Here is a 72089-nt window from a genome sequence, read left to right on the forward strand (position 1 = left end):
CAGTATGACCCATTTGGCACTGCCAAAGACTTCACTACCATGGTAAAAGTGAAGGTATTCAGTCACGAGAATGATCCATTTGATAACATCTTCCTACAGAAAGAGAAATTCACAGAAGTGAAGCACATGTCATCACTACTTTTTGACCAAGAAGAGCTTGAGGCCTTTCATCAATACAAAGAAAGGAGATTGTTAAAGGTCCCATTGGACCAATTGTGGATTGAACCAATAAGGGAGTAAACTCCCGGAGTAAGCCTAGAAGGTAGTTCCAGAGGAAACTCTAGAAATGACTTCCAAGAAGAATCCCAAGAGAAATCTACTAGGGAATTAAAGCACTTAGAAAAAAAAAGTCATAGATGTAGAAATTTTGAATAATATGACACATATTCACAGAGATTATCCTGATTATACACTATTGTAGAATACATGCATAATACATAACCTCCTCTAGGTTGATCATCAATTTACAGAAGCAGAAACAATAACATGCGCACATAGAAGCATCAATCACACATATCAACACAGTATTTTCTTGGGGAAAGCATCTCGCTAAAAACCCCACACTATCTGTATATTATATTGATTGAGAACATGTAACAAACATAGTAAAATACTCCTTACAAGTACTCAGTACTATCTCCACTTGTTACACACAATACAGCTCAGATCTGATCTCCAAATCTCCTCCTCTGCTTGCCTACCTCCACTGCACAATCCTGCAAGAGAATGAATGAGAATGGCTGATCCAAACTCCTATTTACCTTGTGAAAATCACCCACACTGTAAATCACGTGAGAACAAGCTATATTTCACTTGGTATTGGCCCACACTATGCAGAGATCATTGGCATAACTCAATCCCATGCATGTGAAAAATCTCGTGCACAACTGATAGCAATCTCAACCTCTAACACCTGTCTCCACTGAACTGTACATGCACTGAGTTAACTGATGTATTCTTCAGGTGCATTATGAGTTAATAATTAGTGAATTAATTAATAACTAATTCACACAACTCATCACTTAGTATATTGATCGGTTATACTAAATAAAACTAGTTCAACTAAGTCAAACTGAACACAACTCCATTAACTGCTTATCCAACTCCACAGAACTCAACCACATGAGTTCTAACTGATGTCCTGCATGCAATAGCTCAACTGACTCATAAAGAAAACGTATTTCCTTCTGACAACTGCATGTGCCACATCTGTAGCTCAACCTGAATTGCTCCAAGAGGATAAGATAAAGTTTATAGTCTAAATATTATTATGAGACAATAATATTTGACTTTTCTATTTTTGACTAGCAGTCTAAAAATAGGCTTTGATCACTCCTGTTGTGATCACTCCTACTGTGATCACTCCTGCTGTGATCACTCCTGTTGTGATCACTCCTGCTGTGATCCAAAAATAGACTTTGCGCCATAAATTGCCTGTGGGCCCACTTAGTGAAGGCGACTCCTTTCCACTAAGCTCCATCATATTGTTGCATTCTCAACAAGAATTTCTTGTTGCACACTTTTCAACACTCCCTCTCAACAAGAAAGGCTTCCTCTCAAACCCGATCCTGTAACTTTGGAATGTTCTGCATGCAACACATCTGGCCGATCCACTTGCTCTGTCATCAAAGTGTCTGACTGCTATTGCGTCTGTCGACTGAAAACTCTGCATCTCTGTGCTCTTCAGTATCTGAATGCTCTAGCCTCTGTCACTTTGATCTCTGACTGCATTCGTGCTACTGCTGGTTCTATCTCCCAGCATTGCATCCGCACTGCACCTCCCAACTGACCTCCATGTTGGGCTAGAAACACCCTCTGATGCTGAAGCTCTACCTGCTGCTGACAAGTGCTCCCTCTCTGACATCTGTGCTACTACAACATCTCCATGCATCTCGCACCATTTCACACCTCTCTGTGCCACCTAGCACTATACAAAACACTTGTGCCTCTCGCATTGCTACAGCCTGCATGCTATGCGCTGTCCTGGGATTCCCTGCACTGTTGCTCTCTCTGTCGCTCCATCCACATCTGTCTCTACCCAATCAGTCAGTTCCTGCTACTCCACATCGGGGCTCCTGTAGCAAGGTCTCATCCAAGAGGTTGGGTACCTCAAGGATCTTTCCCCTCCTCCTTGGGACGATCAATCCACATCACCCCACCTCCTACCTGGAGGTATGGCTACATGCGATCCCTCAGCCCACTTGGCTCGAAGTTTCCCCCTACTGGAGGTCTCTGCATGAGTAGATGTCTCTACTCGATCTCCTCTTAGCTTCCCTTGTTGTGGCTGCTCCACAACCTCCTGAAGCTGCTGCACCAATCGTGGCTCCTCCACAATTGTCTGAGACTTCTTCTGGCTCTGCATGTCGAGAGGTAATATACGCTCCCTCTCAACCACCAAGTCTCCATCAGTTACCTTGCTGCTCAAGGCTTTGCATGCATCTTGAACCTCAAGAGCATACAGGTTCTTGACCCGTGAACCAATCTACTTCACCTGTCTAGTGATGATGTGTCTAAGGAAAGCCTTTCCCTTACTGAAGACTACATCATAACCTCTGTCTTCCAGCATCACGATTGACACCAAGTTTCTCTTCAGTCCTGGTACATACTTGACATCGGTCAAGGTAAGGCGAGCTCCATGCTCCCTCTGAAAAATAACCGTGCCTACACCTGAGACACTATACTTCTCATCATTACCCATCGCTATGAGTATCTGGAGATCTTTCTCCTCAAAAGTACTGAACAAACTTTTGTCACTGGTCATGTGGAAAGAAGCTCCACTGTCAAGAAACCAACCACTTCCCACCATGGATGAAACCATGCATGTGAAGAGTGTGAAGTCCAACTCAAACTGTGAAGCAAATGCCTCACCTTCAGATCCTTCCCCGGATCCCTTCTTGAACTTCTTATTTGGGAAATTAGTAGCATAATAGCCCAACTCATGACAATGAAAGCATCGCACCTTCAACTTGTCAACCTTCTTCCCATCATTGGAAGAACTGGATTCAGAAAGAGAAACCTTCCCCTTCCCCTTGTTCGCCTTACTTGCTAAGGCACAGTTCTCCTCATCATGCATAGATGAAGAACTATCTCTGGTGCGCCGTCTAATCTCCTCTTGCACAAGATCCGACCAAAGTCTCTCCCATCCTGGCAATTTCTCCCTTCCATTCACCGAGCCCTGGTAGCTATGCCAACTCTTAGGAAGGCCAAGGAGTGCTAGACTCACCATATCCTCATCCTCAACAGTTACCCCCACACTTCCCAGCTCATCCCGGCATTGGGTGAACTTCGTGAGATACTGGGGCATACTATCTCCATTCTCACACCTAATGTTTATGAGTTTATCCTTGAGCGCCATTCCACCAGCTCAAAACTCAACCGCTTCTGATCTAGAATTTGTGAGAACAAAGTATTTCTTGTACAGAGATTGACTGTATGGGCATTCACCGGATATCTCACCTTCCAAAAGAAGGATGAATCCAGAGGCTACCTGGCCCGATTACAGACTCTGCTTGAAGAAATAGAATGTAAACACTTCCTAAATAGTAGATCTGATGATCAACAGCTCTGATATCCTGTAGAACTTTTTCTACAAATCAACCAACTCTGATACCATGTAGAAATTTTGAATAATATGACACATATTCACAGAGATTATCCCGATTATACACTATTGTGGAATACATGCATAATACATAACCTCCTCTACGTTGATCATCAATTTACAGAAGCAGAAACAATAACATGCGCACATAGAAGCATCAATCACACATATCAACACAGTATTTTCCTGGGGAAAGCATCTCGCTAAAAACCCCACACTATCTGTATATTATATTGATTGAGAACATGTAACAAACATAGTACAATACTCCTCACAAGTACTCAGTACTATCTCCACCTGTTACACACAATATAGCTCAGATCTGATCTCCAAATCTCCTCCGCTAATTGCCTACCTCCACTGCACAATCCTGCAAGAGAATGAATGAGAATGGCTGATCCAAACTCCTATTTACCTTGTGAAAATCACCCACACTGTAAATCACGTGAGAACAAGCTATATTTCACTTGGTATTGGCCCACACTATGCAGAGATCATTGGCATAACTCAATCCCATGCATGTGCAAAATCTCATGCACAACTGATAGCAATCTCAACCTCTAACACCTGTCTCCACTGAACTGTACATGCACTGAGTTAACTGATGTATTCTTCAATTGCATTATGAGTTAATAATCAGTGAATTAATTAATAACTAATTCACACAACTCATCACTTAGTCTATTGATCAGTTAGACTAAATACAACTAGTTCAACTAAGTCAAACTGAACACAACTCCATTAACTGCTCATCCAACTCCACAAAACTCAACCACATGAGTTCTAACTGATGTCCTGCATGCAATAGCTCAACTAACTCATAAAGAAAACGTATTTCCTTCTGCCAGCTACATGTGCCACATCTGTAGCTCAACCTGAAGTGCTCCAAGAGGATAAGATAAAGTTTATAGTCTAAATATTATTATGATACAATAATATTTGACTTTTCTATTTTTGACTAGCAGTCTAAAAATAGACTTTGATCACTCCTGCTGTGATCACTCCTGCTGTGATCACTCTTGCTGTGATCGCTCCTGCTGTGATCACTCCTGCTGTGATCCAAAAATAGACTTTGCGCCATAAATTGACTGCAGGCCCACTTAGTGAAGGCGACTCCTTTCCACTAAGCTCCATCATCTTGTTGCATTCTCAACAAGCATTTCTTGTTGCACACTTTTCAACAATAGAACGGGAAAAGAAAAAGTGTGGAGTCAGAAAGAGATACAGCCCAATCTACAGAAAAGACAGTTGAGCAAACTTCAGCTAAAAAACAGGCTGAAATTCATTCCACCTCCACTCAGCCAATAAAACCCTTGGTGATTGATTTAGATGAGGAATGGGAGAACTTTAATAAAAAGCTCCATGCTGAGAAACAAATGCTAGAGCTACAGACTCCACAGCATAGAACAACTCAAGAAATTACAGTAGAGAAAACTATAAATACTCAAGAGGTAGAGCACATTCCTATCACCCCTACCTCTGAAATTGTTTTGAGGATTGAGGAGATTCCTCCTTTAGATGTATTCTATAGTCCTACCCATAAAGCCATTGTTAAAAGACAAAGGAAGAAAAGGAAATTGAATGCTACAATTTCTACTACTCCCAATAATGAACCGATAGATATCGTCTGGAAAGACTCACCCATCGACCCATCCACCAACCTTACTAGACTGTCACAGTTTGCAGGGGCCTATGCTACAATGACTATCGATAAAGCAACAAAGGTGAAAATGTTTCTAAAAGAAAGGGAAAATAAAATCTTGCTGTTAGAACAATAGCTATAGCAAGAAAATTCTAACAAGCAAGCAGAATCGCAGTTATCTAAGCTCCAACAAGAATTCAAGCATATGCAAATAAAACATCAAGCTAGCTTAGCAGATAAGGAAGCGCAGATACACAGAATAACTGATCTACATAAAGATGATCCAAAAATTGATCAGTTTGTTACTGAAGCGCTTAGCCTTAACTCCCAGCTAATGCACAGAAAGGAACTATTATGCCAAAATATCTCGCAATGGAATTCATATTGCGAGACAAGTGACAAATTGATGAGTCAGGTCATTGAGATGAGACTCAAATATGTTGAAATCTTCAAGAGAGTTTCCGTCTTCATTACCTGGCAGAATTCCAAAGATGGGAGAAAGGTCAACTTGCCTAAACTGGAGGAATCACACAAGGGAATTTTATTTGCAGACTAGCATGTTAGGCTTAGACAGGAAGAAAGGACAACAACAGATGCAATAGTGGTAGCAAACAGTGTTATTGAGAACATCAATGAAAATTTACATAGTGCCAACCTGGTAGCAGAGTCCATTCCAGGTTTTCTTCTAAATGTCAAACAACTTGAACAACAGTGGAGGCAGGAAATAGAAGAAAAAGGAGAAGCAATTAGTCAATCGACCAAGTTAAACTAGAAAGCATACTGGCGACATTTAGTGAAGCCTCACAGTGAGTGGATGACCATGTGATGCCTAACGACTTCTACTAGGAAAATGGTGCCAGCACTGACTGATGTCATTTTCACTGGGTAGTTGAAATCTGAAATCAGCTGACCATCACAGCTTAATCTCATGATAGACATCTGCGATGTTAAGGATTAAACACAAAGGATTTAGTCACCATGTTCATTTCTATTTTATCTTTATTTTGCATAATTTGAGGAAGGCCGTTTAAACCTCTTCAGCGATTTTTTGTAATAATCTATTTTTAGTTTTATAGTTTAGTATTTAAACCCCTTTCATGCATTTAGAGAGGGGTCCAGAAATTTTATCAGAAACAATCTTCAAAACATGCACTTCTGTCCCTTTGAGGAAGTTCTAGTGAAATGAATGGAACAGGATTTATTTTTATCTTATCTGGCATCTTCTACTGAAATTGCACTTTTGTACTCTTAGATGATGTTGGATTGGTTGGAAGCAGATTAATATTGCTGAATCACATGAGCAGGACTTATTACAAATGGTACTTTTATCTTGTAATTTTGTTTTACTTATGTATTAAGCAATAATTTCTCTTCAATTTGTTTATGTATGAAAGTTTGAATCTTGGTTATCATTTACTGCACTTTTGTATAGTGATGGCCTAAATTGAATGCCGAATTACATGAATAATTTTTTATGCGATATATCTTTCATAATCGTTTCAGCTAACTATTTATCTGAAACGATTATTGTTAAACAATTTCATTTCTTATTGCAATTGAATGATCTTTATTACCAATTTCTTTTGGACATTATTGTAGATCGCATACTTCAAATTTATTCTCGGGTATAGTCATAGCTAGATAGTGTCTACATTAGGATATATACATGTGATTATTAGTTTAGATTAGATTACTTTTAGCTTAAACATTACTCCAGATATCACATATCACCCCATCAGCACTATCATAAATTATATTGGGAAACTGGTCCCATTATCCCCAGTCGGAGCCACCACACCAAACGGAAAAGGAACTGCCAACCAAGGGTCAGACCGGGTGGTTTTCCCCCATGTTGTAAGCAACGATTTTCGAGGCTTCAACACAAGGTTAACACACTCTCTCCTCATACAATAAAAATCCCAAGCAATAAAATCATATCAATATTTTATACTAAAACATAAAAAGCAACATACATACTCCCATGAGACTCAAACAACAATAATATACCTCTCTCAAGTTCTCAACCATTCACGTCATATATTAATAGGACATGAATACTCAACTATAAAACCATTAAGTTAGCTCACTTTACCTCATAAACTCATCACAACTCAACTATCCAAATGTAAAACATCCTAGCAATGACATACATCATACATATGATCTCTATAACAACTTGTCACGCATGATAATACATAACATAAACAATATGAATTCTAGCAACATACTAAGTTTTCCATGCAAGTATTCTAACACATCCTAACAAAAATATATGAGCTAGAATAATCATGTAGTAGTGAAAACAAATTATTACTCAACAAAATAGAGCAAGTGCATATTAGCCAATAAGTGCAACTTCTCCACAATGAACATAATGCCAATAATTTGCAGTCTGTTGAAACCAAGAATGCTCCAAACCTTGAAAAATATCTCTATGAAGAGTTCATGCTCAAATGAAAAATATTCTATCAAAATCCTGAACAAAATGACCTCAACAGATGAACAATAGTAGCATAAATCTTTCAAAATATAAACAACACCAAAAGGATAGGCCTCAACAAACTCTAGTTGTAAGTTAACCTCAAGGAACAAAAATAATCTAGCACCACATGTTATGATCATGTATAGAAGTAGCTACATCAGTCAAGAAAATAAGATTAAAACCTAGCTCACATCCAACTCACATCAAATTTGAATCTTGAACATGCACATGGGGTCATATGCTTGCCTTCCATGTCTTCAAAACATCATTAGGGTCTCAACAAGAAAACTAATTCAATTATATCAATAATCCCATATGGCTGATCCAACTAATATCAAACTAAAAATAAGAACAAATCAGAAACAAAACTAATACTTCAAACCTCATGTAGCCCCCCCTAAGCCCACGCATAACCTTCCAACATGAATATTTGTCATCATACAATCTCTATGATATGGTTGCACCTCTAATGGTCTACATGCAACTCAAGATGTGATATTTAACATGTGAAACACTTGCTTTATTATTGTGTGGATGGCCTTGCATTATCCTATTTATTTGTATGTATCACCTATAACACATGGGAAAATTGTAATATTTGGCCTTATGGCCAAGATTGTCACACACATAACACCTTATGTGACTAGGTAACAAAGGAATGAACCCATATCTTCTGTTAATATATTTTCTATTCTTTGCATGTTCCCTGTAGTCAATAGCCCTATGGTTAAAACCATTGCATGAGAGACAACAACCATAAAAATGACTATTATACCTAGCTAGTGATGATCTTCATGATAAGGAAATATTCCTTGCATGCTTGGTTGAGGATGCTTCTCCTTTGACTACTCCTTTTGTTGAGAGGACTTGATCTATTTACTTATACAATTTCTCATTATTGTTGCAATAACTTTTCTTGGTGAATGTACCTTTCTTGTTCATCCTTTTTCTCATTTCTTGGTTGTCAGTCTTTCTAATGACTCTCCTTTTTCATGTTGATCCAATATTTTATGATTTGCTTGTAGTTACTTAAGCGCTAGATCTGGGCCTTTCTAATTCTTCTCTTGCGGAGTCTGCTTCAGATTTTAGTGCTTCACATTCTTCCTTAATCTCCTTCATTTAATTTCTCACTTCCACTTTGTTAGAGAATCTAATAGGGAAACTGTTTAAACAATTCTCCTTATCCTTAATAATTACTTGTGAAATTTGGTTATCTTCTTATTAATCTTTATTAGATATTTTCATCAAACAATTATCAAGAAAATAAACAATATAGACAATAGACACAAGAAGTAGGCTCCAAGCCAAGGAAAACCCCTCCAAGGGGAAAAACTAAAAATCATCTCTTCTCTTCTCTTCTTATAGAATTAGTTCAAATGAGAAATCCAAGACCCTGTTGTGCTGTTCAACAACACCCCCCCCCATAATTTATTGATTTAATAGTTAATATTCTATTAATAAATGGGGACCCTTTATTAAAAATCCTCCAAGAAAAATTTATCACTTAAGCACTTTCTTTTAAAAAATTTAGAAATAAATTAAGATATCAAGTCAAATCCCTTTAAGACTAGCAATTTTTGCTTTTATCGCATATCGCTGGATCAAGCATGTCAAAGGTTAATTAACAACCAGGATCTGTGAACTGCGGTGGAGGGGATTACTGTAATAAAATTAGGATATCATTATACTTTCCATATAAAGCTAATACTTAAGGCATTTGTTGAAAACTGAAGTGCCTATCGCAATCGCATATCAGCTTTTTTAAAAGATGCAACTCATAAAGCCTGTTGTAATATGCAAACTGCAATATTGTGGTAGAGCGAGCCAATGCTTATCACATTGCGAAACTTTACTTAAAAGCCAATATTGTGAAATACAAAGTTTGTGAAATGCGATAGAACCCAGAGCCGATAAAAACAAATGGTATAAACTATAAGTTAAGTCCGACGCTTAGTAAAAAGGCACATTACGAAGTAATTATTCATCTAGGAAAAGTACACTCTAAAATAATGAAAAGTATGACACTCTAGAAAAACGCACAACCAAAAATGTGATAGTGCAATTTGCGATTTGTGATATTGTGATAATCTTATCGTGATTGCATAATCGAAATTTTGCACTTTAAACTCACCACCTTAAAGTTTTCCCCTTCCAGTTTGTGATGCGATAGTTTAAATGAGTAATAAAGGAAATGATAAAATATCTTAGTGCATATTTAAGAAGTTTAATTGCATTTATGTTAAGAGCGGCTTGACGTGATATGATATCTTTTCATCCATGTTTTGAATGAAATCTCCTTTCTTGTCACCTTTCGAGGTTAACTGTATCATTTAATTCTCACTGCCATTCTCAATTTTTGTTTATCCGGTAACTTCTATTGCTCCATTTCAGGAAACCTCCACAGAGAACATAGTTAGAAAGAATGGTGAAGAAGGGAAAGGCGACTACATCTGAGAAATTAGAAATGGTACGACTTTTCTCAGATACCACATGTAGAAAGGACGGAGGAAACATGACATTGGAAGCCATGTATAACCTGTTAGAAGAAGAAAAGCCCAGGCCACTGGTAACAAAAGCCACGACTGATGCTCAGGAGTCATCTGATGCCTACTATTTTGAGACAACATGTTCATTCTTACACCGAATAACTACAAGGCCAAAGATAATACCATACACGAATATGGTAAAATGGGCAATTGATGAGGTAGATATCTCAGACAGAATCTTCAAGAATAAAAGGCAACAGGTCATGGGGTCTTTCTCACAAGACAATATATGACTAATGTACCAGCTACCAAAGCCTCAAAAGCTCTACAAAAAAGAGTTCCTTGAGCATTTCTCCAAAGAGAATGAGGACTTGTTAGACATTACATAGACTTGGAGGTCAAGCGGAGGAAAAATCAAACAAGATAAAACTGGTATGTACTCAATAACATCCATCTCTCCCCCTCATAGTTTTGCAGCAACAATGATATATAGGTTATTCAGTGGACTCGATAGCACCAAAGTTTCTATGGAATGGCTCCCGTTAATAGATGCAGCAGTTAATGCAACAATTATGAACTGGGGTCAGATTTTATCAGATAATTTAGCAAAGGCCATTATGGAGTATAGAAAGAAGAGAAGTTTTTCTTCAAGATTTTTCCCCCTTTCTTTATGAGTGCTTTTGTTGTGGACACAATTTGTTTTTTTTCTCAGTTTCCCAATATGGGATTGAAGTGGACTGTACAGAACCCACTTCCCATCCATATATACCATAAAATTTTGTGGGAATCTCAATTCCACCCATATTTTTATAAGATCTGTCAAGGTGTTATGCTGCCTATTCATAAAGTAGTTTCTAATAGAACAACCCCTAGATTTTCTAAAGTGGTCGAAGTAGATATCTTGCCAAAAACCAGATGGTTTGGGGAAGAGACATTCACCTACATTAGATTTTTTGGGAGCATTTCTTCTCCGCATGTCCTCCCATATTATGTCCCCGACAAACTTTTGGCTAGAGAAATAGCCTATCAAACAGCAGGGGAAGGCGTTTTAACCAGAGGACTGAAAGAACAGAAGAAAGCCATTTGGCCAACCTTCCCATTACAATGTGGTTCTTTCACACTACACGATTATGGACATGTAGTAAAGGAAGCAGAGATTATTATGTCTCTGAAATTGGCTACAGTTCCAGGAAGACAATACTACCCAAATCACATTGCTCAGGGATTTACTACTACGGTAAAAGTCAAACAGTTCACCCATGAAGAGGATGCCTTTGATTACCTCTTCCTACAAGCAAAAACATTTTCACAAGTTCTACATATGGCATCATTACTGTTGACCCCAAAAGATATTAATTCTTTCCATGTATACAAGAACAAGATATTGTTAAAGGTCCCATTGGACCTATTGCAGATTGAACCAATAAGAGAGCCAACTCCTAGTGTAAGCTTAAACGGAAGTTCCAAAGAAAATCCTAAAGAAGAAACCCAAGAAAAGTCTACTCATGAGTCAAAGCACTCAGAACGACAATCTCAAAATGGAGGAGGAAACACAAATAAAGAGTCTAAGAAAGACACAGATGGGAGTATAGAGGAGATGGCCGAACAGACCTTGGCAAAGAAGCAGGCAGAGGTTACTTCTACTTCAGCTCAGTCAAGTAAAGCTCCAGTCATTGACTTGGAACAAGAATGGGAACAATTCAATAAGAAGCTCCATACAGACACAAATCTTGAGCAAACATCCGAACTGCAAGCCTCCAAGAAAACCCAGCATAAATAAAATCCAAGAACAACAGAGGAAGGAGCTACATGTACTCAGGATATTAAGATTATTCCTGTTATTCCTACTTCTGAAATTGTCTTAATAATTGAGGAAAAACCTCCATTAAATATATTCTATAGTCCTACTCATAAGGCTGTAGTCAAAAGACAAAGGAAGAAAAGAAAATTGGATGCCATGATTGTTACAAAGCCAGAAAATAAACGAATGGATATTGTGTGGAAGGACACACCTATCGACCCATCAGAGAATCTCACAAAGACACCGCAGTTTGTAGGAGCTTATGCCATAGCCACCATCGACAAGGCAACGAAATTCCAAATGTTGCTGAAGGAAAAGGAACAAAAAATTCTACTGCTAGAACAACAATTAGCCCAAGAAAAAACTAACCAGCAAGCATAATTACAGGTAGCCCAACTTCAAAGAGAATTTGAGCAGATGAGGGTATAGCACCAGGCCAGTTTATCAGAAAAGGATTCAAAAATTCGTCAAATGCAAGCCATGGTGGAAAAATTCAAAGATAGCCTGCAAATTGACAAATTTTTCAAAGAAGCAGTCATCCTCAATTCCCTATTAATGCAGCAAGAGGAAATATTATCCCAAAAAATCTCACAAATAAATCCTTACTATGAGACCTGTGATAAATTGACGAACCAAGTAATTGATATGCGACTTGAGTACGAAGAAATCCACAAAAAGGTTTATGAATTTATCACATGGAAAGAATCGAAGGATGGAAGAAAGGCTGACCTACCAAAATTGGAAGAGTCCAACAAAGATATTATGTTCACGAACTGGGATTCTCGGTTGAAATAGGTAGAAAGGGTGATACCAATAGCAGTAGGAGCAACAAGCATCATAATAGAAGTCGTAAATTAAAACCTTCATGGTGCCAACCTTGTTAAGGAGTGTGTACCAGGGTTTCTACAAAATGTCAAACAACTAGAGTAGCAGTGGGAACAGATAACACGGGAAAAGGAAGAGGCAATGAAACAGCTAAACAGGCTAAATTGGGAGACATACTAGCAGTTTCTATTAAAACCACACAGCCAGTGGATGACTCTGAGGTGTTTAACAACCTCTACACAAAATATGGTGCCAACATTGACAGATGCCATATTTGCTGGGAAGTTAAATCTACAATCAGCCAGTCACCTTAGCTCAAGCCAATGATTGATATTTGCGACCTCAGAGATCAAGTTCAAAGGAGCTAGTCATTAATTTATTTTACCTTTATTTTTATTTTTTCCCATTCTGAGGAAGGTTGTTTGAAACCTCCTCGACTATTTTTGTAATAATCTATTTTGAGGCAAATATTTTAGTATTTAAACCCCTCTCATGCATTTAGACAGGCGTTCAGAAATTTTATCAAAAACACTTTTCAAGATATTACATTTCTGTATTTTTGAGGAGGTTTTGATGGAATGAATGGAATAGGATATATTTTTCTTTGAATATAAAGCAAGCTCTACTGAAATGCACTCATGTACTCTTAGAATGTGTTGGATTGAATGAGATTGGGTCAATACTGTTGAAGCACATGAGCAGGGCTTATCATATATGGTATTTTTATCGTATGATTATGTTTTATTTATGTATTAAGAAATACTCTTTCTCTCGATTTTTTTATGTATGAAAGTCAGGATTATGGTTCTGCATTATTGCACTTCTGTATGACGTTAGCTCTAATTCTGTTTTGAATACATGAACTATTTTCATATGCGATATATTTCTCTCAATTGTTTTGTCTAACTATTTATCCAAAACAATTATGGTTAAACGATTTCATTTCTTTTGGAAGTTGAATGATCTTTATTACCAATTGCTATAAGACATCATTATAGATCGCATATCTTATTTTATTCCCGGGTATATTTATATTTAGATAATGTTAGATTAAGATATATGGATGTGTTTAGTTGTTATATTAGATTACACTTAGCTAAATCATTTCTCATTACATCATATATCATCCCATCAACATTATCAAATCAACCCTTTCTAGGAAACTAGTCCCATTATCCCCAGTTAGAGCCATTATACCAAACTGAAAAGGAGTTGCTTTCAAGGTCCAGACCAGGTGGTTTTCCCCATGTTGTCACAATGATTTTCAAGGCTTCAACAAACCCCAATATCAAATTCAAGACATCCTCCAAGCACCAAATCAACCCTCCAAGAATCACTTTCAAACAAGTCAAATGTTGACCAAGTCCACAAAGGTCAAACCTCTTCCAATCTTCTCCACTTTATAATTACGACATTTTACTTTAGACCTACAAATTCATTGTTTAGGAAAAACAAAAACTCTATCCTTCTTGCACATGTCAGCCTTCCAAATATATTCCATCAAGCAATTCAAGGTCTTCCAAGTCAACAAAAGTCAAACTTGACCAAATTAGAGTCTCGACCCTCTATCCAAGTCTGCAACTTCGACCTACACCTTTTGGCCCTGCAACAACTACAGAAACCCTAGAATCTTTGCGCATGTGAGAGAGAATGATCACAAAACTTAGATTTTCAGTTTCTTCTTGAGATGCTTCCTCTTCCTATACCTTCGCTCATTTTTCCTTCTTATTTCTTGCTTGAGATCAAACTACAGAAGTGTGTGTCCAAATGAGGTTGAGAAACTTCTATATATATATATATATATATATATATATATATATATATATATATATGCTTATTTGGAGGTTAAATAGCCTCAAACTGGGTCGACTTCCTCTGGTAGGTTCAACTTGGTCTTGGAGGTCACTATTGACTTTCTAGACTCAAACATAATATCTTTTACATGTTACAAATTTCCTAATAGGGTCTTATACAAATGATAAAGACTCTATTGACTCTAGAAAAATATTCTTTTGACTTGACAAACCCTAGGAGCATGAAATGCATGCTTGACCTAGTTGACCAATAAAAGTGAGCATGAAATCCATGCTTAAAAAATATTATTTTTCTTTTTTGGTAGTAACATAATATATACATAATGGAATAACTACAATGACAATTATGAATACCAAAACTAGTTACATTTTCCATCACCCTTCAAATCTCCTTGCCTCTTGCTACTGGGTTTTCAAATCATAAATTTCTTCCTTAAAATTTTTCTCTCTTTCTTCAAGAATTTGAAGCAGTTTATTCAAATATCTATTTTCAAGTGAGAGCCTTTGTGCTATAGAATATTCAATTGTTATCTCCTTTTCTCCACCATTTCTACTGATTTATTCTCCAAAAGGATTACCTCCACTTCTATCTGAAAGATCAATCTCAATCGATTGGTTATCATCTTCTAACTCATCAATCTCAAGAGCATCATCATCATTACATGTGAAAGGAGAACCTGGTAATCCTTGATGACTATCATCACCATTCTTGAATAACAAAAAGAGAGGTTATTTTGAATATGAAAATTTTCTAATTTTTTTATTTCTCTTCTTATTTTGAGACATATTCTTCTTGTTCTTGGCCATGGTCCATGATCTACTCTCAAGAGGTTAAGCTTCACTAGAGAGAAATGACTCTGATACCACTTGTTGGAAATGTAGATCACTATTGAGAGGGGGGGTGAATTAGTAGTGATGGAACTTATAAAATTTTCAAACTTTTTTCTAAATCACTAAACAACCATACACATCTCAATATCAATAAATAAATGCAACATAAAATCAACACGTAAAATCCATGATAAACATAAATAAAAACATGCACAAGGAGACACAAGTATTTTTGGTGGAAATATTGAAGGGACAAAAACCACCCATTGTTGTTGTGTTGCTTCTCATTCTCTTATTATTATTTGAATCAAATCATTACATTTTCAACTAGCTTCCACCAGCTAGGATCCATTACCCCTATCAACAATATTTTGGCCACCACTATCTAGGAAGTCTCTACGCACACAACTTTGCAGGAAGCCACTTGTTGGAAGTCACCACTCCCAATAAGCCTCGCCCAACCACCACTAGACGAAGATACCACTCCCAATATACCAGTTTTCTCACCACCACTAGTAAGGAGAAACTACCCCTTTCTTGTTTGGACACTACTGAATAGAGGCCCCAACCTCCTCAAACACTCCAAGCCACAATTTCATTCATTTTCAAACTAAACTCCAAGGATAACTGTATAGCTCAACGACAACACATTATTCCTCTACAAAATGATAAATCTATATAAAATATTAAAAAAAAGTATGCATACAGCAGAGTATTCTTATGAATGCACTAGAAACTACCATACACCAAATGATATTCAACCATTCCTTACTCCATCTCCTCACTCTATAAAATGTTGTTTGAAATATGCTTCTACTGTCTTCGACAACTTTTGCAAATTGCTTTAGTTTTTTTTGCATAATGTCCCTAATAACTTGCACACTCTTCTCTTCTCTCACACTTACTCAACCGAAAATACAACCAACCTCAAGTCCTCAAAGCCTTATCCTATAAATAATTTGCTAGAATGATTAAAAGAGTAATTGTCATCAGAGTAATGGAGAGCTAATCAAATTTATTCATACACTCTTGATTGGTTCGTATTTTGATATTCCTCCTCCTTGAATTGATCCTCCATGATATTCATTGAATAATGGATCTTATCAACCTTATCCATCTCGTAGATGACTTCCTTGGATTTTTTGACCAATTACCAAGTGCAAAAACCATAGTAACAACCCATGGAATTAACTGGGTGCGCATACATTTCGGGAAATCCACCTACAGTAATATTTTTTGGGAAAATATGGGAGTCCCAAAGAAGATATTTTCTTGGATGACATTGGAATCCCAAAGAATATAGCAATATATTCACTCAGTGGACAACTTCTTCCCACATAAGAGAGCATAACACTTGAAGTTTGTAATCTTCTTGCACCCAATTTGCAGCTCAGCTTCATGACATCAATATGAAACCATGAGACATTGTAATAAACATTAAGGACCATACATTTGACCAGTACAAGGCATAAAAATCATGATTACAAACTTGACCACTGGTTGACATCAATGGAAACACTACAATTCCAACATATTCAATAGGCTAGAAGAGAAGAAAGGAAGTAGGAAAACTGAAAGAGATCATAAGAAAATATTCTGAAGTGATTCTTTAGAAAAAAATAAATCTATAACTTCTAGTGAAAGTAAAACACCTAAGTTTGATTATGAATAGAAGAAAAACGTATGGGAGTAGTGTTTAAGTTTAATTATGAATAGAAGAAAAAAGTATGGGAGTAGTGTTTATGTGTCTGAAAAGAAAAATATTGTATCTCAATTATAAGGTGAATTTAAAAAGACCAGACCTCCAAACTTCGATGAGGAATTTGAAGAAGGGGTAGAAGCTTGGCTTTTGAATATGTCCAAATATTTTTAGATTTATAATTACCCTAGTCTTGAAGGAAAAATTAGCTACACATTAGTTAACTAAGAAAACAACCTTATGGTGGGAAGAAAACAAAGAAATAAAGAAAATTAGAAGCAAAAACATGACCTATAAGTTTTTCAAGGAATAATTCAAAAAGAAGTATCCAACAAAGAGGTATTTTGATGATAAATCTAGGAAATATCATGAGTTAAGGTTGGGTCAATTAACAATGCATGAATTCATGAATAAATTTATGAGCTTGTTGTGGTATGTGCCATATCTGAAAGATGAAAAGAAAAAAAATCAAAGGTTTATCAGTTGCCTTCCTTTTTCCCACAAGGAGAGGATTGAGTTAGACAATTCAAAAACAATGGATGAAACAATAAGAAAGAAAAAAATATGCTACAAATAGAATAAGTAGAAAAGTGACAATTCTAAAAGTTGAAGGGCTAAGTAAAATGAAACGTTTAATGCTAAAAAGAAAGGATTTAAAAAACCTACATTTCCAAATACTTCTAAAAGTGTTCAAGGTGGAAATTACAGTAGAAATTTAAATCAATGGAAAATTATGAGTCAAAGAAGTGGGAAAATAGTAGGAAAAAGGAACTGAAACATAGGCGAATTAACTAGATCACCAATCAAGTGTTGGGGTTATGGTTAAAATCATTAGTGGAGACATTGTCCACAAAATCCTTAAAATAAGAAAGTAACAATACATAATATTCAGGAAGCAACTACAATGAATGATGTTGCCTGCAATATTCCAAGTATTAGTGCAACACTGGATGATAAACAAGTTGACCATCCATGGTAGAGATCCAAGGTAAAATATTTGGAAATATTGTAACTATGTTAATTTGTCTTGCTTCTAATTTAAGTTATATTTATCTTGTTGTGATTGAGAAATGTGGACTTAAAAAGGGAAAATAGAATAAACCCTAGTTACTACAACAATCCAGGGGATCAATTTAGTGCTCAAAATTCAAAGTGTGTGTCAAAGCTAGAAACCTAAACCAATGTGTAGATCTCGATGATATGAATCCAACGCAACTTGAATTCTTAAAAATCGATATCGTATGCTCCTGATATCACATTCTGATTGAATTCTCAAACAAGTAAAAAGTTGTAGTTTGACAGGCTAATTGTGCATTTTTGGGCCAGTGGCAGGCTGGCACTTGGCCTCTCTAGATTGGTCAAAGCATTTTTTGAATTTGATTGGCTCATAATTTTTTATTAATATTTGGTGGTTGACTGTGTTTTTATGTGGCCCAATAACTAGGAGCCACATGGGCCAATGAGTGGTTGCCACGTCCCCACATTAGCTAAAAATTTATGGTTAAGGGCCAAGCACCCCACAAGATTCAAACACAGGACCAAGCAACAAGCACTAAGGCACACTACCACTGTGCCACCACTATGTTTCTTAACAATAAAGGTCTCATCTTATATTTAAATATGAGCACATTTCTTTTTGGATTTAGGTTTCGGGCTAAGCCCTATCCCTGGTCCTAGCACCATCATAACCAAGGGATAGGACCATGGGCCAGGGCTTAACCCCAACCCCAAGGTCACAGCCCACACAAATAATGTAATGGAACCATAGGCAGGAGTTTGGAGTGGGGGCCAACCCCTAGGGTGCTGAGCGGGGGCCAACCCTGGGCCACATGAGGCATACATGACCACAAGCATGGGTTCTGAGTGCTAAGTAGAAGGTGCTAACGATGGGGGATATCCCCAAGGAATATGGCCCCTAACATAACCACGACCTTCAGTTTTGTGTGTGTGGATATAGGCCCATGATCTAGGTTCTATGGTGCAGTTTGTGATAAAGTGTCAAGACCATTAGGGGTCGGCTGACGAGGGCAAGCAGTTAGCACCAACCCCTAGGCATGTGGTCCCATACGACCACAAATTTCAGAATTTTTGAGGTTAGTGGACACTTTAGTGTCCGACAATTTCACCTGTCAAGCGTGATTGTAGGACAGATTTGCACGATAGTTTTAGGTTTGGGGCGCTCAAGCCAGGTTTGGGTTGAATTGGAGGATGGTTACCTGTGGAAATTGGGAAAAACTTGGAAGAATCATAACTTTCTTAGTTTTTGGCCAAATGAGGTGCAAAAAGAGCCCGGATGGGGCTTTTTACAGTTTTGGATCCGTTGGAGACATTTTTTTTTTACATTCTGAGCATTGTAAAGCCATGGAAACACAAATTTGAGCACTTAATGAAAGAGGCCCTACATTGGAAGTTGGAGGAGGAGATGTAGCCCAGGAGAGGGGTGAACTCCTTTATGATTTTTGTTGTTATGTGTTTCTAATATGGTATTTTTTCTCTTTTTTTGGTATTAATTAAGTTTACAAATCATTACTTTATGTGTTATGTAACATGATCCATTACCCAAAATACATAAAATTTTCACTTGCAATTTGTTCATCACCTTCAAGTTTCAATCGGTTTGGTATCAGAGCATCAGGTTATTGTGAAGATTTGATTTTGTTTGCAAGTTTTTTTATGATGCTTACAAGGTTAAAGCTTAAAAGAGAATAAGGAGAACTTGTGGAGGCAAGATCTCGAATTGTTTTAAGGAGAATAATCACACCTCAAGCTTTAATAGTCATGGAACATGAAGAATGTCCTGAAGGGATGTCTGAAGATGAAAAAACTTTCAAAAAAGATATCTTTTAGATCCCTGAAATGGTAAAGGTTCTTTATGAGGAGAGGAATTCAAGGTTGAAAGGAGAGAGCTCAAAAACTCCAAAAGGAGATGGAGGAAAAGGAGACAAACCTCCAAAATAGAATGGAGGGAATGATGACAAGCCACCACCTTCACCTCCATCATCCTCATGCTAATCTTCCTCCTCATCTTCATCCACTTCTTCTACCCTTTCACAAACGCCTCCAAATTTTCCAAAAGGACATGGTAAAACTCCTTTGTTAAAGCTTGATATTAAGTTTGAATTGCCTATGTATGATGGAGAGGTAGACATTGAGAAATTGGATAATTGGGTTTCTCATATTGAAGTGTATTGCACGATATAAAGAATCAAGGATGATGAGATCAAAATTAAGCTTGCTTCTCTTAGATTGGAAGGTGCAGCGCTGATTTGGTGGGAAGCCAAAACTCAAGAGGACATGAAGAAACATGGTAAGGTTTTATCTTCTTGGAATGATTTTTTTGTTGCAATAAGAAGGAAATTTTAACCATTAGCATACATGCAAAAAGCTATCATGGATTGGCAAAAATTTAGACAAGCTAAGGGTCAAAATGTGCAAAGCTATACTCAAGAATTTAGGAAAAGAGCTTTGATTTTGGGTATAGATTTTTATTCTCAAGACCTTTACTCAAATACATTGGACGATTACATATTTATTTGAGATACAAAATTCTCATGTTTAACCCTACAAAAACTAGATGAAGTTTGTGTACAAGAAACTCATTTAGAAACAAGAAAGAAAAATATTTTTGAAGAAACTAGTGAGAAGTCATTTAAGTCTGGAGAAAAAGGAAAAGGGGAGTTCAAAGGCAAGGATAAAAAAAATTATGCAGTCAAGAAAGAGGGAGAAAAACTCACATGTAAACATTGTTCAAAAGAAGGCCATGATGAAGACCACTATTGGAAACTTCATCCTAAGATGAGACCCAAAAGTTTAATAACAAGGAGAAAGAAAAGATTGCTACAACTACACAACAAGATCTAGGATTTGATTCCAGAGATGAAACAAAAATCATAGCCATGGGATTGAAAGGTAAGGATTCAATTGCAAGTACTAGTTCTTCTAGAAAACCCATTGAAACTCAAAATTAAAGAGAAATAGTAGAGTTGTTCCATATTAGAATCGTCACAAAACATAACAAGGTAGATACTTTGTTTGATAGTGGTTCACAAACAAACCTCATTTCATAAGACATTGTCAAGAAAATAAATTTGGAAACCATTCTGCATCCTAAACCTTATCCTTTGGGTTGGGTATGTGACAATTCCAAGTTGCAAGTGACAAGAAAATGCATACTTAGATTTTCCATCACTGTGAATTTTATTGATGAGGTAGAACTTGATGTGGTACCACTTGACATATGTGGTATTGTTTTTGGAAGCCCATACTTATATGACAAGAAAGTCATCTTTCATCGCCATGACAACAAGTATCACTTGTTTAAAGATGGATTTAAGTACATTGTTAGAGCACATAGAAAGAAGTTAAATTTATCTCTTGTGAATGCTCGACAAATGAAGAGGTCTGTAAATGCTAGTCATAATTTTACATTGTTGATGATTAAACATAAATACACTGATGAATCTGAAGCCTTCCAAGGATGTGATTCAAGGTTAAATTTTTTTATTTGTTTGAAGTTGGTAATACATATGATAATATTTTTTAGTAATCTAATGTGTTACCTCTTAAAAGAGGAAAACAACATGAAGTTCATTTGCATCAGGATGATTCACTTTTGAACATTGGTTTGAACAAGATGTCAGTGTTAGAGAATGCAGTAATCAAGAAGAAAATGCAAGAGCTACTTGGCAAAATAAACATTAGTTATAATACATATTCTTGTGGATCTCCTAATGTTTTGGCTTTGAGGAAGAATGGCTCATGGCGATAACATTCAAATTTGGTGAAGAGTCAAGCCAAAAACAAGGTTGAACATGATCAACATCGTGTTGGCCACAATTTTCAAGTTGGAGATGAAGTAAGCCTTTGCATCAGCAAAGAAAAAATTCAAGGTTAAAAGAACTTGAAAATGGGTAAGCCTCCTTTGATTGAAGGCATAGGAGAGAATGTTCATATTTCTTTATAGAAGTTTTCTCTTTTCAACATGTTGATGAATTGTAACAAGGTCCTATTCTTGACAAATAAATAGGAACTTCAAGAAGAAGGAACATGAAGCACCTTCATATGGGGTTCCAAGGTACAAATTTAGGCAAAGCCAATTGGATTGAGAAGGAAAGGGTGAGGGAACTTTACCTTCATCTATTTTTTGACTGAAAATAGTCTTTTGGAGGTCCAAAATCTTCTAGTTGGGAGGAGTGATCCAGGGGATCAATTTAGTGCTCAAAATTCAAAGTGTGTGATAGATATTGAAACCTAAACCAACATGTAGATCTCGGTGATCTGAATCCAATGCAACTTGAATGGTTCAAAACCGATATCATATGCTCCTGATATCACGTTCTGATTGAATTATCAAACACATAAAAAATTGCAGTTTGACAAGCTGATTGTGCATTTTTGGGCCAGTGGCAAGTTGCTACTTGGCCTCTTCAAATTGGTCAAAAAATAGTTGAATTTGATTGGATCAGAATCTTTTTATTAATATTTGGTGGTTTACTGTGTTTTTATGTGGCCCAATAACTGAGAGCCACATGGGCCAATGAGTGGCTTCCACGTGGCCTCCCCACATTGGCTAAACATTTATGGTTAAGGGCCAAGCACCCCACAGGTTTCAAACATAGGACCAAACACCAAGCACCAAGGCACACTACCACCACTCAACCATTATGTTTCTTAACCATAGAGGTCTTGACTTATATTTAAATATGAGCGCATTCATATTGGAGTTAGGGTCGGAGCTAAGCCCTAGCCCTAGTCCCTGCGCCATGAGAACCAAGGGGTGTGACCATGGGCTAGGTCTTAGCCCTAGCTTTGAGGTCACAACCCATGCAAATAGCGCAACGGAACCACAAGTAGGAGTTTTGAGTGGGGTCGAGCCCCTAGGGTGTGGAGCGGGGGCTAGCCTTGGGCCACATGGGTCATACATGACCACAGGCACAGGTTCTGAGCACTAAGGAGAAGGGATAACGAGGAGGGCCATCCCTAGGGAATATGGCCCCTAACATGACCATGACCTCTATTTTGGAGCACGTGGATATATGGCCATGCTCCAGGTTCTATGGCATCATTTGTGACCGAGTGTTAAGACCATTGGGGGTTGACCAACAGGAGTGAGCAGTTAGCCCCAACCCCTGGGCACATGCCCCCATATGACCACAAATTTCAAAATTTTGAGGGTTAGTGGAAATTTTAAGTGTTCAACAATTTCGCCTGTTGGGCGTGATTGAAGGCTATATTTGCACGATGGTTCTGGGTTTGCGGCGCTCAAGCCAGGTTTGGGTCGAATTAGAGGATGGTTAGTTGTGTAAATTGGGAAAAACTTAGAAGTAGCACTTTCTTAGTTTTTGGCAAAATGAGGTGTAGAAAGAGACCAGATGGAGGTTTTTGATAGTTCAGGATCCATTGGAGATATTTGTTTTGCATTCTGAGCAATGTAAAGCCATGAAAACACAAATTTGAGCTCTTAATGAAAGAGGCCCTGCATTAGAAGTTGGACCAAGAGATGTAGCCCAGGAGAGAGGTGGACTCCTTTATCATGTTTGATATTATGTGTTTCTAATATGGTATTTTGTCTCTGTTTTGGCTATTAACTAAGTTTAGAAATCATTACTTTATGTGTTTTGTAACTTGATCCATTACCCAAAATACATAAAATTTTCACTTGTAATTTGTTCATCACCTTCATGTTTCAATTACAGATCATACAATTAGCCATAGGAACCAAAAGAAGAGTTACTGAAATTAATAAATATTTTTCAATAGATTTGAAAGGATTACACATTAAGTTAAATTTAAATATTTTGCGTTTAGGATCCTATGATGTCCTTATTAGCATGGATTAGATAGAACAACATAGGGTAGTCTTGAAATGTTTAAAAAAATATTTCACATGTATCAATGATGAAAGGGATACCTATACAGTAAAAGGGGTTCCAAGAGTAATTTTAGTAAGGAAATTTTCTGATTTATAGTTAAATAAATGTGCTCGAAAGGGATGACAAATGTTTGGAATTCAGATTGAAGATATTTCTAGAAGCAATTAGAAACCTTCAAAGGAATATTATCTCATTCTAGAAACATTTAAAGATGTTTCCTAAAGAAATTCCAGGACTACCTCCAAGAAGGGACATATATTTTACCATATATCTTATCCCTAGAGTAGTTCCATCATCTAAATCCCCTTACAGTATGAGTATTCCAAAGTTAATAGAATTAAAGTTATAGTCACAAGAGTTGTTAGATAAGAAATATATAAGATCTAGTGTGTCACCTTAGGGTGCACCAGTCTTCTTTGTTAAAAAGAAAGATGGAACCCTTAAATTTTGTATATATTATCAACAACTCAACAAAATGACAATCAAGAACAAGTATCCCTTGCCCAGGATTGATGATATGTTTGATTAGGGAAAATGAGCTACCATCTTCTTAAATATTGACTTAAGATCCAGATATCATTAGATTAGTATCAAAGATGAAGACATTCATAAAACAACTTTTAGGACATGGTATGGACATTATGAGTTGATCATACTTCTATTCAAACTCAATAATTCACTAGCCACCTTTATTTGTGTGATAAATAGTGTACTCAACCCCTATTTGGAAAAAAATGTCATTGTATTTATAGATGACATCTTAGTCTATTAAAAGAGTAAATAGGAACATGACCAACATTTGCAAATGGTCCTCCAAATACTTAGAGAAAACGAATTGTATACTAATTTCAACAAATGTTCATTTTATCAAAAACAAGTTATGGATCCGGAAAAGACAAAATCCATTATGTAATGGCCAGTGCCTAAGGATGTAGCTGATATTAGGTCTTTCATGGGAATTACAAGTTATTACAGAATATTTGTAGAAGGATTTTCTAAATTATCATACCCAATTGCTTCTTTACAAAAGAAGGGAACTAAATTTAAAGGAATCAAGAATTTCAAGACAAATTTGAAAAATTGAAGCAATTGTTAACTATTTCTCAAATATTGAAACTAGTTGATCCCAATAAAGACTTTGTAGTTTGTACCAATGCATGTAAAGAAGTTTTGGGGGGAGTTATAATGCAATATGGTCATGTGCTAAGTTCTGTATCTAGAAAGCTTAAAGACCTTGAAAGGAACTATGCTACATATGATCTAGAACTAGAAACCATCGTTCATGCCTTAAAAACGTGGAGGAACTATCTTATAGGGAGGAAATTTCAGCTAAAAATTGATAATGTGAGTCTCAAATATTTGTTTGATCAACCAAATTTAAATGCTAGGCAAGGTTGTTAGTTGGAATTCCTTAGTGAGTATGATTTTGAGATAGTACACATTAAACAAAAACAAAATCAAATAGCATATGCTATTGGCCAGAAACTAAATCAGATTTATGTTATTTATGTAAGTTCTTGACAAACATATTTAATTGAAAAAGTGAGAACATTTGAAACTTTTGTTTTAGAATATATTAAAATTAAGGAAAAAACCAGATTCACAAAATGAAGAAGAGAATGATTTTTTAGTGGATGATCAGGATTTGTTGATATATAGGGATATAATTTATATGCCCAATGATCTAGATCTTGAGGGGTAGGGGGAGGCAAGATCCGAGTAATTGCTGCATCATGAAAAGACAAAAAGTAAACCAAACCATAAAATAGCAAAATTAACTTTTTACTAGATCAGAAAATGACTTTTGCAACTACATTGTGTTGGACAACTTTTCCTCTTACAAAAAGAGGCTCATTATTTATAACCTTTTTACTTACACTACCATGGGTAAATACCATGGGTGGGAAAATACCATGGGAGGATAATACCATGGATGAGTTATTTATAGTCTTTAGTTAAATTACCATGGTTAACCACCATGGGTGAATTTCCATTTTGATCATTCCACCCTCCTTAGGAAGCAATGGTCCCCATTGCATGAAGTTCCCTTCAGAGAAGTCTTTGTCGAAGATGAGTCGTGGCTTACCAAGTGTTGTTGAAAACAAGGGTTTTGTGTGGTTGACCCATAACTGAGGTTTTGTGTGGTTGACCCATAACTGAGGTTTTGTGGATGACCCGTAACCATGATGCATGAAGATCTAAGGATAGAGATAACCTATAATCCCTGTGAGCCAACTATGACATTGACAGTGTCTGGCCAAGAAAATGGATTTCGATGGCAAGGGGTTTGCATGGCTTACCCATAACCATGATGAACGAAGAGTTGAGGATAGAGATACCCTTTAATTCTTGTGTTCCAACTATGAGGTGGATACTATGTGGATGAGAAAATGGACTTTGTTGGAAAAGGGTTTTGTGTGGTTGAGCCATAACCATGATGAACGAGAGTTTGAGGATAGAGATACCATGTAATGAACCTCGAGATCGCTTGTCGATCTATTTGGTATAGATATGGTATATTCTCATCATCCAATGAGGTGTTGTAAATACTTCCTCAAAGAACTCAATTGTCACATTTTTTATTCCCATTACTATGAATTTATAAGAGAATTATATCCATATCACATAGGGAAAACTTTCCCAAACCAAGCAAGTGATGTTTAGCCATTGAATTTAGAATACATAAACTCAACAACATAAATTTATATCCAAGAAGAATTATAAAGCCCGATGTTGTAGTTAGATGATATAATCTTTCCAATTTTACAATATTTCATTGGTTTCCCAATTCATTTTCCCAACCATCTGTTGAACCTTCTTTATTTTGTTTACGATTTGCAAGCTCTTTCACCTGTAAAAGTTGTATTTTTTTTAATTTCAATTCCCTCCATACCAAGTATTTGTATACCTGTTGGGAATTCCTCAAACAAACACCTTGGATTTTGTTTAGCTTTTCCATATAGCCTACACATGTGTGAAGGTGGTACCATCTCATCCAGATAGGAATAAAATATGTTGTTGGATTTGATCTATAAGATCAATAGTGTTCATTGAGAATGAACCAGACAATTTAAAATCCTTGGATCCTTGGAATCAGTGCCTCCTACTTAAGAAAAGGTAACAAAACTCCAACCATTACCACCACATATGTAAAATTGTTATGGAAAGAGAATCAATGTAGAATCCCTGGGCAAGAAAGCATAAAAAAAAAGCATTGCATTCCAATTTCTATGACATAATGAAAACGAATTCTAGTCAGTGAGTTATATTGCTAAAATTTTCTTCATTTGATTTCGATAGGAACATGACCACTCTCCCCAATCCATTGTTTTTAAGTTGCTTCTGCCTTTCAGAAATCATTAGTGTCAATAGAAAAAGGTGTGAGGATGTTGAGAAAAGTTGTGTGGAGCATCGCATTTGGTAGCGATTGGTTAGGGAGGGGCTCCAACCAATTCTTTAAAACATATACTATTCCTCGGTCCAAGAATTCCCCATGCAACGGACGCTTCGCCACGACGTGAGTGAGTGTGGGAAGTAGTCTAAGCTTGTTGATGGCTAGTATAGATTGCATGTCTAGCTTGGCGTCTTCCTCTGCTATGACTTCCAACTGGGCAAAAAAAAATTCTCAATTTTTGTCGAGATATATGACATTGGGACTTATTGATGACCAAGAGTTGCATCTTCACTGGATTCATTTAATCATAATCATCTTTCTTGGCAGTATACTTGCACATATTAAGTGCTTATTTGTTCATGGTGTCCTCGTTGCTCAGGAAATAGAAGCTTGGCGGGAGAAAGATCAACTGCAAGTCAAATTCCCTTATCTCCTTCCAATAAATACCGATCTAGTGTGACATGTCCTTTCAAACCCTCAAGATATTCATCTTGCTAGAGAAGGTGATTTTGACCCAATCGGGCTAAGTGGAGGACCACTACAACTGCTCAATCTCAACCCCAACAATGTAACCAAGAATAGGATCGAGGTCACCATCGACAAGTTTTCTCATGGAGGAGAGATCCCATATGAGGGATTGTGAGTTGTCTCCAGCAGTGCAGATGTGGCAAGAGCTATGGGGTGCCCAAGTAATGGCATTGACACTGGATTGGTGCCTCTGGAGCTCTGTGACAGTCAAGGTTGGATATATGATATCCAAGACTACAACCTTGGGGCTTTCCATGATGATGGTAGTCATGTATCTAGGGTCTTGCTTGTTCCAGCCCAATCTGACTAGGGGAGTATTGGGCTAAGATCTCTCATAGATAATTGTAAGCACTCCTTGTCCGTCAAATAAAAAAACCCTCACAAACACATATATGCTGACAAAGAAAAAAACATTGGCACCCCTAGGAAATGTTGTATACCTCCAAGTCATGGGAAATCAACTGGGCATCGACGACCTTCTCATTGATGTGCCAAACGGTGCAGGTGGTATCAATGCTGGAAGTTCTGATCCTCTTGGGTTCCTGCTCATTTCAATTGAAGGAAGTGAGAGGGTCGTATAAATTATTGTTCTTTTTATTGTTCAAGAGGCTCTTTGCCTCAACGAAATCGTCAGAAATGTGCCATATGCAGAGATAGTTGGTTGAGGTGGCTAGGAGGTCTAGTTTTTGGCATTCTTTGTTGGGTATGAATATCATCTTAATGGGCGGGTATGGATGTTCGAACGAAAACTTGGGGTTGACCTTAATGTCACCCCTCTCATCATCCAACTGAATGATCTCCACTTTTTTGTTGTATTGTTCCACAAGACTCACTATCTCAACTGGTACTTCTTGTGTTTGTGAATTCTCTAGTTCATGTCGTATATGTGTCATGGCGCCTCATATGTGTAGATATCTGAACACTTCTACTGCTCCAAACTGCTTAGATATTTTTCTTTCTAGATGAATTATAATGGCTAAGTATCATAATGAGCTTGTGTTCATTCCTCAATGATTTTGAGCTGTGTAGATGGATATACATATGTGTTTTGGTCTAGGAAGGGTTTCCGAGACACCCTTCATGCACGCTTTGTGCAATCGTGGTTCACTGCCATAATGGATCATTGATAGTGATTTCAATGCATGGGGAAGACATAGAATTATCTTTGATAGACTCAGAGTAGTAGCACTCCCCCTACGGAGAGAGGGTGAGCTTCAAATAATCAGAGTCCTCCAAACTTTTCATAACTGCAGAACAAAAAATACAAAAAGATGATGACTAAAATGGGACTTCAAATCACATAAAACCTAGCCCCCTACAAATTGGCACTCTCCCAACGACATAGAGGCATATGCCATCATTAAAATAAAATAAAATAAAAGAAATAAGATTCCACAACTCTGCATGAGCTTGATTATCTCACAGTAAAGTATCGGTTACATATGTTGTAAACCCTTAAAACCCTCATTCCCATAGATTCATAACCCAATCTGATACCACTGATCCCAATCTTGTGGGGCCCCAAGATTTGAGTAATTGCCACATTAGGAAAAGAAAAAAAGTAAACCAAACTAGGAGATAAATCAAGAATTAAATTTTTATTAGATCAGAAAATGATCATTGCAACTACATTGTGTTGGAAAATCTACCCTCTTACAAAAAGAGGCTCGTTATTTATAACCTTTTTTAGTTACATTAACATGGGTGGGAAAATACCATGGGCGGGTAATACCATGGGTGAGTTATTTATAGCCTTTATTTAAATTACCATGGTTAAACACCATGGGTGAATTTTCATTCACATCACCCAGTGATTCAAATATAAAATTGTTTGTCCTTAATGAACTACATAAGAAGCCTATAGTTGGACATCCTGGTTATCAAAAGCTAATAACTATGTTGAGGAAAGAATTCTATTGACCTAATATGAAATTAGAAACAACAGAATATGTAGAAAAATGTTTAGAATCTCAACATGTCAAAGCTTCCCATCAACATCTGGTTGGGTCATTACAACCTTTACCCATTCTAGAATGGAAATGGGAGGTAATATCTATGGATTTCATCATTGGTATTCCAAATACAAGGAAACAAAATGACTCTATAATATTTTTGGTAGACAAACTTAGTAAGGAAACACATTTTGTACATGTGAAGTATACTTTTAAATCCATTAACATAGCCGAAATATTCATGAAATAAATGTTATGACTACATAATATGCCTAAGACTATAATCTTAAATTGTGATGCAAAATTTACTTATAAAGTTTGGAAGGGTTTATTAGAGGTCATGGGTACCAAACTAAATTTTAGCACAAGTTATCATCTTTAGACTGATGGTCAAATGGAAAGGATCAATCAAATTCTAGAGGACATGCTAAGAATGCATGTTATGGATAGGCCCACTAAGTGGGAATATTATTTACACTTAGTTGAATTTTCCTACAATAATGGTTATTATAATTCATTAAAAATTATTCCTTTTAAGGTGATGTATGGGAGATTGTGTAAAGTTATTTTGAGTTGGGATCACCTTGAAGATAGGATGGTCTTGAAGAGAGTTCACAAAAATATGCAGGTTTGAAGAGATTTCACAAAGAATTCAATGTAGGTTACCATGTTTATCTAAAATTGAAACCCAAGAATATTACTCTTAGACTTAGCAATTGTGCCAATCTGTCACCCAAATATTGCGGAACTTTTGAAGTGTTAGCAAGGATAGGCCTTGTTTCTAATTACATTTCTCGGCCAGCAAGCATAAAATTTTGTGATGTGTTTCGTATGTCATTGTTAAAGAAATATGTACATGACCCAACTCACATAATTGATTGGAATGGTGTATGGGTATAACCAGGGGGAAAGTTCCTGGAAAAACCTCTACACATATTATACTAGAGGGAAGTCACAATCCAAAATAAATTAATAGCCTAAGTTAAAATTCAGTGGAAACAATTCAGCCCAAAATAGGCAACTTGGGAATTGTAATATGCTTTTAGATAAGCATATCCAACCTTATTTTAAAAACTGGGTTGAATTCCGGAATTTAGGGGCAGACACCGAGACAATGTCAAACGCAAGCGGGTGATGATGTGATTTCCCCTAACTTAGAGTTTAATTGTAAATTTGTATATGTTAAGTGTGTTTATTTTTTTTACTTTAAGACTTATTTGAAACACTAATAAATATTGAATGTAAATATGTTTTTTATGATGTTAATAAAGAAATATGGGAAATAATTCTGAAGTTATGGCTGGCTGAAGAGAACTATGGCTACAAGTTAGTGTTGGAAATTAAATTAACCCCTAATGAGTAATACCTAGGCATCTAATTTGAGGATCAGATTATCATAATGAGGATGAAAATTTATTGAACAATAAATTCACCAAAAAGATAGGACATTGTCTTTGGAAATTGTGGAAGTGGGGTTCATTAATGAGCCAAGTAATTATCTACCACCTGGTGGATGAGGTGGAGGTAGTTACGAACTACCAACTATATTGGAAATTTTTTTTTGGGGGGGGGGGGGGGGGGGGGGGGGGGGGGGGGGGGGGTGGGGTGTATATTTATGGTTCCCATGCTTGTAGAAAACTCATGTAGTGAAAAATATAAGAGTGAGAAGCATTGGAACCAAAAAAGGGAAAAGACTAAAAATAAAAATTGGCTTGCAAACCTAAGAGCTTGGGGGGACCCTTTTGAGGAAAAAGGTTTCAAGTTTGGGTGGAGTTAGATAGCTCCAGACTTATTTTCAAGACAAAAATTTGACAAGTCGGTATCTTAACCTTTTGGTGTTATACTATCTAATAATGGATAAATATTTTTATTTGTGAAATTAATGAATAGATGTAAGTTTTCTATGCATACATGCAATATTAGAGAAAAAGTAGAAAAATATGTGTATTAAATTTTAGATAAGGTATTGTTGACTGTGCTGGAAATCCACCAATGTGAAGGGATATCCCTAATATAAGGTCCCAACTAGACCCCACATTGTTTGGAGTAGGAGTCCCATATGGGAAATAGACCTGACTGCCATTATGGTAAAATTAAAGATATGCCTTGGAAAGAAACAACAACATAAGAGATAATTTGTATTAATTTTGAGGCAAGCAAGAAATGTTAGCTTTGTGAAACATACAATTATAATGAATATAACGTGCTTCCACGAACAAAGTAAATAAAGTGATCCTTTAGAAGAACAATGATAACATTAATCTAATAAAGACACACATACATGTAAATAATCATTAATACATTTGAAAATTAGTTTTCAAATAACCATGATCATGAAAGAAAATAGGGCATGCAATGTCAATTAGGATATGTACTAAAGATAATAAAATAGTTCATTCTCCTTAATACATGTAAACACAAACATATACCACAATCATCAAAAGAAAAGTCTTACAATGCTTCTGATACATGCATGAAAAGGTTGTATGACTCTATGAGCTTCAAATGATTAAGTGGAAAATTCCAAAATACACAATTACAATGCCATCTCACTTGCTCCAATAGTGGAGCGTGAAGCCACAACTTGCTTCTCAAAAGAATGATCTCTCTCCTATGCTAGCAAGAGAAGTCAAGGCTCCAAGTCCTTTTCTTGAGCCACGAGGGCCTATATATTACAAATGAGGTGACCTTTCACCTCCCATGTGAATCTAGAGTTCCCTCAGGACTCTTGAGCTCCCATATGTCATTTGGAATTCCTTGTGACTTTTCACATTCCACATGTGGATTTTGGGCTTCCATATTGTTGTGGGGAAAAATGCCTATGCAGGACGATCCTATCCACCTAAGGTGTGACAGTCCCTTAGCAACAAACAGAGACAAATATTCTAGTATTCTTCCTTTATGAATTAAGAATGAAGAGAGATAGATGGACTAACCGGTGTCTTCCGTTTGTCCCTCGATCTAGTCTCTCTTCTCTTTGAGGGTTCCCAGCTACTTGCCTTCTCTCTCGCCCAGCTTCAAGAGGTTTCTGCAAGACCACAAGAAGAGAACACTACACAAGACATGGATTCATATTCATAACTAGTTCAGGATTAGAAATAAACTAAACATACTAATGCAATCATACATCAAAGATACATCAGTCTATAGGAGAAACCCAGATAGCTTTATTGATGAATAACAAGGTTCAGGAAGAGATACAACCCAGAGGGCTCTAATCTAGCATCTCCTTCCCAGCAAATGGAATTCCTATCTTCACCCCCTTCAAAGCATTAAGCACCCAATGATCCCAATCTCAAACCAACAGCAATTCTTTGCAATAACAAAATTCCAGCCTCTAGATCTCATGGAGGAGAGATCCATATATAGATGTTTGGAGAGAGGATGAATCAGCTTGAGATCTGACTAGTGTCCTCTCCCTCTGTCAGTTCTTGATTCCACTTGGAGGTTCTTGCTTCCACTTGGAGATTTGGAACCTCTTACTCATCACCAGTCGAATTCCCTGAGGCAAGTGTCATTGAGGAAGATTTTGGAAGCTTCCTGGGTTTTGACACCTCGTGGAATGAACTTGCCACATGTCAACTCTTGCTCAGCGCAGGTAGCCAGTGTTGGCTTTGACATTCAGCGCAGGTAGCCAGTGTTGGCTTTGACATTCAGCGCAGACAGCTAGTGGAGCCACTGAATTGATCCTGAATTGACTTGTTTTTGAGCAGTTTCTGGTGGAGAACTTCTGTGAATTAATGTGGTTTGTTAGCCTTGTTCTTCTAGGGGTAGGAACAACATGTTTAGGGACTTTGGATCCCTTAGATTATGGACATTTCATGCTCAATGCCGTAAGGCACAAAAATGTCTATAACAGTTGCCCCCTAAAGTATGAGGCTGTTTATCGGGTGAAATGCTTTATCAGGGGGATCCGAAGTTCATCCAATGCTGGGAGGAGACCTGTAATAAGATACAATACAATACATTATTTTTCATACTGCTTTCATGATCTAGCTGAGGCGGGCATTCCCATGCTCAGCTTTATAAATTCATTTTTCTGTACATAGAACAGACAATTGTCTGATGGTAGACTGATAATTTTGATGAAATTATCATCCTTTGAGTAGGATGATTATCTGCTGCAATGATGTACATGTCAATGTCTTTATCTTTCCTAAATATATATCGCAGCCTGGATGGATGAAACTAGATCCAGGGGTCTTCAAACTCGTTCGATCTTCACTCTAAGTACAAGTCGATCCATGTGAGAAATGTTCTGAAGTCGAACATGGAAAGACATCGCTTGATTACCGGTCAATGAGGTAAACCGTTAACAAGCGCGAGAGGAATCACCGATAATGATAATGACCCTCAAGGTACTGCAGTACAATTCACGTGGTGTGAATAAAGGACTTGGCGTCGAACACCACGCAAAATCTTTCGGTCGAAGGTCATTGATGTATACCTGTCGCCGGAAGTGAAACTTGCCATTGAGGCATGCAAGCTTCAAAGTACTGAAGGGGTTGTTCCTAGATCAACTTCTTGGATAATGAGCTGATGTCGACAAGAAGCAACCCATCAGAGGGCCTTAATGAATCCCACATCAATGACACGGAACGGAGCTAATGATTTTGATGGAGGTGAAAACGATCTGTGACATATGATTCAGGGTGGCGGTCATGAAAGGATGAAGGATAATGTACGGCAGTGGATGGGACACGGTTGACTTTTCTGAACGACTTCTCTTGAACATATGGCGACACTGATGTGATGGATCGGTAGCATTACCCCAAATATGGATGGTATGGCGAGACCATGGATGTGACCGGTGAATGAAACAACCCAACCCGATTGTGGTACGGAGGAAAAGTGTCATGTTCAAGAGCGACTTGCTACCATCAAAGTTTTCTTGAGTTTCTCCCAATTTTTCCCCAGTCATTGCTGACCAGTAAATGGAATTCCTATCTTCACCCCCTTCAAAGCATTAAGCACCCAATGATCCCAATCTCAAACCAACAACAATTCTTTGCAATAACAAAATTCCAGCCTCTAGATCTCATGGAGGAGAGATCCATATATAGATGTTTGGAGAGAGGATGAGTCAGCTTGAGATCTGACTAGTGTCCTCTCCCTCTGTCAGTTCTTGATTCCACTTGGAGGTTCTTGCTTCCACTTGGAGATTTGGAACCTCTTACTCATCACCAGTCGAATTCCCTGAGGCAAGTGTCATTGAGGAAGATTTTGGAAGCTTCCTGGGTTTTGACACCTCGTGGAATGAACTTGCCACATGTCAACACTCGCTCAGCGCAGGTAGCCAGTGTTGGATTTGACATTCAGCGCAGACAGCTAGTGGAGCCACTGAATTGATCCTGAATTGACTTGTTTTTGAGCAGTTTCTGGTGGAGAACTTCTGTGAATTGCTGTGGTTTGTTAGCCTTGTTCTTCTAGGGGTAGGAACAACATGTTTAGGGACTTTGGATCCCTTAGATTATGGACATTTCATGCTCAATGCTGTAAGGCACAAAAATGTCTATAACACATATATTTTTTACATTCTTCGTTTCTCAATTACAAAATTTACATTTCACAAAATTGTGGCTAAAATCCATAAAAATAAAATAAACATATTGATGTTCATATTTGGGGAAATTGTAATTCGATGACTATGACATGAAGATCCATTGTAATGTATTGATACTAAGCTCTATATTCTATTGTTATTCTGTTGACTCTTTGTGGTAGCTCTGTATTGCATCTCATCTTGCCCTCCAAAGTGTCTAGGAATATGGTTTTGGATCTTGTTTGTATATTGTTCCACAACATGACTAGATTCATATGTAACTTGATTGGCTCGGCTATATATTGTATAAAAATGTATTTAGTCACCTTTAAGTCATTCTAAGTAGTCACCTACTAGATGCGGTCCAAAAATTCCTTTAACTCCTAGATGATAATATCTTTATTTTTAACCTCCCCAAGTGCACCTATAGAGGGCACTTTGTGCACTCGTACCAAGGCTTCCAATCCATTGTGAAATTTTGTATAAGATAACATAGTGTTTTCTATATGATTGTTGATCTGATCATAGGCTTGCATATGCATTTTCAACTCCACTTTGTCCATTTCAGCTTCAACCCTACCTTTCCTAGCCAACGATGTTGGTTCATTTAAGTACTTAGCGCCCCATTCCTGGATCGTGTCTATATGTGTATGTGCTAACTTTAATATCCTCAATTTTTCTTGTGATCCCTTCTGGATTTCATACAAATGCCCCATCACCTTGTGTAACGTCACCATTTATTCATAAAATTGCTTCAACATGTCTTCCATTGGCTTAAATTCCTCTAGTATCATGGATTGTAGACTTTCTTTACTTAAATTGGTGGAAGACATCCTTTGATTTTAAATGAGGAGTTGGTAAATCTATTGCTTTGCATTAGCCAATTTTTTCTCCACCTTTTTATTCTTATGCATCAAAAAATCAAAATTATTTTTTGTGGCTACTGTAAAGGCTACACTTGTTGAAGCAATTACCCTGGGATTGGCCTTAATGTTTGACACAATAACTCTTTTTGTATGAATCGAAATAGGTCGACCTGGTTCATTTGGGAAGTACTTCCTCCTTTCTTGTATGATATTATCTTTAATATCATCAAATGGGTAATTGGAGATGTCCATAATTCTATATTCATCTAGAGGTGGAATTCCAATCTCACTGAAAGGAAGGTTCCCACCAGTCAAAGGAGTTGGAGGTTGAATATTCAGAGGAGCTATGATCAACTTAGTATCTGTTGCCTAGCTTTCCTCCTCTTGTTCATCATTTGTACGTTGGGTATCCAAGTCTTCCTCTAACTTCTTTGTGAATTCCTCTTCCTGTTTCTTCATGTTCTCTTCTTTGACTTATAACCTTTGTTGCTCTTCTTCTTCCTTTTGTTTCTTGAGAGCCTCATCTTGTTGTCTCTTTAGAGATTCCTCCTATTTCCTTTTATTTTTCTCTTATTTTCTCTTCTACATATCACCTTGCTTTGTTGTATATTTCTCTTCTTTCTTTCTCTGCTCTACCTCGTCTTTCTTCTTCCTAGATTCTTTGCATTATTTACTTCTCTTTTCCTCATTAACTGCCGCTTTTGTGTTCACATTTTATTTAAACTTGTTACTCCTCTCCTTCTCAACATCTTGTTCCTACTTCCTCTCCAATTTGACATTATCCTTAGTGTCCATTCCCTTATGGGTCCCTTCTTGAGGCGTATCTGACAAATTTGTTGTGTTGGAAAGGCATGTTTATTCACCTAGTCCAACTACCCTAGAAGTGTTATAGTGGTTCTTGATATTTTCTTCATCCTTTGAGGACACAGAAGTATATTTCCGGGTATACCTCAATTTTCACAATGTTGCTTGCATATACTTCTAGGGTCATATTGATGATAACCCATTTCACAGAATTTGAGCTGATTAAGTTATTCAATTTCTACCTCTACTGCCTTCAAATTCTTGGTTTGCATGACCCTCTTTGAAAGGGGAGGATGGGATAAGGTGACTTCTTTGATTTTTGTAATGTCCTTGGAAATCTTGTATAAATTTGGTAACCAACCTCTTGCATGACCACTTTATCTTTTACAAACTTTAGCATAAGATGTGGACTCTTATAAGCTCTAAATACCCTGATGAATGTTGTAGGTTCTAACCCCGTACAAAAACTACCTGCATACGAATTCTAAAAACAGAAAATAAACAATGGCGAGAGAATAAAACATAAAATAGATAAACACAAAGATTTTCCCATGGATCCCAAAATCGGGACTACTAGATTGATTTTTCATTATGTCCCTGTCAATGTTATAATACATATATATACATGCCAAAGCATCCATAAACCCCAATCCATTAACCTTGGATTATAATATAACCATAGTTCCGTTGACCGGATCTACAAAATACCATGGACAGAAAACCATCATGCCCAAAACCATGTGCGAAATCCATGCATAAAACCATAGGTAGGTATGCCCACCTAATATAGGGTTTAAAAAAAAATTCCTAGGGCACTGACCCAGACCTCGTGCAGGAGGGCTACCCCCTCCCCCTAGCAGCGCCTTATGCATGTACAGGGCGGGCTACCACCCCCCCACGTGTGGGGTAGTCGTGGAAAGAATATAACACAACCCAACATTCTCCCACTTGTTGTTTTATTTCCAAAGGAGGCCGCAGGAGAGCTTAGTCATTGATCCATACCTACAATACCCATTGTTTCTATACACCAAGAGAACTTGTCAGTGCTCACTGACTTTTTCAATGCATCTGCAGTATTCTTCAAAGTGTCCACCTTTACCAGCAACACCTTTTTTTCCTCTACCATATCCCTCACAAAGTGATAAACATCAATGTTCTTTGTCTTTGAATGATAAGCAGGGTCCTTTGCCAAGAAAATTACACTTTGGTTGCCACAGTCTGTCCTTATAGCTCATTGTATTAACCCCATACTTGAACACAATCTCTGCAACCAAACTGTTTCCTTGCTTGCATGAGTGGCTGCCATGTATTCTGCCTCTGTAGCTGAAAGTGCCACTATAGACTGTCTCTTACTCATCCAACTGACTGCACCTACAAATAGGTTAAACACATACCCACTTATAGATTTTCTCTAATCCAAATCTCCAACCCAGTCTACATCAACAAAGCCATAAATTTCCAAAACTTTGTCCAATCTTGGTCTTCCTTGGTAGCACAAACCATAATCACTAGTGCCACGCAAATACCTGAAAACCCGCTCCACTGTTGTCTAATGCTCCTTCCCTAGTTTTGACATAAACCTGCTCAATACTCCCACTACATGTGCAATGTCTGGTCTAGTACATACCATTGCATACATTAGGCTACTGACTGCACTTGCATATGGAACATAGGACATGTCCTCTTCCTCTTCTTGTGTCTTGGGACACTGTTCAATAGATAACTTTACACCTATACTAATAGGAAACTTCACCGGTTTACTATCCTGCATATTAAACCTCTACATTATTGTCTCGACATACTTCCTCTGGTTTAACCAGCTTCCTCTTTGCCCGATATCGTTTAATTTCCATGCCCAAAATACAGTTTGTAGCACCAAGTTCTTTTATGACAAATTTGGAGGACAATTGGGTCTTCAAATCCTAGATAATTTCTTTGTCATTTCCAACCAGAAACATCCACATACAAGACTAGATAAATAACATGGTCACCAATTAATTTAAAATACACACAATGATCTTCTTTACTTTTGGTGAAGCCAAGTCCCCGTATAAATGTATCAAATTTATGATACCACATCCTTGGTGATTGTTTTAACCCATACAATGAATTTTTTAACTTGCATACCAGTTCTTTCTTACCCTTCACCACAAAGCCTTCAGATTGCTTCATGTAGATCTCTTCTTCCAGATCCCCATGAAGAAATGTTGTCTTCGCATCCATCTGTTCTACCTCAAAATCAAAAACAGAAGCAACAGATAAAATTAATCTAATAGAAGCTATCTTGGCAATAGGAGAAAACATATCACCAAAATCAATTCCCGACACCTTGGAATAACCTTTTTCTACCAACTGAGCTTTGTATTTATCCACCTTTCCTTCTTCATTCATCTTCTTCTTAAACACCAATTTTCTTCCAATGGGTTTCCTTCCAGCCGGAAACTCCACCAAATACCAAGCCTCATTTTTGTGCAAATATGCCATTTCATCAACCATGACCTCTTTCCAGAGTTTTCCATCCTCTAAATCTACTGCTTCCCTCATAGTTTTGGTATCATCATCAGTAATAGATAAAGAAAAAATTGAATAGAAATAAAATGGACTATACCGTTTTGGCTTCCTTCTTTCCTGAATTGATCTTCTCACAGCCAGATTTTGTGGCTCTTCATCTTCTAATTCCTCTTCTGTTGTAGAGTTTGATTCTTCCTCCTTTAGCTCAAACTCTATCTTCTTAGGTCCCTTTAGTAGGACTTCATGTTTAATAACATCTTTCACCTCTCTAAACACCACATCTCGGCTGTACACAACCTTCCTTGTTTCTAGTTTCCAAATCTTATAACCTTTTAAATCATCCTTATACCCAATAATGATGCACTTTTCAGATTTACTATCCAACTTTGTTCTTTTCTCCTTTGGAACATGTACATATGCATCACATCCAAATACCCTCAGATGTGAAAGAGAAGGTTTCTTACTAGTCCAAACCTCTTGTGGAGTCTTATCCTCCAATGCTGATGAAGGTGATCTATTGACTAGGTAACATGCAGTCTCCACTTCCTCTACCTATAATTCTTGTCCTAACCCCGCACCACTGAGCGTGATTCTTGCCTTTTCCATCAACATCTTGTTCATTCTTTCTGCAACTCCATTTTGATGAGGTGTGTATGGAGTAGCCGTACAAAAACTAACTGCATACGAATTCTAAAAACAGAAAATAAACAATGGTGAGAGAATAAAACATAAAATAGATAAACACAAAGATTTTCCCGTGGATCCCAAAATCGGGACTACTAGATTGATTTTTCATTATGTCCCTGTCAATGTTACAATACATATATATATATATACATGCCAAAGCATCCATAAACCGCAATCCATTAACCTTGGATTATAATATAACCATAGTTCCGTTGACCGGATCTACAAAATACCATGGACAGAAAACCATCATGCCCAAAACCATGTGCGAAATCCATGAATAAAACCATAGGTAGGTATGCCCACCTAATATAGGGTTTAAAAAAAATTCCTAGGGCACTGACCCAGACCTCGTGCAAGAGGGCTACCCCCTCCCCCTAGCAGCGCCTTATGCATGTACAGGGCGGGCTACCACCCCCCCCACGTGTGGGGTAGTCGTGGAAAGAATATAACACAACCCAACATTCTCCCACTTGTTGTTTTTTTTCCAAAGGAGGCCACAGGAGAGCTTAGTCATTGATCCATACCTACAATACCCATTGTTTCTATACACCAAGAGAACTTGTCAGTGCTCACTGACTTTTTCAATGCATCTGCAGTATTCTTCAAAGTGTCCACCTTTACCAGCAACACCTTTTTTTCCTCTACCATATCCCTCACAAAGTGATAAACATCAATGTTCTTTGTCTTTGAATGATAAGCAGGGTCCTTTGCCAAGAAAATTACACTTTGGTTGCCACAGTCTGTCCTTATAGCTCATTGTATTAACCCCATACTTGAACACAATCTCTGCAACCAAACTGTTTCCTTGCTTGCATGAGTGGCTGCCATGTATTCTGCCTCTGTAGCTGAAAGTGCCACTATAGACTGTCTCTTACTCATCCAACTGACTACACCTACAAATAGGTTAAAAACATACCCACTTATAGATCTTCTCTAATCCAAATCTCCAACCCAGTCTACATCAACAAAGCCATAAATTTCCAAAACTCTGTCCAATCTTGGTCTTCCTTGGTAGCACAAACCATAATCATTAGTGCCACACAAATACCTGAAAACCCGCTCCACTGTTGTCTAATTCTCCTTCCCTGGTTTTGACATAAACCTGCTCAATACTCCCACTACATGTGCAATGTCTGGTCTAGTACATACCATTGCATACATTAGGCTACTGACTGCACTTGCATATGGAACATAGGACATGTCCTCTTCCTCTTCTTGTGTCTTGGGACACTGTTCAGTAGATAAATTTACACCTATACTAATAGGAAATTTCACCGGTTTACTATCCTGCATATTAAACCTCTAAATTATTTTCTCGACATACTTCCTCTGGTTTAACCAGCTTCCTCTTTTCCTGATATCGTTTAATTTCCATGCCCAAAATACAGTTTGCAACACCAAGTTCTTTTATGACAAATTTGGAGGACAATTGGGTCTTCAAATCCTAGATAATTTCTTTGTCATTTCCAACGAGAAACATATCATCCACACACAAGACTAGATAAATAAAATGGTCACCAATTAATTTAAAATACACACAATGATCTTCTTTACTTTTGGTGAAGCCAAGTCCCCGTATAAATGTATCAAATTTATGATACCACATCCTTGGTGATTGTTTTAACCCATACAATGAATTTTTTAACTTGCATACCAGTTCTTTCTTACCCTTCACCACAAAGCCTTCAGATTGCTTCATGTAGATCTCTTCTTCCAGATCCCCATGAAGAAATGTTGTCTTCGCATCCATCTGTTCTACCTCAAAATCAAAAACAGAAGCAACAAATAAAATTAATCTAATAGAAGCTATCTTGGCAATAGGAGAAAACATATCACCAAAATCAATTCCCGACACCTTGGAATAACCTTTTGCTACCAACTGAGCTTTGTATTTATCCACCTTTCCTTCTTCGTTCATCTTCTTCTTAAACACCAATTTTCTTCCAATGGGTTTCCTTCCAGCCGGAAACTCCACCAGATACCAAGCCTCATTTTTGTGCAAATATGCCATTTCATCAACCATGACCTCTTTCCAGAGTTTTCCATCCTCTAAATCTACTGCTTCCCTCATAGTTTTGGTATCATCATCAGTAATAGATAAAGAAAAAATTGAATAGAAAGAAAATGGACTATACCTTTTTGGCTTCCTTCTTTCCTGAATTGATCTTCTCACAGCCAGATTTTGTGGCTCTTCATCTTCTAATTCCTCTTCTGTTGTAGAGTTTGATTCTTCCTCCTTTAGCTCAAACTCTATCTTCTTAGGTTCCTTTAGTAGGACTTCATGTTTAATAACATCTTTCACCTCTCTAAACACCACATCTCGGCTGTACACAACCTTCCTTGTTTCTAGGTTCCAAATCTTATAACCTTTTAAATCATCCTTATACCCAATAAAGATGCACTTTTCAGATTTACTATCCAACTTTGTTCTTTTCTCCTTTGGAACATGTACATATGCATCACATCCAAATACCCTCAGATGTGAAAGAGAAGGTTTCTTACCAGTCCAAACCTCTTGTGGAGTCATATCCTCCAATGCTGATGAAGGTGATCTATTGACTAGGTAACATGCAGTCTCCACTTCCTCTACCTATAATTCTTGTCCTAACCCCGCACCACTGAGCGTGATTCTTGCCTTTTCCATCAACATCTTGTTCATTCTTTCTGCAACTCCATTTTGATGTGGTAGGTATGGAGTAGTCGTCTACCATGCTATACCACACTTCTTACAAAACTCTTCAAATTCCTTCTTCCAAAAATCTCTACCGTTATCTTTCCTTAGCACCTTTATGTTATTCTTTGTCTGGTTTTCCACCAGAGCCTTAAATTCTTTGAACTTGTCAAAGACTTCAAATTTCTTCTTGAGGAAATATATCCATTTATTCCTTGAGAAGTCATCTATAAATGATACATAGTACACAGACTTACCTAGTGATGGAACCGACACAAGTCCAAACACATCACTGTGCACAAGCTCTAATATTTGTTTCACCCTCTTAGCACCAGAGGGAAAACTCGCCTGATTTTGCTTCACATATACACAATTTTCACAGGAATCAAAATCCAAAGAGAAATTATACATACCTTCTATCATACCATTACCATGAAGTATTCAAAGGACCTTCTCTCCAATATGTCCAATCCTTTGATGCCATAGCATGGTGTTTTCTCCAGAGACCACTAGATTTTCTACTCCACTTTCAGGAACCACAAAATTGTTGCACCCATCAATAACAGTTCTACCTTGAAGCTTGTATAGAGCTCCAATCCAAACTCCCCACATTAATACCAGTGCTCCCCGAAACATCTTGTAGGTATCTTTTTCGAACATTGTTTTACACCATCCAGATTGCTTACAGAAGTCAAATTTCTCGCCAATGCAAGAATATGCAGAACACCCGAAAGTGTTCTATTCCTTCCACCTTGCAACTTAAACTTGAATTTTCTGTGACCAATGATTCTAGCCTTCCTGTCATCCTCTAAGAAGAGATCATGACTGTTGTAGCATCCATCGTCATTTAAATTTCATTTTCAATTTTATCACAAAAAAAAAAAAAAAAAAATATTATGTTGTAGAAACAAAATTAAAAGAGAATGTGAAAGTCCAAAAGTAGTGATTTGTTTTATATTATTGATGGCTTTCAAATCTGAAGTAAGGTGGGGCTCTAACCCATATTAAAGTTTGAACCGTATCACAATATTTAAGTAAGCGTGGGTGCGAGAAGCGCGTAAAGTGCTCTATGGGGGAGCAACGAGCACGAGTTATAACTCAAGCTCAACCCCCGCAGTTGACCATGAAGTCAAGGTGTTTGACCGAGATCTACGGCCTGAGATTGTTGCAGGGGTTCAAGCCTGATGAACATCCCATACACTCCCTACCCCTGCAGCGGGCCGCCCCCTTCGCTTCACTCCATCTCATCTCCTCCACGTTATCTACCACCCTCATTCATTACCGTCCACCTCATTCACCATACCCCGTCACCTCATCTGCCACTCCATTAATTAGTTACATTAATTACATTCCCCCACCTCCCCCCCCCCTCGTTTGAATATTATATGTATAAAATACAAACAAAACCCCATTGTATTATTCTTTGTTTTAGTACTAAGCAGCCTTGCAGCCATTTCAGCAAATATGAGTTAGCAAATGTCCTAGCAAGTCTCACCAGCAAATTGTCACCTATAGTCACCATGGCCAAACAACATCCCAAATTTGAATGTACCCTTATGGAGAAAGTGAAAGGAATGGATGATAGATCAAACCAAAGATGCATCAGCAGGACCACCTACTCAAGCCACAGATTCAAACAGCGAACAACAACCACCAATCATACTCTAATTTTCATTACTTCTTGTTATCTTATTTCCTTGAGAAGAATGAGGTGTCTTTTACCCTCTAATGTAATATTCTGTAATGACTTTTACTTTAGGTAGTTAGAAAGGGTAGTTAAGCAGTTTGACAGTTTGGGTGGTTACCAACTGTCCCATGATGTATAAAAGAGGAAAAACTATAGAAAAAAGGTCTGAATTTTGAAGAACCTGAAGACTATGCTATTGTATTCTTGATAAATTGATGATTAATGAAAGAATATGGAGTTTTCCACACATTGTTGGGTATGATTTTGTAATTTCTCAGTTATGTGTCATTATGTGTCTTCATTTCTTTAAGTATGGTAATGAAGTTGTAGGCCTTTGTTTACTTATGTGAATGAAGTCAAAATTCCTTAAAAGAGTGCTCCTATATTTAAAGTTCCTACTTCTACATTTCTTCTAAGTTACAGATAATAGTTTCTGTGAAAAACATCATATTATTTCTAACTTCTCAAAGCATTCTTCACACAACATTTTTATTTAGCATCATATGGCATTCTGAGACTTTCATATCAGCGAAATATTAAGGGTTAAAAGTCAGGTCCTTCAGACCCTTCACTTGAGGATACATCATACAAATAAGTGACATGAATAATAAAATTAATGTCTTAAGCACAATTTCTACACAGCCAAGAAATTGGTTTCTTAAGGGACAACATTAATTGGCGTCACTGTCGGGGACGAAATCAAGAACATTTTTCCCTGGGTTTTCAATATTTTCCTCTGGTTGTTCAGTGAGGAGGGAATATTTGGTTGTATTGAACAGAAAACAATAACTCTGGCTTCAAAGAGGCCTCATACGAGGTCAGATACCTCACTGAAAAAAGCTCAAGCCATTTCAGATCCTGAGACACTAGTTTCCAAGAGGGTTGGAAGGCCAAAAACTCCATTTACACCAAGTCCTACACTGTCTACACCTGGCAACAGTTCAACACATCTTTCATCCAAACATTCACCTTTTATTGACCAAGAGCTACCTTTTACATCCACTTCATTTCAAGAACCCAATTGTCAAGAATAGTCTTTAGAGTCTGTTTCTTTCTCAGTATTTAGAAATATATCTGCTATAGTTGTTCAACCTGAACCTATAACTACATTGCCACCTTTTCATACTCCATTTACTCCTTAGACAGGTTTTACATCTGTTGGTACTCAAGGTTCAGTAAGCTTAGGAGCAAACATGTCCGCACCTGCATTCTTGTTGAATAGGTATGCACCTATTCAATTTCCACAACAGTTGAATCCAATGCCTCAAGAATACTTAAAAATTCTTCCTCGTTTCTCAGGGGAGGATGAACAAACAACAAAGAAGCATATAGCAGTGTTTTGTAATATTTGATAAAATCTCAATGTTGAACACCTGGATGTTGTTTTAAGACTTTTTGTGCAATCCTTGGATGGTGAAGCAAAAAAGTGGTTTAAAGGGCTTCCTAATAACTCTATTCCTACATGGGAAGAGATGGAGCGCTAGTTCACCCAAAGATGGGGAGAGAAACGAGACCATGGGTATTTACTTACAGATTTTAATGCTATTAAAAATAAATCTGATGAAAGTGTTGTTGATTTCATCAGAAGGTTCAATAAACTTTACAATAGTCTTCCAATGGAGATCAAGCCCCCTCCTACTAGTGCAAAAATAACTTTTGTAGGGGCATTTGAATCAAATTTTGGGTTCACATTAAGGGAGAGAATATCCACAACCCTTGATCAGATCCAAACTGATGCTTTAGAAATAGAAGCAAATCTGGTGGTTGCAGGTAAAGCACCAAAGGCACAACCTGCCCAAGAGAAGGGAAAGGCTAAATTGAAATCCTCTCAAAATCAAACATTAGAGGATATGAATAATGTGATTAAAAATTTTTCTAGTAAATTGATTGAATTGGAATCGGAGAGTAAGAATTCTCAGAGGCAAGTACAACAAAACAAAAACTTTAATCCTCAATATAGAAGACAACATCTGCAAATTTTGCAAAAGGAGAGAAAAGACCAAGATCAGGTTTAAGCACCACTTTACTTAGAGGCAGATCCTGATGAAGTACCAGAGAATTCCAATGATCATGATGATCATATTTCCACATTGTATGTAGGAGATGAAGATGAACTAGGTGTTGAGGGAGAAGAATATACTAAAACAGATTCCATTTATGATGAGAATGAAATTGATGAATATTGGAAGCAATTTACTGATTTTATGCAGGAAAAATTACATAAGAAATATGACTTGAGATCAAGAAAAAGATCTATATTCAAGAAAATAAAGGCGAGCAACAAGTTCTAACTCCCCTACAAAAGACGACTCCACAAGAACCACATCCTACAAAACAATTAAATAAAGGAAAGCAACAAAAAAATACAAATAGCAAAACTCAAATACTTCAAGGTGAGTCTTCTCAAGATAAAAGTGATAAAATTCCTTTAGAAAAAATTGTTTCCATTCCACAAGAGATTTCAGTGATGAAGAAAAGTGAAGATGAAAATGAAAGGAATACTAAATAGGTCCATGTATTTAGTCTCACTAAAGAGTTAGAAAAAATCAGAATTCAGGTGCCCCTCACAGAGTTGGTCAAAACACCAATTTATCAAAGAGAGATTGCTGAGTTTATCAACCTATCTCAGAATGTGAATATAAATGACACTATGAATCTGCAAGAAGATAAACAATAGTGGTTTTTGGTCTACATGTGGATGAGGTAGATTCTTCAACACCTCCTTTCTACATTTCTTTATTGATTCAAGATTTCCTCTTGCATAATTGTATGTTTGATTTTGGATCTTCACATAACCTTATGCCACTATCAATAATGAAACAACTAAACCTACAAGTTACTAAACCTTATATAGACCTTTATTCTTTTGATTCAAATAAAGTCAAGTGTCTCGGGGTCATCAAAGATATGGTGGTGTCATTAGCCCAGATCCCCGCTAGAAGCTTGGTAATGGTTATAGTGGTAGCAGATATCCCTGCTAGGTTTGAAATGTTGCTATATAGGTCATGGGGGGCTAAATTGGGTGGTGTTCTGAAATTGGATTTTACTTATGATATCATACCAATTTTTGGTGGAGAAGAAAGAAGGTTGTACAGAGAAACAATATTTATTAAAACAATCACAAAGAATGGAGCAAGTAATTCACCTATGTATAGCCAAGAAAAATATGACTTTTCTTGCTTCATGTTGCATGACAATGCAGAGTTGACTGAAGATAACCAGAGGCAACTTACTTCAGCTTGTGTAAATACAAAGCTGCAAACAGAAGGGGTGTGGAAGTGCTTCTTTGATGGAGCCTATTCTAAATAAGGAACAGGTGTTGGTTTCCTTTTAATTACACCTAGAGGTAATATGATCCCATTTTCTTTTAAATTGGAGTTCTAAGCAACTAATAATGTGGGAAAATATGAATCCTTGATCATTGCTCTACAAACAAAAAAACAAATGGGAGTCCAGTAAATTTCCGTTTTTGGAGATTCAGAGCTGATTATAAAGCAAATTAAGAACCATTGTCAAACAAAAAACCCTAGGCTTAGGACATATAGAAATGAAGTGTGGGATTTAGTTGAGAATTTCTTTGAGGCTTTCAACATACAGTTCATTCCAAGAGATGGGAACAGATTAGCAGACTCCTTGACTATGGCTGCCAGTACTTTTAGGTCTCTTATAAATCCAAAGCTAAGATATGAGGTTGAAATGAGGCATAGGCCTTATGTTCCGGATAATATAAAACACTGGCAGGTTTTTGAGGATGATCAGCAAGTTAAGGAATTCTTGACTATGATTGAAGATTTTCAGGGCACCGAGATTGATCAAGATGAATATGAAACAACAGAAGGTGCAGAAGTAAGTGGTTTTAAAAATTCCATAGTTAATCAAAAAATTATTCAATTGAAAGATAATATTCTGCCAAGGGGGCTTGTCCCTCTTGAAAGAATTTTTAACTCCAATGATGTAGTTGTTAGTTCAGAGAAAATTCCACAGGATGAGCAGATTCAAGATCACAATATTGGAACCTAGAAGGAGCCCAAGTTAGTCAAATTATTTAATGGAGTTCCACTTAATTATAAGGAGAGATATATTGAGATTTTCAGGGAGTATACTGATGTTTTTGCTTGGTCCTATGAGGATCTCAAGACATATGATGTAAGCATTATTCAGCACAAGATTCCCTTGAAAGAAGGGATTAAACCATTTAAGCAGAAACTCAAGCAGATCAATCCTTTTCTTTTACCATTGATTGAGAAATAATTCAAAAAGCTTCTTGATGCCAAGATAATAGTTCCACTCTGATACTCTGACTGGGTGGCCAATTTAGTACATGTAAGGAAGAAAAATGGAGAAATAAGGTTATGTGTGGATTTTAGAAATCTAAATAGGGCTTCCTTAAAAGATAACTATCCATTACCTAAAATGGATCATGTGCTACAGAAGGTAACTAGATCATTCAGAATGTCAATGTTGGATGGGTTCTCTGGGTATAACTAGGTGGCTGTTGATAAAGAAGATCAGAAAAAGACTGCATTCGCAACTCCTTGGGGAACCTTCATGTATGCTCGAATGCCTTTTGGGTTGATGAATGCAGGTGCAGCATTTCATAGGGCTATGTACATTGCATTTGTGGGTGATAAATTTGTAGCGATATACTTGGATGACATCATTGTTTTCTCTAAATCAACTGAGGAGCATCTGGACCATCTTAAAAGGAATTTTAAGAAATGTAGAAAATTTGGGCTTTCTTTGAATCCTAAGAAGTCTGTTTTTGCTCTAGAAGAAGGAAAACTGTTGGTGCACATTGTTTCTAGAGATGGAGTGAAGATAGATCTAGCAAGGGTGCAAGCTGTGCAGAAAACACCCCTGCCCAGGAGTAAGAAAGACATTCAAAAATTTCTGGGAAAAATAAATTTTCTAAGGAGGTTTGTGTCCAATTATGTTGAAATTGTAAAAGAAATTACCAATATGTCGAAGAAGGAAAATGAAGTACATTGGTCCAAGGAAGCCAGAGAGTCATTCTCCAGGATCAAAGAAGCATTACAAGCAGCTCCAGTTTTAATTAGCCCTAATTATCAAAATCCCTTTCAAATTTTTTCATTTGCGTCACTTAATTTGATAGTTGTTGTTTTGTTACAGAAAAATTATGAAGGAAAAGAGAAGCCAGTTGCTTTATTTAGCAAGATTCTCAGAGATGCTGAACTCAAATACAATATCCTTGAAAAATAGGTGTATTCTTTGGTAAAAGCCCTAAAGCCCTTCAGGACTTATGTGCTACAGCCACAGATCATTGCTTATGTGCCAAATGCTGTAGTAAAGGATGTCTTAGTCCAGAGTGATGTGGAAGGCAAAAGAGGAAAATGGATAGCTAATATTCAAGAGTATTATTGTTGGCTTGTATGGGCCTGACCCAGGTTCAGAGGTGATTTAGCCAAGCAAAACCCGGTACTACTAGCCCTTTCGGCAACAGTTCGCTGAGCGTGGACTAAGGTCTCACCCGAAGTAGTATGGGAGGGTGATAGAACTAGGATTTCGCACCCTTGGGATGTCTGATGGGATTCTGAAGGTTCGTGGTCTAACCTATCACTACACACACTTGTGATCCCTTCGCAACTTGCGGTACAACTTCTGCATAGCGCTACTCAGGGTGCAACCCGTATAATACCCAAGTCTCTTGCTGCTTAACCGATTACTTAACTTGTGTTTGTAAGAGTTATGGTTATTACAACATATTCAAAAATCATATCAGTGCATGCGATACATAACCCAATACAAACATAAAGAAGATAATGCACAGCAAATACATAGAAATAGGAGTCAACTTCTCTTTTATTAATCTTCAATCTTGCTTACAAACTCGACATCGCCCTGAACACTCAGCTGCAAGGGTATGCGCACTTATTTGTAGACTCTATTAGGCCTCTATGCACTCAGCTGCAGAGCCTCCTCCTACTACTATGACCCAATACACTTAGAATCCTATTCTAAGATCGACCCATTCCTTCGCTACTTTCTCTATCATCCACTATCTTTACAACTTAGAGCCTCACTCTATTTATACAATCCCATGGTCCGCGGACCATGGCTAGGCCAACATGACTTTACATTACATTACATTACTTTAGGGCGGATAGCCCTAATAATTTAACCTCTATTTCTTTCTCCATGCCCGCAATTCGCGGAGTCTTACAAAAACTTTGACCAAAACCTGGGCTTTGAGCCCCAAAACATGTTGTGGGGAGATTCCATGCCCAACAAGCCCCCAACACAATCATTGTGGCTCATCCCAAGTCACTCTGCTGGTGCGGCGATCTTGGCACAAAGCCTCTCCAACTATTTCCATACTGCCCGGAGGTCCATGGCACAATGTTCTGCTGTTTGTTGGACCTGTTGCATTCCTGCTTCTAAATCATCTGCGTCTGACTCATGTCCTTTCTTTGGTACCGACTTCTGGTGCTTGTGTATATAGTCCTGCACCCTTGTCCAGCTCCTTGGGCCACGAAGACTATGCTTTGGCCAATTAGTCAGATAGTCGGCCCACCCATGTAGGGCTTCAAGCGATTGTCATTTACTTTTCCTGGGAAGGATTCTCCATTAAGTTTGACTAGTTGGACCACTCCTCCATCTGTGACCTCCTTTACCACGTATGGCCCCATCCAGTGCATTCTGAATTTTCCCGAAAATTTTTCAAACTTACTGTCATACAGTAGCACTAAGTCGTTTACCTTGAAGGTGTGCAACTTGATATGACGGTCGTGCTAGGCCTTTTCATGCTGCTTTTTTACTTGTTGATGAAATCCAGCCAAAAATCGTTCTTCCTAGAGTTCTTCTAATTGCGCGAGCCTTTCTTCCAGAGCTTCACGATCCCTCATGCCTGTGAGCACTGCTATTTGTAGACTAGGGACAATGTATTCCATCGCCATGACTGCTTTCATACCATAGACCAACCAAAATGGTGTCTGTCCCATCAATTTCTTGCACATTGTCCTATACGCCAATAACACAACGGGTATGTGCAGGTGCCAATCGTTCCGCTGCCCGTTACATACTTTGGTCAGCGCAGTCTCCAATATTTTATTGAATGCCTCAACTGTTCCATTGACCTATGGGTGGTACGGTGTACTTTTCTGATGATACACCTGGAACTCTTTTGTGATCGCGCTGATGGTTTCATTCAAGAAATGTGTTCCGCGATCGCTCATTAAGATTTTCAGATAGCCAAATCGTGTCAACACATTTTCAAACAAAAACTTTGCAGTTGTAGCAGACGTGCAGTCCTTGATCGGTTGTGCTTCTACCCATCGTGTCAGGTATTCTGTCACAGTGATGATGTAGTACGCACCCATCTTTCCCTGAGGTTTGATCGGGCCCACGAAGTTGATCGCCCATTTCTCAAATGGCTGCAGTGTCATTTGGGGATTTAGTGGCATCTCGTCCCTTCGTGACGTTTTTCCCGTCCTTTGACATATATCGCAGACCTTACAGTGTGCTTTCGAATCTTGGTGTAGGGTCGGCCACCATAATCCTACACGAAGAATCTTTTGTGCGGTCGCACGTCCTACATAGTGTCCTCCTGCAGTGCCCCCAAGTGCTTCCGCAAGGATCTGACCACGTTCAAATTCAAGTACGTATCTTTGCAATATCTCATCGTTGCCCATTTTGTAGAGGTGCTCCACGATGACAGAAAATTCCACCGCGCACACCACCAGTTCCTTCTTCTGTTGGATTAAGTACTCCTTCGGCGTAGTCCCTGTTGTTAGAAAATGGATTATATCTTCGAAGTGTCCATCCACGACGCACACTACAAAGGGTTGTGCATCAGGTAGCCCTTCCTCCAAATTTGCTGGTTCCTCGCCCGTCTCAATTCGTGACAATTGGTCTGGTCCGGCATTCAAGCGTCCCCGCTTGACTATGACCTCAAAATCATATTCTTGAAATAGTAAAATCCATCTGCATATACACCCCCCCAACACAGGCATGTTCACCCGGTATTTCAACATAGAATGGTCGGTATACATCTTGAAATGTCCTCCCAGTAAATAGTGTCGTTATTTTTGGAGTGCGTACACCATTGCCAACCCCTCCCGCTCGGTGGTAGAGTAGTTGTTTTTGGCTTTGGACAATCCTCAACTTGCAAACACGATCAGGTGATCTACACCCTCCACACCTTCTTGTGTGAGTACGGCTCCTAATGCAATAAACTACGCATCAACATGTACATGAAATTCCACATCCCATTTCGGGAAGACCAGGATTGGCACGGAGGCCAATTTCCTCTTCAAGACATCCAAAATCTTCATGTAATCATCATTCTAGCAATATGTAACATCTTTTTTCGATAGCTTTTCCATCAGCACGGTTATCTGGGCATAACTTTTGATAAACTTCCTATAGTATCCAGTGTGTCCCAAGGTAGCGCTAGTTGTTTAACACTTCGCGGTGCTTCCAAATTAAGGATAACGGCAATATTTCCAGGGTCCACCATCAATCCTTATTTGCAAACCACATGTCCTAGAAGGTTTCCAAAGGGAATGATGAATGTGCACTTCTTCAGGTTCAGCGCAATCTGGTGTCAGCGACAAGCATCCAACATCAAACGTAAGTTGGCTACATGGTGCTTAACTAATCCAAAAACAGTCCAATCATCTAGATAGAGCTCCAAAAATTTGTGGATGTTTTCTTTGAACACGGCTACCATGATGTGCGAAAATATAGTTGGCGCATTCTTCAATCCAAACGGCATCACGGTGTATTGAAAGCATCCCCTTTCTATTGCAAAGGTCATTTGCTCCTATCTTCTAGTGCAATCTTGATCTGATGGTACCCTTAGAACCCATCCATGAATTAGTATGCTTCCTGACCGCCAACATTCTCTGGTACTTTGGTGTTGGGAATGGATCGTGTACATAGGCATCGTTCAGCTTCCTGAGGTCTACACATATTCTTATTTCACCCTTCGGTTTTTTCTCCTGTACCACCATAGGACTCACCCAGTCGGATTCTTCCACTGGTTCAATAATTCTAATTGTGAACATTTTGTCTAATTTGTTGCGGACCTTTTCTTTATACTTTGGATTCAAGAGGTAAGGCCGTTGCTTAACTGGCTTCACGTCAGGTTTCAGGGTGATCTTCATCATCCCAAAATCACCCACGATCCCTTTTAAGTCCGTAATTTTGGTCTGGAACAAGTCTTGGTATTCGCGGAGTAACTCAGCGACCTTATCAATCATGGCATCGTCCCAATAGTCCCCAAGCGTTGCGTATTTGGGTTCAGCCTTCGTTCCAATGTTGACCTGCTTTGTCTTTAGCAACACGGTGATGTTGGGGTCTTTAAGTGATGGTCTGCAAATCCCATGAGAACCTTCATTTTTGAAATGTTAATGTTCCGAGGGTCCTCATCATCCTCCTCAACATTCACATTATAACACTCTAGTGCACTGCTTAACTGTATCGCCCATTCTGGCTGAAGTACTCCCATTAGCTCCTGTGGTATTTTAAAGATAGCGGCTTTCACTGCTTGTAGTGCATCGTCAACAATATCTGACAAACGATCTTCAAATGTGAATGTTAACAAGAATCCCTCACGCAAGACATCCCATTCACCTGTACCATGGTGTAGCTCCGTCTCCATATACCAATTCATGGGTATGACGTCCAGGGTATGGTAGAATAAGTGCACCCATTCAGGTTGTGGCTCTTCCCCGTATACCTTGGTCCATTTCGCGAGGTACGTGCATGGATTATCTCATCCATCATATTTATCTACTAGTCATACTTGGGGTTTTCCAAACCGCAGGTGCATCATCCTTCTGCATCTATGCCAGTCTTCAAAAGTTCTGTGATGCGTACCCCACCATCATGCGGGTGTTGCGCATAGTGCCCACTTCAGCGCATCGAAACACTGCTATTTTGGTACTGCACTTTCGAATTTGCTCAGGAATTCATCCACCGCTGATAATCCATCATATGTCGGCAGCTCCCTTGCCTCTGTTGTTACGCAATGCAATGACCTGATCATCATGTTGCAGTTCAGTGTTGTTACTTCGTATAGCTGATTCTGCCATCACTCTATCTCTTCGTCTGAATCTGAAGTGCAGGAGCTTTGCGCTCCCACAAAATCCTTCCATCTATAGTCGGATTCGCCCAATCCTCTCCTTGTGCAGTTATCTTATAGATATAGTCGAGATCATCATCACTATCGTCGTTACGCACCGGTTCAGTGTATCATGCTCCTTCGACTGGATCTAGTGGTACTACTACGCGTAATGACTTTTTCTCAAAGATCATTTTGTGCTTCTTCATATTTATGACCCTGTTCATATCAGTATCCCATTCTATTCCTAGTAGCGCGGGATAGGGATTGCTATCATCGACAATCTCTATCACTTCAAAATGCACCTGCACACTCGCGCCTTCAATATCGACTGTCACCCCTTGCAATCTTCCCATGGGAAAAATCTTTTGTTGGTTCGCCATTCGTAACTGAATAGGGGACCATTGTAACGTGGGTCTGCCCATGCGTTCCCATGTCTTCTTTGGTAGTACATTCGTGTTCGAACCCAGATCTAGGATTACCTGATCCATTTCGTATTCGCCTATTTGCGCAGTCAACCTCATCTCCCTTCCTGTGCATAATGCATGCTTTCCAAGTTTTCGGACCACACACGGTTCTCCTAACCCCGTGCGCCTAGTGATAAGTTCCTATAGCCCTTTGACTGCCTTGTTGTCACGCAACAGTTTCATGCATTTCTCGAGAAAGGTAGTGAGCATTAAAGGATCCATCCCTGGTTCTCGCTGATCCTTACTACCTGAAGTGGAGGCCTTCGTGAAGCTCTTCTTAGCTTCCATGAATGTCTCCTTCGCGCGTTCTAAGTCAAACTCAGGTTCCTTTGTAGGAGCCTTGCGAACCCACGCGCTATCTTCTGGCTGCTTCCCTTTATCATCTCCCATGGCCATACCACTCCTGAGCATCATGTTTACATTTGGGTCTTCTTCGCACAGTTTAGGCCTCATAATTTGTAAATTCTGGGTCGGAGGGGGCTAGAGTACCCCCTTTCGCGCATCTTCACTATCAGCGAAGGGAAATCTTCTGCCTCATGATCAAACTGATTACAGTACCAACATGATATCCTAGTCGGGTTCATACAATCGTGGGCATAATGCCCTAGCCCTCCGCAATTGTAACAAATTATATGTCTGCGACCCCTTCCTAGTCCCATTCCACCTCGACCCCGACCGTGCCCCTAAAACCCAACGCGCACCATCCCTGCATTTGGGTTGAGGGCTCGTGTTTCAGTCTACACCCTGTAGGCAGGAGTCAGATCCCTCATTAGTTCATAGCTTCGGCAAGTGAGTTCATCATGGCCTACTGACTTGCAGAAATTACAAAACAATTGTTGGGACGTATGTGTATACTTCTAGAACAGATGACAATTATCCGTGGTATGATTTCCTCGTATCTGGTAGATCGCGCACCATAATGCAGATGTCGCACTCGGCCCCACCTGTGCCTCCAGTCTTAATGGCATTGGCCCTCCCCCTACCAAGTAGTTCACGAACACTGGACAATGGTCCTTGTCGTGCCCTTGGCATTTTCATTTTATGCACCATACTTCCTCGTGCACCTCTGACCAAGTTGTCCTGTCATGTTTCAAACTTTACATCTCCAGACATAGATTCTTCAGTTGCGTGTGGATTTTTTGGACTCCCAACCTAGGGTCTTGTATAGGGGTCTCATGCAATCCCATTGCCATCTCCAATCCTTCGGCCTGGGTGGAAAGTTTCTGTTGTGACAGCATCATCCTTAAGTGTGGTGTAAGTGAGGCCACAAACCATGTGTGATGATGTGCATTTGTTAACGTCATATTGGCTTCGCAGATTGTACTCTTCAGCCTTTGGTCCAGATCCCAGGGGGTCTCGCCCGGGAGAATCGCGATCTCCTTAAACCCAATGATTTACTGTGTCTCTGATTTTGGCCTGCTAAATTCCCTGTTCAATGTGGTCTGGGTCTCTGCAATTGCTGCGTTCGGGTGGTCATTAGAATGCTTGATATACCACATTAATGCGCGATCCTGCAGTGCACTCACCAGCATGGTCTTTTTAATATTATCATCCATGATGCCCTGTGCTTCCCATACTACTCTTACCACAAACCAGAATTGGTCTGGATATTCATTTCCTATTCCTCTGAACACCCACAGTTTGATCGCACTTTCCATACTGAGCTGCGGTGGTGGCAGGGGTGGAGTGGGTGGAGATGGAGGTGAGGAGGGTGAAACGGGTGGCGGTGTTGCTGGGGTTGGTAAACGTGGAATTCTTTGTCTTATCAAACTAACCGCACTTCTAAGAGAGACTTTTGTGAGATCCTCCTCGCTTTCCTACGAGGGTGAAATTAAGGGATTGTTTTCCAACTCCTCACTACTTCTGCTTCTGTAGATCTTTTTCTTCATGTAGTCCCAAACATTAATTTATTTGCATAACCCGCTTTTCACACAATAGAATCTTAATCCAAGTGTTCAAAGATTTAATATAGTTACCTCGCGGTCCCTTGAGAAAATGTCGCTCTGCCTCACTGTAGCTGATGGTTGTGTCTACCGTGAACTCAGTAATAAATCCTCCTATTGTTTGGTCGAGCCAGTGGTCCACAGCTCGCGCTATCTTATCTTCTAAGACTTCTAGTATGCGCACTAGTTCCGGAGTCCACACTATTGGTTTGCCAAGCTACACCTTCCCTAGTTGTCTGCTAACTTCGTGATCCATTCATATAGCTCAGACAAAAAAGATGCAAAGAAAATTTTATGGATTTCAATGTACAAGTAGCGATCCAACCATTGTTCCTTAGATATTCGCGGATTTCTATTTTCCTGCGCCACGAACTCATGAATCTTCTTGGCCAACCACTCTTCAATTTCTTTCTTTGTAGGATTTCAGTGGCACGACATCAAACATCCTTTATGCAAATCCCGGTCCCAGAAATGGAACCATTTGTTGGCTTGTATGGGCCTGACCTAGGTCCAGAGATGATCTAGCCAAGAAAATCCCAGTAGTACTGGCCTTTTCGAAAACAGTCCACAGAGCGCAGACTGAGGTCTCACCTGAAGTAGTATTGGAGGGTACTAGAACCTGGTTTCTGCACCCTTGGGATGTCTGATGGGATTTTGGAGGTTCGCGGTCTGACCTGTCACTACGCACACTTGCGATCCCTTTGCAACCTACGGTGCATCTTCCACGTAGCCCTACTCGGGGTGTGACCCCTATAATACCCAAGTATCTTGCTTCTTAACCGATTACCTAACTTGTGTGTGTAAGAGTTATGGTTATTACAACATATTCAACAATCATATCAATGCGCACGATACATAACCCAATATAAACATAAAAAAGATAATGCATAGCAAATACACAGAAATAGGAATCAACTTCTCTTTTACTAATCTTCAATCTTGCTTACAAACTCAACATCGCCCTGCGCACTCAGCTGCAGGGGTCTGCGCACTTAGTTGCGGACTCTACTAGGCCTCTGCGCACTCAGATGCAGAACCTCCTCCTACTACTACGACCCAATACGCTTAGAATCCTACTCTAAGCTCGACCCATTCCTTCGCTACTTTCTCTATCATCCACTATCTTTACAACTTAGAGCCTCGCTCTATTTATACAATACATTACATGACTTTACATTACATTACATTACTTTAGGGCGGACAACCTTATGACTTTAACCTCTATTTCGCATTCCACGCCCGCAATTCGTGGAGTCTTACAAAACCTTTGACCAAAACTTGGGCTTTGAGCCCCAAAACCTGTTGTGGGGGGATTCCATGCCCAACAATGACCTAGACATAAAGCCCACAAAGCTAGTGAAAGGGAAAAGCTTGGTAAAGATGTTGACAGAGTTAAATTTTCAGGCATTAGGAATCAACTTGATAACACCTATAAATGAGGAAATATTGAAGAAAGTGAAGAAAAATCAAACCCAGGTATGAAGATCCGATAAAAAAATTTATGTTCAAAATGGTACAAGAACATAGTTTATTATTTGTGCTTTTTCTCTTGTCCCCAGCCATTGGATAGAACAAGATATAGAGCATTAAAAATCAAAGCACAGCCATCTGTGATTGTAGAGGGCAGAATGTATTGGAAGGATCCTGTGGGAATTTTATTGTTTTGTTTAACAAAAGATGAATCTACAGAGACCATTAAAGATTATCATGAGAAGTTATTTGGTGGACATTATAGTTGGAAAGATATTGCACACAAAATCCTCCAAGCAGGATTTTATTGGCCCACCCTATTTGGTGATATATATATATATATATATATATATATATATATATATATATATATATATATATAGTTTGTCTGAAGTTGTCAGAAGTGTCAACTTTTTGCTGAGAAGAAGAGGTTAGCTCCTTTGCCATTGATCCCAGTCTTCATAGAAGAACAATTCAGACAATGGGGGCTAGACTTTATTGGAGAAATTAACCCACCTTCGAGTGGACAGCACAAGTGGGTTCTCACATCTACTGATTATTTCACCAAGTGGGTAGAAGTTATACCTACCAAAAAGGCAAATGACCAGGTGGTGATGAAGTTTTTAGAGGAAAGCGCTTTCAGCAGATTTGGATGTTCTGTCAAAATCCTAACTGACAATTCTCAAGTGTTCAGTTCAATTAAGTTTGTTGCTTCTTGTCAGAAGTATAATGTCATTTTATCTCATTCAATAGCTTATCATCCATAGGGAAATGGATTGGTTGAATCCACTAACAAAACATTGATGAAAATTCTTAAGAAAACTATTGCAGAGAATCAGAAAGACTGGGATTCGAAATTAAATTTTTCTCTATGGGTTGTTCGAGTGACTACAAAAAGGTCTACAGGAAAATCACCTTTTGAGTTAGTGTATGGAACTCAAGCTCTGTTCCCTAGTCAGCTTGTGAAGCCTATGATTGCAATGATTCAGGAGGCAAAAGAAGAACCCAACGCTCTAATAAGAAGGATGCATAAGGTAGTGGAGTTCAATGAAAGCAGGGATAAGGTAAGAGATCATTTGATTATGTATCAATGAAATATGAAGGGTTTTTTTTACAGAAAAGCCAAAGAAATTGATTTTAAAGTTGGAGACTTGGTATTAAGGTGGGATACTAGAAGAGAAGATAAGGGCAAACATGGGAAGTTTGATCCTCTCTAGTATGGCCCATTCAGGATCATAGAAGCAAGGGAAAATAATACATTCTTCTTGGAGAATCTTGATGGTGAAACTTTACAGCTGCTTGTCAGTGGGAAGTACCTCAAAAATTATTTCCAATCTTGAAGCACAAGCATCCTATCATTGTAGATACCTGGATCATAGAATCAAAATTGGCTCCATGCCCGAGGTGAAGTCACTGATCTGCGGTTCTTAGTGTTTTTGTGGCAAAAGCACTATCCCCAGGTGGAGCCAGATATTGTAGCATCCATCGTCATTTAAATTTCATTTTCAATTTTATCACAAAAAAATAAAAATTAAAAAATATTACGTTAGAAACAAAATTAAAAGAGAATGTGAAAGTCTGAACGTAGTGATTTGTTTTATATTATTGATGGCTTTCAAATCTGAAGTAAGGTGGGGCTCCGATCCATATTAAAGTTTGAGCAGTATCACAAGATTTAAGTAAGCGTGGGTTCGAGAAGCCGATAAAGTGCTCTGCGGGGGAGCAATGAGCACGAGTTATAACTCAGGCTCAACCCCCGTATTTGACCATGACGTCAAGGTGTTTGACCGATATCTACAACCTGAGATTGTTGCGGGGGTTCAAGCCCGATGAACATCCCATACACTCCCTACCCCCGCAGCGGGCCACCCCCATCGCTTCACTCCATCTCATCTCCTCCACGTCATCCGCCACCCTCATTCATTACCATCCACCTCCTTCACCATACCCCATCACCTCATCTGCCACTCCATTAATTAGTTACATTAATTACAGGTTTTTCCCCCGTTTGAATATTATATGTATAAAAGACAAGCAAAACCTGTTGTATTAGTCTTTGTTTTAGTACTAAGCAACCTTGCAACTAGTTCACCAAATCTGAGTCAGCAACTATCACTAGAAAATTATCACCTACAGTTACCATGGCCAAACAACCTCCCAAAGTCGAATGTACCCTTATGGAGAAAGTGAAAGGAATGGATGGTAGAGCAAACCAAAGATGCATCAGCAAGACCACCTACTCAAGTCACAGATTCAAATAGCGAACATCAATCACCAATCATACTCTAATTTTCGTTACTTCTTGTTATCTTATTTTCTTGAGAAGAATGAGGTGTCTTTTACCCTCTAATGTAATATTATGTAATGACTTTTACTTTAGGTAGTTAGAAAGGGTAGTTAAGCAGTTTGCAGTTTGGGTAGTTACCAATTGTCCCATGATGTATAAAAGAGGCAAAATTATAGAAAAAAAGGTCTGAATTTTGAAGAACATGGAGACTATGCTATTGTATTCATGATAAAATGATTATTAATTAAAGAATAAGGAGTTTTCCACACATTGTTGGGTATGATTTTGTAATTTCTTTGTTATGTGTCATTATGTGTCTTCCTTTCTTTAAGTATGGTAATGAAGCTGCAGGTATTTTTTTTACTTATGTGAATGAAGTTAAAATTCCTTAAAAGAGCGCTCCTATATTTAAAGTTCCTACTTCTACATTTCTTCTAAGTTACAGATAATAGTTTTTGTGAAAAACAACATATTATTTCTAACTTCTCAAAGCATTCTTCACACAACATTTGTATTCAGCATCATATGCCATTCTAAGACTTTCATATCAGCTAAATATTAAGGGTTAAAAGTCAGGTCCCTCAGGCCCTTCACTTGAGGATACATCATACAAATAAGTGACATGAATAATAAAATTAATGTCTTAAGCACAATTTCTACACAACGAAGAAATTGGTTTCTTAAGGGACAACAACGACCATCATATTTCTCATACTCGCAGAACCAATCTCTATGGGGAGTGAAGTGAAAGGATGCACCTAAGTCAATCAACCATGCCTCATGATCTACATCTGTACTTGAAGAATAAACCAAGTACACATCCCCGCCTTCATCTGAGGTGGTTTTTGCCTCTCCAGAAGGAGAATCATTAGATCCCTTACCTTTCTTTAGAGCGTTATATTTACACTCCCTTTTGAAGTGCCCTTCCTTTCCGCATTTCGAGCACACCTTTACAGGTTTTCTTGGAGATTTAGATCTCCCACTCGAGGAATTCTTTTTGTTTCTGCCTTAGGACCATCCTCATACAGAAAAGGCATCACCATTCTGTCCCTCTATATTTTTCATCTCATCTCCTCTGACAACAAGGATGAGACTATTTCATCAAATTGCAAGGCAGTTGCATTGCTACCTATTGCAACAACCAGACTATCCCATGAATTTGGTAGAGAAAAAAACAAACTGATGCACTTATCTTCATCTGAAATTTTAATATCAACAAATAATAATTGTCTTACCACAGTATTAAATGTGTTCAGATGCTCTGCCACTTAGTCTCCATATTTCATCCTCACGTTATACAACTTTTTCTGTAGGAACAATTTATTCACAAGAGACTTAGATTAGTACAAAGTCCCTAACTTGTCCCACAAAGCCTTCGTCGAAATTCCCCTGATACATTAAGCAATACTTAATCTGAGACACACAATCGTATTGTGCTCTTTGCCTTCTAATCTAACTTCACCTAGTCTTTAGCTGACAATGTTGTTGGTTTAGTACCCGGATCTACCATGATCCACTGATCTTTATCCATGAGAAAATCCTTCATCTTGAGTTTCCACAACTCAAAACTTTGACCATTAAATTTCTCAATCTCTATATTTCCACTGCTCGCCATATTCTTTCACCACAAGAATCGATCCCACAAAAAAGGTCTACCACAGGCCCGAGCAAAAAACCCCTCAGCAGCAAAGGCATCCGCTAGAAGCCAAAAAATCTCTGATACCAAATGTAGGTTTTAACCCCGTACAAAAATTACCTGCATACAAATTCTAAAAACAGAAAATAAGCAATAGTGAGAACATAAAACATAAAACAAACATACACAAAGATTTTCCCCTGGATCCCAAAACCAGGACTACCAGGTTGATTTTTCATTATGTTCCTTTCAATGTTATAATACATACATATATACATACATACATACATATATATATACATGCCAAATCATCCATAAACCCCAATCCATTAACCTTGGATTAGAACATAACTGTACTTCCCTTGAACAGGTCTACAAAATACCAAGGACAGAAAAACATCATGCCCAAAACCATGTGCAAAATCCATGCACAAAACCATAGGTAGGTCCACTCACCTAATATAGGTGCGTGTGGGGTAGTCGTGGAAAGAATATAACACAACCCAACAAATGTACCCTGAGATTATGTGAACCAATCTACAACTTAGGCTATGCTTCCCTAGCCTTATTAGTCATGCAAGGTGACTCAACCCCAAATATCATATAGTATACTAATGTGATGAACTATTCAAATATATTCATACATCCCCCTGTAGCTAGTCTTTGACATTATCTTGTAGTAGATGTGGATAGGAGGTTGTTGTTTATTCCACTTCTATTGTAGACCTTGGAATTTTTTCTTGGCACAAATTCAATCTAGAATGTAATTTGACATATAAAACTCAGGTTTCTCACCTTTTGAGACAATTTTCACCTTTGTGAAACTTTTTTGCAATTTTTGTGCTATCAAGTCATACGAATTGAAAATTTTTCCCTTAGTAGCACATGGGTGGACCATATAGACCCATCCTTCTTCAAAGAATTCTACATTTTCATGCCCATATAGCCTGCAACACATGGCCATCAAATATTGATATACTTTCTTCAATGACTTAGTTTTGTAAATCCTGTTAGACTTCTGGAGAAAGTTGCTCGGTTCTTGCCACCAGGTCTTGAGAATGTCCTTCATGGAATACTAAAGAGAGAAAGCAACATATAATTTCAAATTTAGATATTCCTCTAGCTCCATAAGCCTATAATATGATTGAAGATCGTGGGGTTGGTATGTGGCAAGATCTTCTTCATTTTCACCCTTGAAAATCATGCTCTTATGATCAATATGTTGCAATACCCATCTAATTATCTTTGCACAGGGTAAAACTAGATAATGGCAAACAAACTTATAGAATCTGGACCTTTTAACATTAATATAAACTTCCCTATCCTCTAATTTTCTGGGAACTCTTTCTTGATGAAGTCTTTAAATATCATCTTCAATGTCAAGGTGGTGGACTTTTCTATGAAGCATATTATGTCTGTTAGGATTGGTGCTTTGGTTTTTTGACTGTCCACAACACCTTCAATACTACTTTAACTGCCTCACTTGTAGGTCCTTTTCTTTTAACTCAAGGCATGGTGTTAGTAGAAGATGATATACTGATAGGCTTTGAATCTAGAGTACTTGGGAGCTGAAATGCACTCATGGAAAAGAAAACAATCAATCCTAAAAATACCTACTTTGTCCTTTACAATTTATGCAAAATTTTAACTATGAAATGATAGTGCACTAGGGTTGGGCGCAAGTGCATAGGGTAGAGACAGATCTTGACTGCACTGGGGAATAAGAGTACGCTGATAGGAAAACTTATGTTAAGTGTAAGGCACAAGGTTAAGGCACACAGGTTAGTGTGTCTCGTAACTGGAAGTGCACAACATGATATGAGTGGGAGAGGGTTTTCTTATTCAGTTCATGACATATTTATGAGGGATAAGGGTTGATGTATCTATCTCCTATGAGATTGTAATGCACTATCAAAGTGAGACCACATGAGTTGGGTGCATGGTGCATTATTAGAGACGAGACTTGGTCATAATAGGCGCTGGAAGTGTACAGTGAACTGAGGGAGTGAGAACATCAGTGTGGGCACACAATAGATGGTCAAGGAGGAAGGGGGTTAGGGCAAGACATTGGGAATGCACTATGTGCTTAAAGGGAAAGGGTATGCACATAGGGCACAAGCACATGAATTAAAGCTAAGGGTTATACACTGGAACCAATGAATGTGTGATGCAATGAGTTAAGAATGGATCAAGCCCAACCCAATACTAACATGTAAACGTAAGGTTAGGGTGCTCATGTTATGCGATGTGCTATGCTAAGACTAAATGCACAATTTGGCTAAGTATTGGAGCAAGTTTGGATGAGAGGGAGTGCAAGGGAATTGCATAAAACTTATCACAAGCACGAACAAACATATACACACCTATATATATCACTGAAATTAGAAGGAATATGAATAGTCCATGGAATGTGAAAGGGTGTAAGAGGAAAAATAGAAGAACTAAAATGACAAGATCAAGACCATAATTTCATGATGCGAAAAGGAGATTTTACTTGTTAGGAGTGTGAAACGGGAATGTAGGCAGAAGCTTATGGCTCTATGCTCCAAAAGTGCGCGAAGCTCCCAACACGACCAAAATGAACTATGAAATTCCATTTGGGGTAGGTTCCATATATAACAAGGCCGCGTGTGTGGTCCCATTGGAGCTTCAAGGTGAACACTAACACCAAAAGATCTGCTAGTGGGTTAGACTGTGTATGCAAGGTGCACTTGCACTAGATCATACCAATGTGTTGGGGCTAGATTAGAAATGTGTGCTAGACTACCAAACAAACATGCACTGCACAGAGAAAGTGCATTGAGCCTGTGAATGAAAAGTGCACTATTAAAGAGAAAGATGCCCTATGCTTGTGCAAGCAAAGTGTGCTAACACTTAAGGTTTTTCAAAGCAAGCTCAAACACTTAGGAGAACTTGACAAATATTGGAATGACTTTGGTAACTTAAAACCAAAGGATAACAGGATCAATAGGGGATTCAAAATTTAAATGAGGTCAAAATTTTGGAGGGTGTTGTGGCAGATACAACACTTGGTGATTCACTGGTAGGACCTCAACTTCTCTATTTAGGACTTACTTTTAGCATGATTTCTAGCCTTCAAGAAGTATTAATTCATCCTACATATTACCCTAGTTTCTCCACTTAGTCTAGTTATAGAGTGGCCACTCCTATTCCTCTTGTCGGCTTAACACATTTCATAAAACCAATCAATTCTAGTTGTTTCAATTAGGGAAAAGGATAGTATAAATTTTGTGAGTTTAAGATGTTTAGAGTTTTAGTACCATCTCTAGTGTTACTCTGGTGCCAACGGGCCTATTCAGTACCTCGACGGAGTCACTTCAAGGAATCACAAGCATTGCTTCACTGCCAGTAGTCTTGTCCAATACCTCGATGAAGTTTCTTTATTCACCTCTTTGTGTAGGAAGCATTTCTCTTATTTCACCCTTTATTCATTTTATTATATCATGTTCATTGGAATTTTATAGGTGTTTATTTTTCTAGAGTGGAAGAGGGATCCTGACTTATTTTATGGGCAAGAGAGGTTGTTCCTTATTTTATAGAGACTCTCATACATATACCTCTAAGATTGGTTTGCTCGCGTAACTTTTTTCATTTCCCTTCTCTACTCGATTGTGTTGACACGTTAAAGCACCAATCAATACAAACATTGATTCAAGGAACAAAGATCCTAAAATGGATATGGGCATCGTAGTTCCATCAAAGCTTTCCATTCGAGAGAGTCATATTTTATGTCTAGAAATCATCGACTTTTAAATATATTTAGGCCCAAGAAAAGATAAAGATAAAAAGTTATCCAAGTGTTTCCATTCATCAAAATTCCCCTTAAACATTTGCCACATTATATTAGAGCCAAACGAGACACTTTTCACACAATATCTTATTTATGTACAATGATCAAGAAAGAAATCATATGCAAGGAACTGAAAGAGACATGAGATGGAAAAATATAAGAGATAACAACAAAAGACAAGAAAGCAAAGTAATATGTACAGACAAGAAACACAACCCATGGCTGCCATTGTAAGTTTGTTTCAATTCTTGGCCATGTACAAGAAGAGAGTCAATATTCTCATGAAGAGATTGCAGATGAAAAGTGTGTGGGCTAAGCTTCTTGTGGACAGTGAATGGATCAATCCACAAGGATTGGAACTTAGTGTGGTTTCCCTTGTCCTCATGGAATTTATCCCAATTAAGGACTAGATCTCTGGCACCAAATTCCTTCTTCCCCGTAGACTTCTTATTGAACCAATATTTAATACACTTCTGACGGACAAGAAAAAAAAAAAATCTCCCTTTCTTCATGCAACTTGAGGAGGGTGTTAATCCTATTCTGCATAGTTGGACATGATCTACTTTTGGATTCTTGAGATAATTGTAAAGTTGGGAGGTAGAGGTTCAAAAGTAGGATTTCCTCCTTACCATAGATAAGGAAGTAAGGGGAATTTCCAAGGAAAGGTTTAGGGGTTACACGGCTAGCCCATAAAGAATTTGTCAGAATTATGCCAATTCCTTTTCTCATTTAAAATTGTTTTCTTAATGATTCAAATTAAATTGTTGTTCGTAGATTCCGCCAAACTGTTTCCTTAAGGATAATAAGTAGGAATGTTTCAAGATAATGTTATTTTCCAATGCAAAATCGTATAGTTTCAACAATGAAAACCAAGTTGCATCATCAAATACAAGTGACATAGGAATGGTAAAGTTGGTGATGATGTTTTGGTTGATGAAGTATATGACCTCCTGATCGTTCACTTGCTTGAGCAGAATGGCTTCAATCCACGGAGTGAAATAATCTATAGCATTTAATATGTATCATTGTTGCTTTGAAGAGTGCAGAAAAATTTCTCCAATAACATCTAGTCCCCACTGAACATTGTAAACTATTAAATGGGAACTATAAACTCAAAACGAGAACTCTAGCAAAAAAACCCCAAAAAAACATGAAAAACAACCCGAAAACAGAAAATGTTGATGCTAGATTAGTGCTCTTTTTTTGGTAAATTTTCAACATTTTTTAAAAATGGAAATAAAAGCCAATAAAAACCGATTTTTTTGGTGCAAAAATCACCCTGAAAACAAGAAGTGTTGATGTTGTAATAATGTCTTTTTTTTTCAAGGTAAATTTTCAACATTTTTTAGCAATGGCATTACAAATAAAACATCATGACTCTAAAAAAATCTTAAAATTATAATGATTTTCAGGCATGACATTAAAGATAAAATATTGCATTCTGAAAAGCATTAAAATTCGAACAATTTTTAGGCATGGTGTTAAAGATAAATTACTTATAATTGTTTTCAACAATAACATTAAAAATCAAATATCATGACTCAGAAAAACCTTAAAATTTTGTTTCAACCATGGAATTAAAACCAAAGATCATGACTATAGAAAACCTTAGGTTTTCAACATATTTCAACCATGGCATTATGGAAAAAATTTATTACTAAAAGACTTTAAAAATGAATACCTGAATGCAAGAGTCATTAGACCAAGAGTAATTTTTTTTATCAAATGCTAAAACTTTAAAAACTTTAAAATCTTAGCCTAAGACAACTTTACGCGTTGCAACATTTAAAAATCAACCATCAAATTGACACGCAATGTAGGCGAACTAACACATTGTAATGATAACTTAATGACCAACCATGAAATTGACACATTGTGGGGTCAGACTCAATCCATTATAATGAAAAATTTAAAATCAACTATCAAATTGACACAATGAGATCAGGTTGCTAGTATAGGATCGACGCGAACCCTGCAGGAAAAAATAAAATAAAACAAAATAATATATAAATATATAAATAAATTAAATTAAAACATTGAAAAGAAAACAAAAAACAAAAACAAAAATTCCAAAAAAAACATAATTTAAGAAAAAAATAATAAATTAGCGAAAAAACTGGAGAAATAAAATGCTATTAGATCATTTAAATTTAAAAATGAAAAAAAAAAAACATAAAAAGTAATAGAAACATTAAAGTTAAAGTTAAAAATAATAATAATAATAATAAAATATTAAAAAAAATCTAAGCCAAGTTGAGAAAATTGGTTTCTCAACGATTTGGGGGCAATCATGGAAATCTGGTGAAGAGCTAGGTCTTCGACCAGCCTGGTGGAACGAATGGAAGGTATACACCGAGGAATTAATTCGATCCAATGTAAGGATAAGGGACAGACAGGATCAGCTGGTCTGGGCACACGTGGAAAATGGATCGTACTCCCCAAAATTCGGATATAAATTTCTAATGAATAGAAAAGGATGGGGGGAACCAGAATGGTGGGACAAGCTGATCTGGAAATTAAAATGCCCAGCAAAAGCTAGACTATTTTTTTGGTGCATTTTAAAAAGAAAAGTCCCTACTTGGGACTTGCTTCAAGCTAGGTACAAGCAAGGGCCGGGGAGATGCTCTCTATGCAAGTCGGATTCTGAGAATATAAATCATATTTTCCTTGCATGCCCTTTTGTTAAAACAGTCTAGGCAGAGGTAGGGAAGCTCATAGGGAAAAGGATTGAATGGGAGGGAGGAAATGTTCAGGAGGTTTGGGATAAATGGTGGTGTAACTATCCCGGTTGGAAAATGAGAAACCTTCCTCCTATCATATGCTGGGGAATATGGATTGCAATAAATCAGAGTATTTTCATGGAGAAGGAAACCACAGCTGAATCAATTGCAATTCATAGCTCTGCTATCCTTGAAAGCATTCCAAATTTAGAGGAAGGAAGCAACAACAGGCAGATTAGGGAGGAGCAGATCCGAGAAGGGATTCCTTGGGCATATTTCGACGGAGCTTCTCACAGAACAACACAGCAGGAGCAGGAATGATCATATATTTAAGCAAAACCAAGTCTTTAAAAGCTTCTGTAGGGCTAGGCACAGGGACAAATAATTATGCAGAACTTACAGCCTTAAAACTACTTCTATGCTGGCTTATCCACAGGAACATTCTTACAGTTCAGATCTTTGGAGACTCTTTATCTGTTGTTAATTGGGTCAACGGACAAAGTAGATGTCACAATTATATGCTTAGACCTTTGCTTGAAGAAATTATGTCCTTAAAATCTCTTTTAATGTATTCTCAATCTGTCATATCTACAGGGAGCGAAACGTTACAGCGGATACCCTTTCTAAAGAAGGTTTACAGCAAGCTATGGGCAGTTGGAAAATAGTGGAAGAAGAACAGGGACAGATCCGTGTGTCGGATCAACCTCCATGCACTTAATGTCTATCATCCTTACTTTTAAATTTTTGTTTCTTTCATATGTTTTAGCATAAACAATGGGTACATACGATATTATGTTCTGAACTACTTGTTGGTGAAACATTGTCACAGTTTCTGAAATATGTCATTTGCTATTTTCGTTTTGGGTTGTTTTCCTCTTAAGAGGAAGCCCAGGAAATAGTAAATGGACAATCACAGTGGGATCACTTTATTTTGACTGGTACTAAGTACATAATGGGCTGAAAACGAAACTGATGATTCATCCTTTCAGCTGACCTTAAGTCAGTTTTTGAGACATAGAAAGGTCTATTCTTTTTGTAGCAGTTCTATGACTTTGTCATACAACAAACGAAATGCCTTTGGCATATACTTGTAACCTTTTATGTTTAATGAAAAGTTCGTTTTTTTTTTTCCTTGGAAAAAAAAAATATAAAAAAAAAATATTTAAAAAACAAAAAATGACATAAAAAATAATAAAAAAATTAATTTGCCCATGCACAACCCAATGGGCCTAGGGTGGCAGCCGATTTCAGCCACCCCCAGGCCCCATTGGGCCACGACATGTGCGATTTTTATTTTTTCATTTTTATTTTAAAATTTTTAATTTGTTTTTTTTTTGAAGCTTTATTTAATATTTTTATAACTTTTTATGTTTTTTTTAATTATCTAATATCATTTTTTTCCTGTTTTTTTTATTAGTTTTGATTTTTTTTCTTAAATTGTGTTTTTTTGGAAACAGTTCTTGTATTTTTATTTTTATTTTTTTATATTTTTAATTTTCTATCATTTATAAGTTTATTTATTTTATTTTTACATATTTATGTTCGATTTTTTTTGTCCTTTTTAATATATTTTTTAATATTTGTTTTGTTTTGGCCATGTTTTTTAATCTTTTTATGTTTAATATATTTTTATTTGCTTGTTATATAATTATTTTTGTGTTTTTTTTCTCAATGTTTTAATGTTTTTAATTTTTTTTTTTCCGGGAATTAGGCAACTTGAAAAAAATGTTAAATAATCCACATTTAAAAAAAAATGAACACTTAGGACATAAGTAAATTTAAAATGTCAAAAATATGTCTTCAAAAAAAAATGTTCATGTTTTTCAAAATCCACCTGAAAATCACCAAAATTTAAAAAATATGTATCCAAACTTAATACATTAGAAAATTTAAAGTGTAAAATATAATCCCTCTAAAAAAGGGGTTGACGTTACATCAATGCTTTTCAAAATTAGCATGAAAATCACTAACAATTTAAAAAAATGTTCGTACTTGATACATAAGAAAATATAAAGTGTCAAAAATATGCTTAAAAAAAGTGTGTATTTTGGATCAACAGTTTTCAAAATCAAATTATTTTTTGCTACCTCAAAAAAATGGGTACTTTGTACAGTTCCTGTTTGATAGTTTACATTGTTACTGCAAAAAATGTTCTTCAACAATGATCAGTTGCAGCAAGGTAGCTAACCTTTTCTCATGACCAACATATTTCTAACAAATGGGACACTTTCGAGTGTAAGCATGTGTGTCCTTGAATAACATTGGCCAATAATACCTGAATCACATAATTTTATATGCAGTGGTGTCCCCTAAGTAATGCCCACCTACTGGTTTGTCGTGCAATTCCTTCAAAACCTTTTTTGAATTTGATGATTCTAAACACTTAAGTAAGACATTGTTGTGTTGTTTTTGAAAAAAACACACCGTGGACCAAATTTAACCTAATTTGGATTTCTCAATTTGGATACCAAAAGAAAATGATAGCGTCAAAACACTTACTAGATGTCAAGCGGGAAATTCAAGAATAAGTTGGGAGAGTCAATTTTTGGTAAACCAAAACGATGAGATAGACAAACCCATTTTGGGAAATATTTTTCTATGAATCTAGTTTACAACACAATTCAAATATTTCATTTTGATATCATATGATGAAATTATTCACAAAATATTAACATCATATCCTAAATCTACATTGCTAAAACTTTGTTTCCTAGCTTGTTCATTGACATATTTATCCCTTCAATTATTTATATTTTCAAACCTTATTTATATTAAAGATAACTACATGAATAATCTTTCCTCTCAAATTAAAATCATGCCAATCCATCATGAAATGAAAAAATTATACCCCAAACCATTATCATTGGTCTAATATGGAAATAAAAAACATCTTTGTCATGCAGGTTATTCTTCAACATATATGGCATATCATTTCATATAATTTTAGAAAATTGTTGCATAATGGAGATATCA

At 37.6% G+C, this 72089-nt stretch overlaps 1 pseudogene; it reads right to left on the minus strand.

Moving 5' to 3' along the window:
• Nucleotides 1-27916: 27916 nt before the first annotated feature.
• Nucleotides 27917-54408, minus strand: LOC149190451 (WD repeat-containing protein LWD1 pseudogene; annotated as a pseudogene).
• Nucleotides 54409-72089: the final 17681 nt, after the last annotated feature.

The sequence above is a fragment of the Pinus tabuliformis genome, chromosome 3_1 (genome assembly GCF_031772625.1).
Source record: "Pinus tabuliformis cultivar Carrire ecotype Pingquan chromosome 3_1, CPIR1, whole genome shotgun sequence".
NCBI lineage: Eukaryota > Viridiplantae > Streptophyta > Pinopsida > Pinales > Pinaceae > Pinus > Pinus tabuliformis.